Below are 57,670 nucleotides of genomic sequence, written 5' to 3'. Positions count from 1 at the left end.
AAACCACGGTCACTTTCCAAGCTGCACAAGAGGACCGTTCTGGCCTGGGTTAGCTGAGGGCCACGAGAAGGAGCAGGATGATAAAGCAGAGCGAGGGGTGGGGAGCAAACGAGAACCACCCCCCACACAGCAGGGACCCGGCCGTGTCCCCCCGGCTGACCTCCCGCCAGCCCGACACCCGCGGGAGCCCCCGCCAGAGCAGAAGAGACGCTCAGCTCACTGCTCGCCCGCAGACGGTAACAAACAGCCGTGGCTCCAAGTCACTGCTTTGCCACACGGCATATGCCAGGAGCAGTGGACCTTGATCCCAGCCGGACGAGGGCTCCTCACCGACAGCCTCCCAGCATGGCCCCAGTTCAGCCACCCTGGGTTATGATTCTAAGGGATCCGTTACCTTATCTCAGCCCACAGCCCAAGAACGATGCAGAAGGGCCAAGAGTCAGAAGTTTAATGGCAAGTTTACAAAGCACAGGAGGGCACACACGGACTTCAGTGTGGCGTTTCCCGCCCTAGCGGAGCGTCCCAGCTGCCGGCAGGGGCCGCGGAGGCACGGGGGGCGGGGAGGGTCTGTCGCCTGTGCAGCCCTCAGCGAAGGGGCCGCCCCGCTCACCTGCCTCAGGGACGCCGGTGCCGAGCTCCCCACGGGCCTCCGGGGTGCTGAAGACCTCTCGTAGTGTTCGATCAGCAGTTTGGTGAACAAGTTCAGAGGCACGAGGGCGCTCAGGGAGGACGCCCCCCTGGGATGGCCAGATTAAATTCAGCCCAAAGACGCACGCCAGGTTGGAGCTGTTCATTTTGTTAAAAATGCTCTCCCGGGACACCTGGAGGACACACAGGGGACCAGGCAAGTGACTGTGGGTTCTGTGCTATGGCCTTGTACAGCCAGCTCCCTGCTCTGGGCTTCAGTTTGCCCATCTGTAGAAGGAAGGACTCAGTCTTGATGCTCCAAGGGACCCTCTGGCTCTGACCGTCCGTCAGCTCCTTCTGGGATCTCCTCAGGGCCCCAGTCTTCTCTTCTATTCCAGAGGACTGGGGAGGTCCCCTCAGGGGGGGCCTCCACCACTGTGGGTGCAAGCATGGTGCCTGGTGTCACCCAGCCAGACCACGTCTCTGATACCCACACTTTGGCTGGTGAGTAGGGCATAGTCAAGACTAACTAGCACGCAGGGTCACTGGAGGATGGGACGGTGGGGAGGGGAAGAGCTTGCCTTACAGCCTTGCAACCCCAAAAAGCAGGATACATCACCCATCTTACAGATGAAGAAGCTAAGGCCCAGAAGGTGCAGGGGACTTGCCCGAAGTCATGTGGCCAGTAAGTGGCAGGGGGGCCATCAGAGGGCATGGCCTGACCTCTTCCTTGCCTCCAGGGTCTTGGGGACCTTGATGAATCAGAAGTAGGCAATGCAGAGCCTCGGGGTCATGGGAGAGCAGAGAACTATTGGGGGGGGGGTGTTGCACTGCCTGGTGACCCCCTATGGATCTGGTGAGGAAGCCCTGCCTCCATGAGACAGGCAGCCCCCAAGCCCCTGCAGGTGCACACCAGGGGCCAATGCTATGCAGCGCCAAGCCCCATGGGATGATTAATGTCAGTGTCATGGTGGAGGACAGAGAAATAAATCCATCTCTAGCTAATGAAAAAGAAGTAGAAAAAGAGATTAGGATAACTTAGTTTTTGGCTTCTAAGAAATAAGATCAAGTGACAGAGAGGGAGGACGAAATTGTTTATTTTTTTAAAGCAATCTCTACGCCCAACATGGGGCTCGAGCTCATGACCCCAAGATCGAGTCGCCTGATCTACCAACTGAACCAGCCAGGTGCCCCCGAAATAGTTTATTTTTAAAACCAAGAGGTGGTGTTTGACAGACTCCAACATGTAACATTGGCTCTGCCTGGAGGTCCCCTCCCCTCCATTGGAGATCACATTCCCAGGCCACCTGCCATGAAGCAGGGTTCCCACATAAGCCCCGAAGACCCTGGGCAGGACGCTGCCATGGTGTCGCCACACTGGGTGGAAATGTGCCCCACGGCTGGGAGCCCCATGGCCAAGTCCTGCCTCGGTCATGCCTGCACCCCACACTGCCTACAAAGGGCCTGGACGGATGAGTGTTCCAGGAAGGGTCAGACGACAGAGGGTCAGGGGTCTGGAAGCAAAGGGAGGGGCCTGTTTGGGCCCGTTGAGGTTTTCCCTGTTGACCTCGAAGACCACTGCTCCCTGTCCCAGGTGTGGGGAGCTCAGCCTGGACCCAGAGCAGGGACAGGTGTTTCTCTCACTGTGCATTTTCTCACTCTGTGTAGGGGGTGGAATGGCAGCCCCACAACATAGATATCCACCAGGAGCCTGTGGATGTGACTGATTTGGACAAAGGGTCCTTACAGATGTAATCAAGGATCTCAAAGTGAGATCATTCTGGATTATGCAGGTGGGCCCTAAATGCAACGACAAGCATTCTTATAAGAGGAAGCGGAAGGAGATTTGCATAGAGAGGGGACAAGGCCGTGTGGAGACAGGCAGGAGTGAGGTGGCCACAAGCCAAGGGATGCGGGAGCCACCAGGAGCTGGAAGGGGCGGGAAGGACCCCTCCCCTAGAGCCCCTCTGGGAGCACGGCCCTGCCCACACCTGGATTCTGGCCTTCCGGCCTCCAGGACCGTGACCAGACATTTCTAGGTCTGTAGCTGCCCAGTCAGTGGTACCATGCTACGGCGGCCCCAGGACACTCACGCACCTGGTGACACGTTCCTCTCTCAGGAACGGCCTGCTCAGTCTGCTCATACTGCGCGTCAGGCTCGGAGCCCTGGCTTGGGGACCCAGCCCCTCCCTGAACAGACAGCCCCTGCAGGAGATGATGCGGGAGCAGAGGACTCATCAGTGACTGAGGGGCATGGGGTCAGCAGAGGCAGGCACAGAAGTGGAGTCCTGTGGGCGAGGGAGACCCCAGACCCTGATCTGTGTGGGCACCACGTGCAGGAGGGGGCCCCCCGGGCCAGGCACAGAGTTTGGGCCTCCCCACTGGCGCCCTGCTTTGCCCACTCACCTCGTGCAGGAAGCCCATGAGGTAGCTGAGGACAGCATAGTTGTGTTCTGGAAGGCTCTGCAGGATCTGGCGGCAGCGGGTCACCCGCAGGCTGCTCTCCACACCTACAACGGCACAGGGTTCTTCCTCGGTCCTCTCCGAGGGGGCTGCGTGGGCACGGGGAGGACAGCTCTGAGGACAGACTGTCCCGACGTCGGGCCTGGGGGCCTCACTCACTTCCACGTCATGTGGCCGTTCCCTGCAAAGCCCTCCCTTCCGAGGGCTCCAGTCCCTTCTTTACGCTGGTACTGCAACTATGACCTCCCAGATAGCGCATAAAGCCCAATCGCTCACTTCATATGTGGGAATGGTCTACACCAGCAGTCAGCAAACTGCAGCCTGTGGGCCACATGGCCCACTTTTGTCAATAAAGCTTGACTGGCACAGAGCCACACCCCTTCATTTATACATCATCTGTGGCTCCTTGTGCAGAACCGCAGAGCTGAGGATAGCAACACGGACTGACCCACAAAGCCTGAAAGACGACCTGGCCCTTTACAGAAAGTTTGCCAAGCCTGCTCCAGAACTGACTTAACCTGTCTGTGATTCCCTGCAGCTCAGGGCCCCCCATGCACCAAGAACCTGGGTGAGGCTGCCCCAGGCTCAGACCCCCTCACTTTCCTGGTAACTAAATCCTCCACTGAGTTCCATAAGCTGCAAGTCAAAGTGCATCCACAGCGATTCCCCGGGTGCTCAGTACGCTCCTGCTGCAGACACACGTGTGCACACTCACTCCCGCTTCCTCCAGTGCGCTCACCTCCTCCAGCTAAGCCTTGGGCAGAGTTACTGTGAACACCGTGTGCGTTCCAAACACAGCCACTGCTGAAAGGCACAGATTTCCCTACCGTGAATGTTCTTGTTGGCCTTTTAATAAAAGCTCTTTCATGAACTCGAGCTGTCAGGGGTAATGTCAACGGACAGAGAGTCCCCGTGAAATTAATATTCCCAAGAAACCAAAGAGCTTGGAGGCCGCCATCTTGGTGCCTGGACCTCAGCTTCCTGGTCTCAATGTCATCTTTCTACATATTATGGTTCCAGAGCGGGTCCTTGTACAAGGTCTACCTCCAGCTCTCACCACAGTCCCTTCGAGAAAGAGCACTAAGGGGTGAGCAGGAGGGAGGCGCCTGCGGACTGTCACAAAGCACTTAGCAGGTGCCATGAGCGATGCCACGTGTTTTATGCACATTTAATCCTCAAAGCAGCCCCCATTCTATACAGATGAGGAAAGTGAGCTCAGAGAGGATAAGTGACGTGCCCAAAGTCACACAGCTAACGCATGGGGATGCCCAGACTTGGATCCAGATCTGTGCGGCTCTGAGCCGGTTCTCCTCATCTCCTTGCTGCAGATCAGACGGGATGCCCCCCCTATGATTTCCTTGTGCCCTGGACACTGCAGGCCACCCAGAAAGCCCATTCCTCCCCAGCGTATCCCAGAAAGGCTTGCTTTTGTTTCACTTCCAGGAGAAACCCATCCCACCTGAGTAGGGTTCCCAGGTGAAATAGAGGACACCCAGGAAACTCTGAATTTCAGTTAAACAGCAACTATTACTTACACTAAAAAAAGTATTCATTGTTTATTGGAAATTCAAATTGAGGTGAGCATCCTGTATTTTTTTATTGCTAAATCTGGTGACCCTATATGCCCATCAGCACGCAGCCGGGCCGAGTGAGGCCACAGCCTCACTGTGGGAGGGCGGGATCTTTATTAAAGCCTCTGGCAGCATCTCGGTTCTCGACAACTGGAACTCCGGGACTGTCTGATCTTAACATTTGCAGGGTGCAAAACAAAACTGGAAACAGCCCCAAACGTTTACCCAGAGAGTAACAAAGTGGACGGAAGGCTGCGCGACCATAAAAGAACGAGTAAATATGCACCCAAGGAGGGAAGGATGAGAAGACGGGTAACAGCAGAAAACATTGAGGAGGCCAGCTCGAAGCCAGCGTGCGTGAGCAGCATTCCTGGCCAAGCGGGGAGCGCGCACGGAGCCTCTGCTGGGCCCGCGCCGGCATGGGACCCCAAGGGTCGGCCGGGACTCCTGTTTCATTACAGAGCCTCTGCTCCGTTGATTTTGGGGTTTTTTGTTTTTTGCTTTTCTTTTTTACACTCTGTGCTTGTGTTATTTCCATCATAATTCTTAAAAATTCTCAGCGTCTGCCCCAGCCCAGCCCCACCCCCTGGTGCAAAAAGGCCACAGGTCAAGCTCTGCTCCTAAGACTTGTTCTTTTGCAGCCAGATCTCTACCCACAGGCTGTGCTTCACTCATGGCACAAAACCCTGGCTGGTAGCATCACCTGGGAACTGGTTAGAAATGCAGATCGCGGCCCACTCTGGGGTGGGGCCCAGCGACCCCTGTTTTAACTTCCCTCTTCTGGGGAAGTCTGAGGACGTCAGTCACACTGCCAAGCCTTCCCCTCTGCTCATCCTCCTGCCCGGCACGCCTTCTCCTGCTCTCCTTCCGGTAATCGCCGACGCCCACCGTGAGACACACCGCCGCCGTGGGGATTCTGCCACCCTTGGGTCAACGATGTGCCTGTCCCTGCAGCTAGCCCGGCCGTGGTGGCCTGGCCTGGCCGTGGACACCGTGGCCCACCGTGCCGGAGGGCAACAGGAAGATGCAGGGCAGCCCCTGCCCCCTGGACTGGTCCTCGGCTGGCACCCCCAGGGCAGGCACCTACTGGTGATCCCGAGAATCTGTTCATAGGCCCTGAAGGTCAGCAGTGGTTGGGGCAGCTCTCGCAGGAAGGTCTTCAGGATCACGGCAGGGATGTGGATGTCGCCATAGTCATCAAAGTTCACGGGCTTCCCTGGACACAGAACATCGTATGTGAGCTCTGATGGGGCTGGAGAGTCCACTTCACAACGGGCTCTGATGCAGATGGTTTAAAACTCCAGAGGGGAAGAGCTTTCTTGGAGCCACACATCCAGGGCGTGCCCATGTCACCTGTGGGACCCGGGGACGCTGCCGCTGCGCCCTCCTCTGCTCTCCAGAGCCCTGGGCTGTTCTGGGGGTGGGGTGGGGTGGGGTGGGGTGGGGCGGGGGAGCCACGCTACCCCGGCATTTGGGACTCTGCGGCCCTGGAGGGAGGTGCAGGCCGGCTGGGTGGGAGGCTCAGCACGAGGGGTCTCTGGGAGACAGACTCACCTGATTGTACAGACGCTGAATCTCGCAGATGGTGTGGACACTGGCCGATCTCTGGAACAGGCCCTCAGTGTGGAGTCCTACGGAGAGAGGACCTTCAGGCATCTCACAGGTCCTAGCACATCAGGTTTCTGGAACATTCCATGACTCCTCCTGCCCACATATCACCCTCCTGTGGCTGGCAGGGAAGGCTCTCCAGCCTGGTTCATTCCACAGCCACCCCCACTGTCCAACATCCCCACTTTTACTCCTCAAACTACTATACTCCCCAATCCCTCCTGACTCTACTTCTGCGGCCCCCAGGAAGGGAGCATCTAGACAGACAGACCTGGAGTCCAGCCCAAGTCTGCTCCTCCAGCTGTGTGACCTCAGTGAAAGCACACAGCCGCTCTGAGCTCGAACGCCCTGTCTACAGAGTAAGGCCACAAGCCCCTGCCTCTGAGGGCTGCAGAAAGGATCCACGGGACGAGGCATAGCATCCAGAAGGCTCCACACGTGCTGACTCATCCAGTATGGTAGCCACTGGCTGCACAGGGTGATTTAAATTTCCATTTAAGTAGTAAAAATTAAATAAAGTTAAAAATCCCCAGTTGCCCAATATATGAGACACCTACTAGGAAGTGCTTGTTTGGGCTATTGCCACCAGCAGCTAGAGGCTACGATTTTGGACACGGCGAATATAGAATGCTTCTAAGTGTTATGAGATAGCACTGGGCTCCGCTCCCAGTCTCTTCTCCATTCTGAAACCGAGTGAGCTATTCAACATTATACGTCTGATTCTGATCAGTCTGTAAATGGAGCCATTCCCCGTCTTCATAGGTAAGCTTCCCATGGGGCCTTACCACGGACGTGCACAGTCCGGCCTCTCCAGCCCCACTGCCGCCTCCTCCAGCCTCCAGTCTGCCCCACGCTCCTTACTACTCCCGGCCTTTGCATGCACTGTTCCCTCTGTGTGAGTGGCTGGTCCCTCTCTTTTCCTTCTGAGAGACTGCAGTAGGAAAAGTTCTGAGGTGGCTCCCAAATTCCTGGACCCTGTGGTGGGGACACTTTCTCCCAGGTATTCATCCAAACACTAGTCTACATGTTGCAGGGAAGGAACTCTGCAGACAGAAGTCAGGTCCAAAGCAGCTGACCTTAAGATGGAGATTATCTTGGGTGGGCCTGACCTAATCGGGCAAGCTTTTGAAAAGGGACCAGGTTCTTCCTGGCAACAGAGATCTGGAGCGTGGAGGCTGGGATTCGACATGTGGGAGGGTGTCTGTTGGTGGGGGCTGGGGGGCACATGGGAAGGGGAAAGTATGCCGCCTCTAGGAAGAGAAAGAGGCTGACAGCCGCCAAGGAAATGGGCATTTCTACATGAACTGAGTGTGGCCAACAACCCCACTAATGAGTGTGGAAATCCAGAAAGAAATGCAGCCTGGCTAACACCTGGCGTTTCGCTCTGTGAGACCCTGAGCAGACTGGCCGCAGGGCACCCAGACTTCTGACCTATGGAAACTGAAAGAATAAATTCATGCCGTTCGAAGCCACTAAGTGATCATTTGTTATGCAGCAGAGGAAGGTGATCCAGTGACCCTCGGCCCACGTGTCAGAGCTCAGGTCCCCTGATCTCCAGGATAGCTCACCCCCGTGTAAGTCTGTGGTTGTCACAGCGTTAACGGAGGAAAACATCACGGAGTCTCTCGGTTCCGACCGTGAGCCCCCCAGAACAAGGGCTGGGTGCTGCGGTCACCACGGCAACCCCAGCACGTCCATCCAGGCTGGATGCAGGGAAGCGCCCGATGAGTACACGCTTAATCATGTACTCATCCAACAAATATATACAGAGTTCCTACTCAGGCCTGGGTTTTTTGTTTGATTTTGTAATAAAGGAATTGATACGTTAAACCCAGGGAGACTCCCTTTCACGGTTTCTGACTCATGGTCGTTAAGCACTATCTTCTGTCAGTTCCTGAAACACGGAGCAGAATGGGAAGTGCTGCAAATGACTTCTCGCCAAAGTAGAGACCATTCCAAACGACAATCGGATCCCCCAGCTAGAGAGGCGCTGCCTCACAGAGCTTTCTATGATTAGAACAAGCAGTTCCAGGAGCACGCCAAGTAACAGAGGACCAGGGACCCCAGCTGTGGTGGCTCCCACATCTCGTCTGATGCACCCCCACTCCCGCTCTGCAGCATCTGCACCTGCAGGTGGTCCCCCACACCGCCTGACGGCCTGTCCCACCCAGAGACCCATCCTCCTGTCAGGGTGAAAGCAGCCTCCATACCTCCGCCCTCTCCCTGTGGATCCGAGCTCTGGCATCAGGAGTCTTGGAGGACCCATAAGACTCACCCCTTCTGGTCACTGAGTGCACCCACCCCACTGGGGAAGGCACCTGCAAACCAAGCTATCTATCATGACAAAGGGGTCCCTTTATGGGAGGGCTTTACGTGTATCGTGTCATTTAGGCCCAGGTACTGTTACTAACCCCACTGGGCAGATGAGGAATCAGAGGCCCAGAGAAGGAAAGTAACTGCCCAAGGTCACACAGCCAATACACAGTGGAGCCAGGATTCAAACCCAGACAATCCGTGTGCTTGAGACCAGTCCATCCTGGTCAGCCTCCCTGCACAGGTTCCAGCCCCTCCAATTCCTTGGTCTGCAGGGTGCTCAGGCAGTGAGTCAGCTCCCCCCCACAGGGAGGTGCACCCAGAGGCCCTCACACCCCTGGCTGAAGTCAGGTCTCACTCACCTTTCTCTCTCAGGTAGGTCACTGTGAACCTCAGCACAGGTGGGATGAGCTCACCGTGATTTTTGTCCTTGAGGCCGAGGGGAAAGAAAAGGAAGAAACAGTGTTTACCTGGGCATGACAGGAGACTCTGATGCCCTCCACGCCACCATGAAAGCAGAGATGCAGAAGTAGTAAAAAGGACAGTGCAGCAGCTGAGGGCTCCACCAAGAGGATGCACGTGATACAGGGCAGACCTGGGGGCTGGGGGTGGCTTCCCATGGGGCAACTTCTGAGCTAGGTTGTGAGGGATGAGGAGGAGCCTGTGGAGGACAAAAGAGGGAGGGGCCCAGGCAGCAGGGCATCAGGGGAGGCCCAGAGGCATGAGCACAGGTGGCCGTGAGGGCAGACCCAGGAGAGCCGGACTAGATGCTGACCCATCAAACAACATGCCTGGTAACACCCAGCCTCTTACTGCGCTCAGCTCATCGGATAGAGATTCGATACACAAGGCAACGTTAAAACACAGGTACAAATATAAAAGGATGGCCCTCCCAGACACACACACACACACACACACACACACACACACACACACACACCTCCACCCCAGGTAATAGAGTTTGCATCTGAAGCCAGAGCCACCTACAGTGAGCTGGCCCCACTGGGCTCCTGCGTAAAATGCTTGTTTTTCTCTTTCCTCCTCTGTTGAATGTTCTTGTCCCGAAAGGCAGCATACTTGGGATGGAGGAGAAAGGGCTCTGAAGTCAGACATACCTGGCTGGAGCCCTGCTCTGCTACATTTTGGCTGAGAAGAGTAGGTGTGTTCCTGTTCTTAGGCAGCATGTTCTCTAAATGTCAGTTAGGTTAATTTGGCTGATGGTGTTGTTCAAGTTTTCTAGACTGTTGGTTTTCTACTTATCCTACCAATCATTTAGGAAAGGGTACTAGAGTCTCCTCATGGAACTGTGTGTCTATTTCTTTCTCGGTTCTACTAGCTTCTCCTTTATGTATTTTAAAGCTCAGTTATTAGCCCATAAATTTTTAAAATGATGTCTTCTTTATTATTATGAGATATCCGTCTTTGTCCCTGGGCTTATTTCTTGTTCTGAGGTCTACTTTGCCTGATATTAATACAGCCACTCCAGCCTTCTTTTGGTTGGTGGCTGTAAGGCATATCTTTTTCCATCCCTTTACCTTTTCTTAAAAAAGGTTTATTTACTTATTTCAGTGAGAGAGAGCGAGCATGCATGAGGTGGGGAGGGACAGAGGAAGAGGGAGAGAGAAACCGAAGCAAACTCCACGGTGAGTGGGAAGTCCAACATGGGGCTCAGTCTCAGATCTGAGCTGAGATCAGACCTGAGCTGGAACCAGGAGTCGGATGCCCAACCAACTGCGCCATCCAGGCACCCCTCGATCCTTTTACTTGTAACAACTTGTAGTCTTCTAACCCTTTGTATTTTATTTTAAATATTTTATTTATTTATCTGACAGAGAGAGAGACAGCAAGAGGGAACACAAGCAGGGGGAGTGGGAGAGGGAGAAGCAGGCTTCCCGCGGAGCAGGGAGCCCGACGTGGGACTCGATCCCAGGACCCTGGGATCATGACCCGAGCCGAAGGCAGACGCCTGACGACTGAGCCACCCAGGCGCCCTGTAATAGCGGTTTTAATGCTCTTATCTCCTAATCCCTTCAGCTCTGTCACTTGTGTATGTGATGGTTAATTCTGCATATCAACTTGACTGGGCCAAGGGGTGCCCAGCTATTTGGTTAAACATTATTCTGGATGTGTCTATGAGGGTACTTTTGGATGGGATTAACATTTGGACTGGTGGGCTGAGTAAAGCAGATTGCCCTCCCTAAGCAGGTGGCCCTCATCCAATCAGTTGAAGGTCTGGATAGAACAAAAGGCTGAGTAAGGGAGAATTCAGTCTCTTCACCTATCTCTGAACTGGGACATCAATTTTCCCCTGCCTTTGGAGTCTGACTCAGACTGGCACTACCCGCATTGGCTCTCCTGGGTCTCCAGATTACCAATTGCAGATACTGGGACTTCTCAGCCTCCATACTCACATGAGCCAATCCCTTATAATAAATATCTTATTGGTTCTATTTCTCTAAAGAACCTATACTAACACACTGGGTCTGTTTCTACTGATTGGTTTTTCTCCTAGTTACAGAACATGCTTCCCTGTTCCCACCTTGTACTTTCTCTTTGGGAATTTTATGTTGTTGGTTGCTGGATCTTTTTTTTTTTTTGTATTCCTCTGAATGGAGATGAACTTTGTGTGTCTTGCTTTAAGTCATCTGGGAACAGGTAGATCCTTTCAAGGATTGCTTTTAAGTTTGCAAGGGAGGCTCTAGAGCAGGGGTCAGCCTAGGGCTAATGTAACTCCACTACTAAGATGGAAACTTCACCCAATGCTTTGGGTACTGAAGCCTTTAGCTGGGAGAACACTTGCCATTCTCAGCCCTGTGTGAGCTCTGACAGTTTGGGGGCCTAGTACTTTCCAGTGGTGCTTTTAATTTCCTTTCATATATAAACAGTTTAAACACTCAGCCAAAGACTAGAGGGTACCTTCTCTAGATGTCCAGAGCTCTCTGTGCAGCTCCCTCCTCCCTGGAACTCTGTCCCCCAACGTCACCCAACTAAAGTCCCACCAACTCTGAACTCTGTGACCTCACTTCTGCAAGAACACTGACTCTGTCTGGCCTCTCCCTGCTCTGCAGCCTGGAAATGCTCTCCCGGCAGTGGGCTGGGGCAATCCCGGGGCTTGTGGCTCTTCTCTCAGGGATCACAGTCCCGTGCTGCGTGTTGCCCAATGTCTGAAAATGCCTGTCTTCATCATGTGCTTCTCTAGTTTCAGGGAGGACAGTAAATTTGTTCCGTGACTCAATCATGGCAAGAAGCAGACATCACCCATTTATCGTTGAAGGGTTTCTGGAGGCGGAGAGGCGGCCTCATGCCTGGCTACAGTCCGTGGTACCCTCCAACCTTCCCTGGCTCTCATTCTGCTCCATCAACAAGTAAGACCTTTGAGAAAACGGGGGCAGGAATGGGGCAAGTATATCTACCCCTCCAATCCTAACACACAAATACGGACCTCCGCCTCTTCCCCGGCTCCCCAAGAACAGCCCAAAGTTCAGCAATCCCCAGCTCTTTCGGAAAAGTCAGTCACCTCACAATTACATTACTCCTTGCTATTCGCTTGCATATATACTGTTTCATTTGATTCCAACAGGGTGGAATGAGACAGCCTAGGCTGTTATTACCCCTGCTTCACAGATAACAAATGAGGTGCCCAGTAAGAGAAGTTTTCTGTCCCTACCCCACAGCCGGCCACAGGAGGGGCCGGATGCACAGTCAGCTTTCTCTCCGTGATTCCTCGAGACACGTGAGACACGTGTGCTTAATAACAGCATCGCTGTTACCAAAATGCAGGTTAAAATGTAGCCACTGGCATATGGTTGCATTATAATGGAACCCAAGGTTGGAAGTAAGCAAATAACCAAATAACCAAAAACTGTGTCGAGGACTGAAGGTATACGAGTTGATCTTCCTGGCCTCACCAGAACTAAACTCGATGTGAAAATTTTGACTGAAGCAACCTTAGGACGTTTCCTTCCTCTTTTGCCACAAGAGTTCTCCCAGGGGCACTGACTTCCCTGAAGCTTAGCGAGCCCTGAGATTCCCTGTGCCCGCCCCCCCCCCACCACCCAGCGGCCCTGAGGACGCTGTTCCAGGCCCCTCCTGCCAACACTAGCTCTCTTTCTTCCAGCTAAAAACACATCTGTGCCTACATGTCACACACTGACTAGACCCGGGTCCCAGAGCTGCAGTGGGTGTTCGGGTTGGGGACTCTTTTCTTCACCATCGGCCACCCCCACCTGGTGGGTGAGCCTGAGGATCGCCTCAGGGAAGGCAGTGAGCACAGGGGAGGGTGTCCTCTAGGAGGCGAGGGAGGGTCTGACAGGGAGGTGTCCACTCCCCTCGGGAGCCCCTATGTTCCAGGGCAAGACGGGCCAACCCTGGCATGTGGTGATGACCCACAGCGTCAGGCTCTAAGGAAGCACATGACCTTTCTGGAACGGGGGAGTCAACAGTACGTGCCCCGAACCTTAAAAACGGCCACATTCTCTGATGCTGGAAATCCACCCACTCCTAGGAATTCATCCCAAGGAAATGATTCCAGATGTGTGTGCAAGGCCTGAGTCAGCTTCAGTCTCTTCACACGCAGCGTCCACCACAGGACGTGAGACACGGTAAAACAGTAGATACTTCGGGGATAACGGGAAGAGCGGATCTCCGTGGTGTTCTCGACAGAGAACGCTGGCTGGGCACCACGGGGGGGCAAGCGAGTGTTTGCTGCTAAGTCTTCCTTCCCTCTCTGCCTCGCCAGGCCTTCCTGCAGGACGGCCACCTCCCTGTCTCACTGATGGTGGCTTGGCCATGTGACCTGCTCCGGGCTGGCAGCAGGCGTGATGTTTACCACCTCCAAGGAGAAGCTCTGAACGGGACTGTTGTAGCTTGGCTTGGGCATGCTCGCTCCCCTCCTCCAGCAGGACAGCAGCCTGTCCCCGAGAGCCCACTCTCTCAGCCTGGCGTCAGAAACAGAAGTCACGCAGAGCTGAGCCGAGCCGCCGCCTACATGCACACCTACACAACCTGAGCAAGAATAAACACTTGTCATCAGAACCCGCCTGAGACTGAGACTGTTATGTGGCACAACCTAGCGAGAGCTGACAAATACACATGGGAAGAAAGACCGCACGGCTCTCAGGGAGCTCAGAGTGCATATTGTAGAGGAAGTATATTTCAGGGACACCTTGAGGAAGATGTTGGATTTGGACGGGACACACGGGGAACGCAGGGAACATGCCTGAAGGTGAGAAAGCAGGGGCTCTTTTGAGAAACGGCTGGAACTCAGGTGGGGAAACTGAGGCCCTGAGCATTTAAGCTATTGGACCAAATAAGTGCAGGGCCAGGATTCGAACCCAGACCGGCAAGCTCCAGAATCCAGCCTCTCAGCACAACACCAGAACTGGAACATAAACAAAAGTCACAGATGAACGGGAATGAAGAGTGTGGTTGGCGATTACCCACTAATGGCACGCGCGCTTGGCCCCCAGGCGGAGGGTCACCACCGAGATGTACGGGCAGCCGAACAGAAGCCGAAAGCGTGGGCTCTGGCATCCGACTTCCTGAGACCGAATCCTGGCTCTGCCGCCACAGCCAGGAGACCCAGACACACCACGCAACCTGCCTGTGTCCCGTGCCTCTATTTCCTCTTCTGTTAAATGGGGTGACCGTCGTGCCCGCCTGCCAGGGTGGCTGAGTTAGCACCAGCAAAGCCCTTAGGACAGGCCCTGGTACCCCAAAACCATTCAGGAGATGTGACTTACAGAACAAATGACGTCACATGATCCAAAGACTCAACAACTGTAAAAGGAAGAATTAAACTAAAACTCACCTCACACTCTTGGCCGTGGATGCTTAGCGGGATGCTGCGGTAAATGCACATAAATTCTTGTCGCCTTCAGACTCCTCTCCTGCTAAGACCCTGGCACACTCACCCACGAGCAAGGCAGGCTTCCTCTTGTCCTCTCTCGGGGCCAGAAACTGCAGCTGGGACCCCCCCGAGAGGCAGTCCCCCACCGATCAGGCCCGCACAGTCTCGCGGCCTGGCACGCGCTCACGTGGGGCACGCGCCACTGCTGCGCATCTCAGCTTGGATGCTGCAGGCACACAGAGACACACCACAGATGCTCATCTCTCCCACATCTCTGGCCTCCTGCTGGCCCACAGCCTGCCCTCCGCCCAGCACACCCTCCTTCCCCGCTCCAGGCTCAGGCCAAAGTCCTCCTCCTCTGAGGCCTCCTCTCTGCAGGGCACGGCTCCCCATCCATCATTCCCTCGGTGCTGTGTGTGGACCCCACGACACCTACAGCCTTCTTCTCTGAGTCACCATTGTTGACAACCCTTGTCACAGAGCACCTCGCCCATGGTACCAAGAATGCTGGCAATGGCTGACCGCCAAAGGCCCTGTACTGTGCAGACATGGCCCAAGTGCCCAAAATGTATTAACTCACTGAATCTTCGGGACAGTTCTGGAAGTTTCCATAATAAACCCCATTTACAGACAAGGAAACCGAGGCTCAGAGGGTTCATGGAACCTGCCCGTGGCCACATGTGTGGAGAATCATCAGTGGCCGCTGTGGACGTCTGTGTCCTAACACCTGGGAGCTGTGAATGTGCTCCCTTCCGCGGCACAAGGGACTCTGCAGGTGACAGGTGGGGAGATCACCCCAGACTGTCCGGCAGGCTCAACAGAAGCTCACAGGAGGCAGGAGGGCCAGACTCAGAGAGGAGACAGATGACAGAAGCAGAGGTCAGAGCAAAGCACTTTGAAGGTGGGGGACAGAGCCTTGAGCCAAGAAACCAGGAAAGGAAGCTCTTTTGACCAAGAGAATATGGCAGAAGCAACTGTCTCGTTTCCAGGCCCCGGCCTGAAGACTCTGGCGGTTTCCACTTGTCTCAGGAATCCCCTGCCAGAAGCCGTGAGCTGCCCCGTAAGAAGGGCGGCCACCTCGAGGATGTCCTGTGGGGCGGCCGTGTCCCAGCTGAGCCCAGCCTTCCAGCCATCCCTGCCAAACGCCAGGACATGAGGCAGCACCTCGGACCGCGGACCCCCTGGAGCCGCTGGGCCACACTGGACACCAGCGAGTAAGCTCTGCCAGCGCCACATGGAGCAAACCTGCCCGGCTGAGCCCCGCCCGAATGCCCGGCCCACAGAAATCAGGCTACAGAACAAAACGGTTGCTGTCTGAAGCTGCTAAGTGCTGGGGGGCCTGGGATGCACAACGGGGAACCGTCGTCAGGAGTGTGCAGCCAGGACTCAGAGCCCCGAGTCTGAACCCACAGCCCCTGCTCCTGTATCTTACCCATTTAGTTTCCATCGTGATTTCATGAGCCCAAGTTAGAGACCGGATGTGGATGCTGGCAGAGGCCCCATGCGCGGCTCGAGGTCCTGCAGCCCTGCGGTGGCAGAGCCGGCAGTGAGGTCCGGCCCAGCTCAAACCTGCCACCAGCATTCTGCAGCGACTCATCAGGTGGATGTACCACCAATGCTGCTCTTCCTTGTGCTCCAAGATTTGCAGAGGAGGCCTAAACAAGTGGCCCTGTGAACAACATAAAAACAGCACCAACAGTGCCAACGGGCCCTGACGAAGGTCACTGCCTTTGTGAGTCCTGTCGCCATGGGAACATGGGCGGACCCTCCCCACCCATCCCCGACTTGGCTCCCTGTGTCCCTCTGGAGTAGAGTCCAGTCCTCTCTGCACCCCTGGGGAGGGAGGGACGTGGTGAACGGGATGAGTGGCTCTTTTCCTCCTCCTGCTTCCTTTGGGAGCCAGACAGAGTGGTATAAGCTTTGGCCCTGCCCTGAAGAGGTGGGTGGCCCTAGGCCAATATCTTAGCCTCCCCAGCCTCTGTTTCCCCAAATGGAAAGCAGAGATGCTGGCACCATCCCTCCAGGGAGCTGCAAATAGTCAATGCCGAGGGACGTGGAAGGTTTTGTTGAGCTCTGAGTCAAATGTACTAACAATTAAAAATCACTGGACCGCCAGGGGCCGGGCGACTTCCCAGGCCAGATACGGGTGGCCCATTTCGGGTGAAGACGCAGGCTAAGGACCCTGCAGTGACTGGCCCAAGGTCTCCCAGCTCGAAAGCCTGGGTCTGTTCATTCCAAAGCCCGCACTAGTTAACATTTTGGGGAAGGGGTCCCCCTGAGACCTGCAAAGTAGGCCAGACAGTGATGAGCTACGCAAAGACCCCCTTGCCTATAACTTAGCCCACGTTTCCTTTTTCAAAAGCAGGCTGCCGGGGCAGGAACAGGCCTGTGAGATCATGAGAAACTGAGGTCCCAGAAGTGGAGGGGTTTGCTCAAAATTGCGAGGCCCCCAGCCAAGCCGCCTCCTCACCCGTGCATGCAAGGCGCATTTACTCCAGCTGGGCCTCTCGTGGTGAGCAGCAGAACCGGGTCCTGGCACTCCACCATCACTCTCGATGGTGCAGAAACCCACGCTGTGGATATCTCCTCCCTCCCCAGCCCAACCGGTGGCTTGGAGAGAGGCCTGCTCAGCCCACTGAGTAAGGGCAGAGAATGATCTCTGCCCTAGGAGCTCTGGATCAAAAGTGCTTCCTGGCTGGGCGGGGGTGCCCAGGGCAGCAGCAAACCCTGTCCTACCATGGCTCCCCTGTGCATCCCCATGTGTGTGGGCCTGGGCCAGCCTCCACAAGGAGGCACAGACTATTAAACCCACACCCTGAACTGAAGCTCCAAGGCGCACACCGGGCGCAGGGGGCTCTCAGAGGCAGAGCGCTATTCCCGGGTCAGCAGCGTGTGCTCCTGGCCAGCAGGCAGCCCGCAGGGAGCGCTGGGGATTCTCGCACATAATTCTTGAGTGTAGCCCCTCCCCTTGGGAGACACGCCTCGAGTAATTCAGAGCATGTTTCTTTCCTGGTTTTGTATGCAAGAAATGTACAAATGAGGAGAGAGTGTAGCTTTTTAGAAATAGTAGGGACAGGGAGGGGGAGGTCCCGGGTGCCGGAAGAACTGGGGAGCGCATGTGGACACCCCAGGAACCACAGTGGGCGGAGGACCGACGTGCACCAGTGTGCCCGCACGCTGCCAGGCCTGCTGGCCTCATCACTGTGCCCTCATTGGGACAGAAGACAAAGCAGACTCAGAGACAAATTATTTTATCTGAAGTCAGATGGCCTAGGGTTCAAATCAAAATTTGACTCCCGAGCTCTTGTACCTGCAGCAGACCACAGCCTTGCACTCTGGGTTGGGGGTTTGGTGGGGTTAACCCACCTGTGCAGCACTGGCCTCTCAGGGAGGTGAATGAAGAACTGGAAAGTTTTGTACCATGAGCGAGACCAGTCCCCAAAACTCTAATGGGGTGGGGGTTTCTAGCAAGTCAGGCTGACCCACATGACTGAGAACCAGAGCCCAAGGACGCCCGTTCCCCACCCCATTCCCAAAGAGCAGCATCTTCTGCTCTCCGGACAGCCCCGCAGTGCAGGAGACCAAAGACGAGTGTACCCGGGCACGCAGGGAAAGAGAAGGGGAAGCCCAACACCCCTTTCCTCGTGAAAGCAGATCCTGGCTCAGCTGAAACCTTCTGCTTTGGGAGACACACAGCTGGAAAAGCCACGCAATCCTGCTCACTAACAAAGAGCCCGAGGGGACCTCTGAATCTGTTGCCCCCAGATCCCATTTCCTGCAGATACAAGAGGAGGAGAGGTGGGGGCAGGGGGACACCCCCACTTCTCCCACGAGTCTGAAACTCCCACAACCCCTGTGAAGGAAAGATTTGCTCTGATCACGCACAAACTCTTGCAAAAAACAGAAGGGCCATGAAGCTAAGTCAAAGACATCACAACATAAAGTGACTACAGACCAGTTTTTCTCAGGAATATAGACACCAAATCATCCACAATATACTGGCAAAGCAAATTGAGCTATGAGTTAAAAGATGATCTACCACAAACACGTGTGATTTATCCCAAGAATACAAGGTCGGTTCAACATAAAAATCAAGCAGTGTCATCACCATATTAATAAAGGACAAAAGCTATGTGATCATCTCAATAAAGGCAAAAAAAGCGTAGGACACAAGCTCACATCCTTTCATAGAAAAAAGAAAAACAAGACCCAACCGCTCGACAAACTAGGAATGTTAGGGCTTTTCCTCCACTGGATAAAGGGCATCTATGAAAAACCCACAGCTAATATCACATTTAATGGTGAAAAACTCAGCCACTTCCCAATAAGAAGAGAAAAGACAAGGATGTGCACTCTCCCCACCGCTACCCAACACCGGAGGATCTGATCAGTGTGATCAGGCAAGAAAAGGAAATAAAAAGCGTCCGGGATAGACAGGAAGAAGTAAAACTATATTTACAAATGATACGATCTCGGATATAGAGAATACCCCAAAAATTCACAAAACATCTATTGGAACTAATAACTGATGTCAGGCGGCAGGATATATGGTCAGCACATAAAAATCAACCATTTCTATACACTAGCAGCGAACGATCCAAAAAATGAAAACACGAAACAATTTCATTTACAATAGCATCACAAAGGACAAAATACTTAACTAAATTTAACAAAAAAGTGCAAAACACGGAGACTGAAAACTATAAAACCTCACTGAAAGAAACAGAAAGATCTACCAAGATCTTTCCAACCCAGGATGGAAAGACATCCTGGGTTCATCAACTGGAAAATGTGGTATTGGGAAGGTGGCCATGCTCCCCAAACGGATCTGCAGAGACAGCACGATCCCTGTTGAAATCCCAGCTGCCTTTTTACAGAAATTGACAAGCTGATTCTAAAACTAATATGGAAATGCAAGAGACCCCAAAGAGCCAAAACCATCTTGAAAAAGAAGAACAAAGTCGGAAGACTCACATTTCCCGATTTCAGAACTTAGTACCAAGCTACAGTAGTGTGGCACTGACATTGGCCGATGGAAGAGAATCAGGAGTCCAGAGATAAACCCTCACGTTTATGGGCAATCGTTTTTTGACGAGGGAGCCAAGGCAATTCGGTAGCGGAGAGAATGGTCTTGTCAACAAATGGTCCTAAGTCTGTGTGGAGTCATCAGGGAAGGCTTCCTGGAGGAGGGGACAATGAAGGAGAAATGAGAGCAGGCAAGCCAGGCAGTGGGGACTCATTCACATGGTCTCCACACCTTGTTGTGAAGCTCCCCTGGGGCTGGAGGTGAGGAGGGCATTTTTGTTTTGTTTTGTTTTGTTTTGTTTTGTTTTGTTTTTAAAGATTTTATTTATTTGACAGAGAGAGACACAGCGAGAGAGGGAACACAAGCAGGGGGAGTGGGAGAGGGAGAAGCAGACTCCCCGCCGAGCAGGGGGCCCAATGCGGGGCTCGATCCCAGGACCCCGGGATCATGACCTGAGCCGAAGGCAGACGCTCAATGACTGAGCCACCCAGGCGCCCCAGGAGGGCACGGTTTTAAGTCCACTTACAGGGAAAGAAACCGGGGTGAGTTACATCATTGGCTTGACTTCCCAAAGCTGGGACCTGCGTCCCCTCCCTTACCCGAAGGAGGCCCTTATTTACCTGCCCTCTTTCGACTACCCTACAGCTGCCCAGATGGAGCTGTACGAGATGCACAGGTGCATTTCTCCCTCTTCAGGGATGGCAAAGAGCAAAGATACCTTGACTCTCTGACTCCCCCTTAATATATTAATTAGCTTGTTCTAAGGTGATAGCTTTCTGTTGTGTACTTCTGAACTTAACTCAGCAAATTAACATTTGTGAATAGGATTTGGTTATGAATTTTAACGACTTCCATTCATTTACAGTCCAAACAAATTACATATTTGGTGCTCTATTTAATATGTTTATTGCCATTTTATTGTAGTCATTTGCAATGAAACGGCGTAAAATATTAATTTAAAGAGGCAAGCCCATGGATTATCTCTCAAAGTGGCACACACAGAATGTTCTTCAAAGGCTGTCCAATGATACTCAATATTCCCTAAAGATATAACGAACTGGGGGCGCCTGGCCGGCTCGGTCAGTAGAGCAGACAACTCTTGATCTCAGGGTCGTGAGTTCAAGCCCTGCACTGGGCATAAAAAAAGAAAAAAAAAAAATACAATGAACTGATTTTTACAGTTACAAATGGCCCCAGAACAGAAATGAACCAAGGCTTTTATAAACGACATTTTTAGGGGCGCCTGGGTGGCTCAGTGGGTTAAAGCGTCTACCTTCGGCTCAGGTCATGATCCCAGGGTCCTGGGATCGAGCCCCACGTCAGGCTCCCTGCTCAATGGGGAGCCTGCTTCTCCCTCTCCTGCTCCCCCTGCTTGTACACTCTTTCTCTCTCTGTGTCAAATAAATCAAATCTTTAAAAAAAAAAAAAAAAGGACATTTCTAATATCCGTCTTCGATCTGCTAACGGAGAGCTCTGGGGGTCAAATGCTCTGTGAACACATTCTGGAAGGCATCTGTTCAAGACAGAAGGCCAAGGGTGTTTCCCCCACTCTGTACTCGGGTAGTTGGCTCTAGAAATCCATGAGCTAGGTGTGTTTTTTTTGTTTTTCATTTTTAAAGTATTATTGGACAATACGGACGCAGAAGTGGTTCTGAACACAAGACAGGCAAGCTGAAAGGCACTGCTGGGGTCGTCAGGCTAAGGGATTGATAACAGAAGCACGGGAGGCCTTAGGCATGGCCACCGAGGACCTGTTATCAGCCGGCACACCCCAAGGGCGGCACCAGCACTGACCCACAGGCCAGGCCGAAAGCACAGAGCGGACAACAGAAGACTCAGAAACCCACCTGGGCCCCTTGTCTGAGAGCTGAGGTTCAGCACCCCCAAGACCCCCCACCCCCATAGTCACTGCAGGTGCATCTCTACCTGCCTTCCCTGGCGGGCCTCAAGGGTGCTGGGGTCACACCAGCACATTTTTACAGTGTGTAAAGAAGGAAAATTTGGTACATTTTTGTTCCAGATATATTCGGGAACACTGTATTTGAACTGCATTCACGAAGTGCTTCCAAAGTGGCTCTTCAAGGGGACACCACTTGTGTATGAGTCCAGGTGGGGAGGCAGGGGTCTACAGCCGCACTGTCCTGCAGGCTGGCCGGGGCCATTTAAATTCACATCCGTTAAAGTTAGAAATTCAGTGCCTGTGCTGTATCAGCCACATTTCAAGAGCTCGACAGCACAATGGGCAGTGCAGACCAGCAGACCACGTCTATCATCGCAGAAAGTTCTGGAAAACAGGGCCCACCTTTAGCTGCTGGGACACACCCAAGGTATGGACTCCCACCTCCTTACCCACCTCCTGACCGTGTGCCAGCCTCGCCCTCAGGCCCACCCCCAGCCCCCCAGCCCCTCCCAGCCAGCCCCCATCATGTGCTCTGGGAATCAGGTTTTGGCACACCTCCCTCCCCCCACACACTTCTCCCTGCAGGTCTCAGCTTCCTATGCCCGCTGTAACTAATTACTCCAGACTCCATAGTTCAAAATGGCAGGAGCTTACGATCCTACACTCCTGGAGGTGTCAGAGGCTAAAATGGGTCAATGGGGCTGTTTTTTACAGAGGCTCTAGGGGAGAATCCATTCCTTACCTTTTCCAGCTCCTTGGGGCCACAGGCATTCCCTGACGTCACTCCAACCTCTGCGTCCTGCTTCCGTCCTCAAGCCTCCTCTCTGACTCTGACCCTCGTGATGACACTGGGCCCACCCAGATAATCCAGGCTCTTTCCCTCCCCATCCCAAGATCCCTCACTGAATCACATCTGCAAAGTCTCCTTCACTATGTAAGGTGACACAATCACAGGGACACTGACGTCCCTGGGGGCCATTATTCTTCCTGTCACACACCGCCCTCCTTCACTCTAGGCCAGGAAGAAAGAGGGGGTCCCCAGCATCTGTCTCCCCTGTAGCCCCACGGCCCCTACAAAAGGACAATGAAGAGTCCCCATACCCAGATGGCTTAGGAGAGGCAAGTGACAAGTCCCAGGCGGCAGGTGGGCATCCCCCAATGCCCTCGCCAGGACACTGTCCAGAGTCTCAATGCTCAAGCTTTCAAATTGTATCAAGTCCCACCAAGGGTCTTAAAGGTCATCAGATCTGGGTGTAGGAAAACGAACTGCATGCAAGCTTCCAACAAGAAATGACTCTCTTACATGGGACTGAGCAAACCGCTATCCGGGACCCACCACCACCCTCCAGACCCTGGCTTTCTACACATTATATGGACCAGACCCAACTGCCCCACGTGGCTGTCAGATAAAACATCTCCTTTGTCTGGCCTACGGGCAGCAGCGGAGGACACCAGGATGGACAAGGTGCTCACGGCCAAGCAGTGGAAACACCTGGGGAGGCTCCCCACGGCAGCCTGCTCGGATGGGCTGGTGAGGCAGGAGGGCCCTGTATTCAGCCTAGAGCATCAGGGAAGCCTTCCTGGAGGAGGTGCCACTGGATGAGTCTCCAAAAAAATGAAGTTGGCCCAGAATCCTTTACAAGGAAATGTTAACATTCACATCATCCAACTCATTCGCTCCAGAAATAAGTTAACAAGCTGTGATGGGGAGTGAGTTCAAGGTCACGTGGCTAATAAGGGGTGAGATCAGTCAGGAAGGATAGGGCATGCTGTGATACGAACGGTCCACGATCCAGCAGCTGGACCTGACAGAAGTTCATTTCTCACTCGTGCTCCACGTCCGGCGTGGGCGCCCACGGGAGGCACACTGTGGTCAGCCAGCGAGGCAGGCGGGCATCTCCACCCGGCCACCATCACCACAAGGCAGACCGTGAACTGGCTCCCAAAACCCCCTCCCGATGGGACCTGCCCCACGGCCGCCCCTGCCTCACTGGCCAAAGCAAAGCACATGGCTGTGCCTCACTTTGAAGCTGGTGGCACGCGTCCTGCCGTGGCTTGAGTCCCCGGCACACAGCTAGAACCCCAGGGACCCGGTCCCCTGCCTGCCGCTCGGTCCCCTGCACACGGCTGAGAACCCCAGGGACCTGGTCCCCTGCCCGCTGCTGGGTCCCCTGCACATGGGCAAGAACCCCAAGGACCCTGTCCCCTGCCTGCCGCTGGGTCCCCTGCACATGGGCATGTAGACACAGATGGAATCAGTGCTCCCGCCTCCAGGAAAAGCACGTGTTTCAGGTTCTCTGCAGGGGTAAGGGGGACTGCTGGAGACAAAGGTCTGGGCACGAGTGTCCCACGGTCCCCCAGAGGAAACCAGCAGTCCACATCCTGGCTCACTTACTATTGCAGACTGACGCCAAACTGCTGGGTGGGCAGAGGGGGCCGTGGTGGTGGTGTCCTGGCGGGAGGGGGCGACCTGCCCTTGTGTAGCTTCTGGAGCTTCTCGTCATACCTGCAGACATAGCAGAAGCACAGCTCTCACCTTGCAGGGGAGGAGCCGCGCGCCGCGGGGACCAGACGCCCCACGAACATCTGTAGGACGCCCTCGTCTTGTCCTTCTGGGCCCACGTGCCACACCACCATCCCACACACATGCATACACACACACTCTCCCCCACGACCATGGTGTTCACACAAAAAGCAGAGAGGATAATCCCCAACCCCAGCAAATGTCCGATCTCTCCTGCCAACCCCTGGCCAACATTTCACCCACATGTCCGCACAAAGGCTTCCCTCTGCTGGAAGCACCCTTCCCCACCTCTTGACCCAGCCACCTGTCCCCTGGAAACTCATTTCTTCCCGATATCCCCTTGCCACTAGTCCCCTCCCCAACTGTTGTCACCGACTTGAGGCCCCCCACCACCTGGGAGCATCCCGGGGGCAGGGTCACTCCCCACATGGTTCTGTGTGCCCAGCTTCTGGCGTGCGACTCGGCGCCCAGGAGTGCTCAACATCTCCCCTGCCCCTGCAAGCCTGCCCACCTCCCTGCAGCACGGCAAGGGCCCTGCTCCCTCCAAGGAGCCCCCGGAGGGGAGATGCAAAGGGCCGGGGGTCCAAGACCTGCCCTTGCGTGGCTGTGGGGCCAGCCGGCCACACGCCTTCCTCTGCACCCCATGGGAGAGACTGTGGAGCGGTGATCCCCGCTGCCATATAAACTCAAGTAGCGAATAGGCTTTCAGCAAAAGCCACCGGGTGGGCTGGCTTCCAGAGCACCTGCGACGCGCCTGAGAACATTGCACTCCGTATATACGGCGTTATCCACACGCCCGAGAATCTCCCCTGATCCTCTGCTCCCAAACACGGTAAACTCCAAGGCGGCGAACAGCAGTTACCGCGATGGCTTAGTATTTTTAAATCAGTTTGCCACGGGGGGAGGGAAGAGCCCCGCGTCTGCGTGCACAGCCTGCTGCAGGCTCAGCTCCCTGAGTCAGCAGTTAGCACCCTTGCTGACGCTGCATGTCTTGGGGCCAGATCTGCGGGGCGCACGTTTGAAGGCGCAGCCTTCCACACTAACGGGATGGGCCGAGGCCTGTGGCATCCCCTGGGGTGTTTCTACACCTCTGGGGACAGGGTCCGACTCACCGCAGAACCTCCAGGGGGACGATCAGCTGGCCATACTTGAGGTGTTCGCGGAGCTCACTCAAGTAGTTGAAATAGATTACTTTTTTCCCAAACTTATGACTAAAAAAGCAGAAGCAGGAGAATAAAAATGATGAGACGGAGAGGCCGTGCCGGGGGCGGGGCAGAGGCCGGGGCTACGGGGGAGGCAACACAGGCGCTTCTCATATAAGAAACCGTAAGTGCTGACACCAGTCGAAACCCGAACATAATAGAAGCAGCGCACGTCTGCAGATCTTTTGCTTTCATAAGAACTCGGATGCACCAAACACTCGGGAGAGTCTCATCTGCATAAAAATAAAGATCTGCCTCCAGTCTGAATCTGCCATGAATCTGCACGTTCGGGAGACAGTGGGGAGGGGCCCGGAGGGCTTGCAGCTTCTGGCTCCAGGGTGCCTTCCTGCTTGGGCACCCCCTCTCTGCGAGGGTCACACAAGGTGCTGCCTGCTTTCTCTCCAGGACGGTGTCACTCAGAAGGCCAGCCTGGAGTGAGCACCGTGGACACAAGCCCCAGCCGAATCCGCTTCCCCCCACCTCTCAGGGCCTCAGTCTCCCCCTCGGAAATGGGTTCTCCCTCTGAGTGAGACTGTCTGGGAAAACGTCCACTGTCCCACACCCGGTACACACCACCTGGGACCACTGCTACCGAAGAGCCCGCTCCCTGAGCTACAGAGCAGGGACAAGAACAAGATCCAACGGGTGAGGAGTCACACGCCCGGCCCCGCACCTGCTCCTGGTAAGCGATCACCGCCTGCCTAGCTCCTCATCGCGGCTCTACTGGAGGGTCACTGGCACCCACAGAGCTGGACAGATTTCACGGGCACGATGTGGGGAGCTGGGACACATGTATACGCCGTGATGCCATCACCACCGTCATGGGAACAAGCCGATCCATCGTCTACAAAGTGTCCCTCGCATACCCTTGCTTTGTGTGTGTGGTTAGAACACTCAACACGAAATGTACCCTCTGAACAAATTTTCAAGGGCACGGCACCATGTCGTCAACCGCAGGCTCCACTCTGGCTGTCGGGCAGACCTCTCGAACCTCTTCCCTGGGTCTCACGGAAGCCGAGCTGTTTTATCACGAGCCCGCCTGGAGCTGAAACCTGCGGGAGGCGCAGCCGCGTGCACTGGCTCCCCCTAGTGGGTGAGCGGGAATCAGGCCAGGTGCCCGGACCCCTAGCCACCTGCCCTCAGGGGCAGAGGGGGCCTGGCCATTCCGCATGCATGGCCGGCCTGTGGGGGGACACAGGTGTCAGCTTTTGAGCTGCAGGGAGACCTCTGGTGCCAGCCCCCTGCCCATGTAGGAGCACCCTCCAATGTTCGCTGTGTTTCTTCTGCCTGACCTCCTCTGGCTGGCCAGACACTTGCTGGTCACTGGGCTCTGGAGGGCAGATGCAAGCCAGGCCCTGCCTTCTGCCCCTCATGCCCCGGAAAGGCCTCGGGGCAGTGCATCCCAGGGACGGCAATGCAGGTGTGTGGGCAATCCCCAGGCCCCACCCCCAGAGGGTCAGAGTCAGAGGTAAGGGGCCAGGCCTGCGGACATTCCTGTTCATTCTCGGGCATTGGGGAGCCTCTGCACGTGTTCTCTTCACTTCCAGATGAGGACTCCGGGGCTCAGAGAGGTCACACAGCTGCCTGAGGTCACACAGCCAACAGGCGGCAGAGCCCGGTCCAGACTCCAGGGTCTCCAACCATGATTCCCGGGGTTCTCTCCTGGCACCTGTTTATGGCCATGCCTGAGGCAGGATAAGTGGCAGAACCACACGGGCTTGAGCTAGAATCCCCGCTGAGCCGTGACTTAACCTCTCTGAGCACCAACCTCCTCTCCTTTGGAAGAGGGAGAATACAGCTGACCTCATGGGACTGTTTTGGGGTGCTGTGCATGTAAGGTGTATAAGAAATTGTGATAAATTAATCACAAAAGGGCAGTAAACAATTTTTCAAAACGATGTTAGCAGCAAACACTGAGTATCTGCTAGGGCCAGGCAGGCCTTGTTCTAAACACTCTGCGTGTACAAGGCAACAAACTGTGGCAACAACAGAATGCGTGCAGTGACGCCATCAGCTGCACGGGGAAACCAAGGCAGAGGGAGGTTGTATCTCCTGCCGGGAGGACTGGGTGATCAGGGGCGGGGCAAAGACAAGCCCAAGCTCCTGAACCACCACAGCATCTGGGCTGCTGCACGACGGGCGGGGGCGGGGGGGCGGTGATTATTTCCCCGAGAACTCAGAGAGGTTTCTAGAACTCTTGAGAGCTTTGCTAAGGTGTACGACAGCACCAACGAGCAGAAGAACATCTGAACTGTCTTCTTGGGCAGTTGCGTCACCAGCACTGGCTTCCCCACGATGTCAAGTACGGCGCCAGCAGGTTGGTCCTGGCTAAGTAACAGAGCAGACGGACAAAATCCCAGCTTCCTAACAGGCATGGGTCTGCGGCGGCAGGACGGGCAAGCCGTGGGAAAACTGGCGGGCAATTCTCCTACAACGAAAGGAACTCTGGCCACAGAAGTCTCTCCCTGTGTTAAACGAGAGCAGACTCAGGTCTGCTATTCCAGAAATTCTCCAAGTGGAGCCTGCAGATCTGGGAGCTGCATCCGCGCCCCCTGGCAGGGCCACGTGGGCCACACTCTCTAGAATGAGTGCTGGTCTGAGTTTTGTGAGTCCTTGCAGTGAACCACCAAACCTGAGGTGGCCTTTGAGACCCCCGACACAGGTGCATAAAGTGGCCAGGGTGGGATTTAAAAATACCAGGTGCAAAGCTCACCGGTATCGTGAGCTGGTGTTCCTATTCAGGAACTTCAGGACCGTCAGCCCCATGACCCGCCATAGCCACGGGGTGGGAGGTGTACCCCAGACACATGGGTGCCCCAGAGATGAGACCTCCACGAGGCCACATATGGAGAGCTGTCCCCTCCCCCCACCACCAAGTCCGCAGGATGAAGCCTCCCACCCCAGTGAGGTTGTCGCCGAGAACGCCCCATACCTGATGAGGGGTTTGAAGATGGTCCACAGGACCTTGATGAAGTTGGTGGGGTGCACAACGTACAGTGCCTTCAAGTTCTTTCTGTACCTAAGGAGGGAAGCGTGAGATGACTTCAGAGCAACAAGCCCTACACCCTAAGGTGAGTAACCACGAAGCCCTAACCGTTAGCCTCAGAACCTTTGCTCTGTCAACAGAGCCAATTTAAGAACATTGAACCAAAAGCTGAAGGGGAAAATCAGGACCTCTCGTCCGCCGCCACCGACTGGCATGCGCGCAGCACTTTACAGTTTGCAAGAACAGAGCCCCCACTTACGGGTGCCCGCCCACACCGGGAGGCGGGGAGCTCGCTGAGCCGTTCACAGCGGCAGGCTGCGGAGTGAGCCATAGCACACCCACACCACGGGGTATGGGGCACCCACTTAAAAAATGGGGTGCTACTTAGCTTGCTTGCTCCCCTCATTCCAGAATAATTCAGTCCAAGGCCATGAGGCTAAGCCAAGGAGGTTGGCACCACCCGGGGTGGAGACAGCAAGGGCGGGCAGGGTGGCCGTGGCCCCGCCTGGCGTTGTCTGAGGGGAGGAGGGCCGTCCGCACAAGCCAGCGGCGGTCAGCCAGGGGGACACTGGCCAGCTCTTATCCACTCACAAGAGCCGACTGATTGTCAGAATTTCAGGCATTTGGGGAACCAGTTGTGAAAAACAGATTAAATAATATAAACACGTAATTAAGTAAATTGTATTAAGCACCAAGGTAATAAATATTCAAAACTCATCACTTGCTCATTATTTTACTACATTTACTCCTTCCTGTGCCTTTAACACTATTTGTCTGCTGCATCTGAATAAGGGAAGTCCATACCGAGTGTCCCCCTGATCTGTGTCCAGTGGCGTCATGCTGGTAGCTTGAAGCTGGCCACCGGGGCAGGAGACCCGCCCATGTCACAAGCCACCCACCCCAAGCTCCTTCAGCCTAGCTCCCCGCCTCCCGCAGCACAGCCACGACCCCTCCTCTCACCCGGGCTCCCCACCACTCAGTGCGACCCTGGGTCCCTCCCCACCCCCCCACCCCCCCAGGGCTCGAGCACACACACCTCCTGTCAAACTCCTTGTAGGTGCTCTGCAGCCAGCCCAGGGACGGCTTGTTCCGGCTGTTCAGCCCGTAGTGGAAGTAGACAACGGTGTAATCACTCTCCACGTACTGGTCCAGCGTGTGCTTCAAATACCTGGGCACAAAGCAGACTCGGCTTCGAAAATCACCCTGTCACTGTCGCCGAAACCAAGGACGCTTTCCCCAGAACAGAAGCCGTGCTCGCCCAGTGGGTGCCAGCCCCACCAGGTCACGGGGGGACCCAACCAGGGCCTGTGGGGACCCACCTGCAAGAGGGCCCTGTCCTCGTTTGTTAGAGGAGGCTCAGAGAGGTTGAGCCCTGAAGGTCACAGTCACCCAGCTAGCAAGCGGATGTGACAGGCCAAAAAATGGTCCAAAAGAGACATCCACGTCAAACCTCGGGAGACCGTGAATGTGACCTTATTGGAAAAGGGTCTTTGCAGGTGTGACTAAGGCAAGGCTGTTGCAAGGGGGTGTTTCTCCTAGATTATCCGGGTGGGCGCTAAACATACCACCTGTGTCCCAACAGGACAGAAAAAAAGGGAAATCACAGAAGGGGGCTGTGTCTGAGAAGGGAGAGGCAGAGCAGAGAGTGACGGGGTGCCCGGCTCTGCCAACACCTCGGTTTTCGCCTCCTGGCTGTGAGAATAAATGCACTGTTTCATGCCACCCAACCCCGTGATGAGTTAGTAGCAGCCGGCGGGAAGTAACAGAGGCCACACTGAGAGGCAAACCCAGGACAGACCCCGTGCCGTTCTGCTGCATCTCTAGGAGCATGCAATTCCTCCCTTCCAGATTAGTTCTGAGAGTTTTTTCTCGTCAACATAAAGCAGAGTCCTGACTCTGCCCTGCTTCTGTCACATGACCACATGCCACAGTATGAGTCCCGCAAAGCTCCGCGATCGCTTCCAGCCCTAGGCCTCGTCCAGCCACCCGCAGGAGGACCGCTCCAACGTCCCTCGTCATTTTGGCAGGGGCCGCCGACATCAAGCAGGTCAGACCGGGCTGCCCGAGGCATCACCTAAAGCACATCTCATCCTTAATTCAGCCCGCCTCCCGGGAGCCCGTGGCAGGGAGCAGGCCTGCTTTCGCCGTGTGCCCTGCCAAGGCAGCCTGCAGGGAGCTCTGGGTCCAACGGGTGTGGGCCGGGTGCTCCTGGGGACAAGCATCCGCAGCACAGCTCCAGGAGAAACACCCAGCAGCCCCTGTCTGCAAGTGCTCAGCGGCTCAGGACACCATGGGGGGACCTTTGTCTTGCACAAAAGGACGTCAGCTTCTCCTCTGCTCGTCTGACTACAAGCATCATCAGAGCACCCTCGGCCCAAAGCAATGACTCTCTGAACAGCAGGCTTTGCACGAATTTTCTCACTTAATCCCCACCACAGCCCTGGAGGCAGGCACTATAGGCCCATTTTACAGAGCAGTCAACTGAGGACGGCCGAGGAGAACCAGGAAGGGGTAGGGCCAGGATGTGAATGGAGCAGTCCACTCTCTTGCCCACGCTGTCCTGCCCCCAGAGAGCCACGCGCTCCCACCTGTCGTCTCTGATGTATAAACCTGAGGCAAAGCTGACCTGACGTGTCCGAGGTTTGGGCTTATCTGTTGGGGAAGCAGCCCCAGTGCCCAGACACTCTCCGGCGCACTTGCTCAAACACCCTTTGGACAAATCCACCGGGGAACTCTTCACTAAGGCCATCCTTCTGACCCCCTCGAAGACAGAAGCCAGGCTCAGATCTGTAAGTCCACAGACCACCTGCACCGCCAGGAATGCCTCAATCCTGCATGGATGGTCGCCTCTGCATTTCTCAGCTCTTGGGAGGGGAGACCAGGGGAACGTCTCTGGTCAGCTCACTTATCCACACTGGACACTTGGACACTTCCGGTCCAAGCAGGCACCCTTCCTCTGGCCCAGCGCGTTCCCCGGTTCTTCCCGCGAGCAAGCCGAGCTCTCTCCCTGTCAGGGTACATCTGCCGCTCGGCGTGCTCAGCGCAGGAAGTCATTAACTAAATTACTGGTTGAGCTTCAAAGACACGGACTTATTTCTTCACCCACTGCAAAAATAGGAGCGCACATCTGGCCACAAGAAAGCTACTGCTTGGACAGGAAGAGGGAGGATGGTGTGTGCAGTGGCAATGTTTTCCATGGAAACATGGAAAAGACTCCATCTTGGCGCTCTTCCTAGCAAGGCCAAGAAGCCCACAGGGCACCTTTGAGTAAATTAGAAAAAGGTGCTCCTTTCTCTAGATAGACACCCTCCAGCATTGGGTGAGAGGAGAGGCAGCTGGATGGCAGCCCATCATTGTGTCGCCCTTGTGCAGTCAACAACCTACACAACTGTTCACAGAGGCTGTGCTGACCACTTCCTTCTGGTAGTGAAGGTTTCTGAGGCAGGCACATGAAAAAACACAATATACCCGTTATTGTCAGAGATAGTTTTGTTTTTTTTTTTCTTTTTTGGATTGAGATGAAATTCATAACATAACATTAACCATTTTAAAATGAACAGTTCAGTGGCATTGAGCATATCCACCATGTTGTGCAACCACCACCTCCATCCAGCTCCCAAACATTCTCATGGCCCAAAAGAAAGCCCATAGCCATGGACGATTACCCTGGCTCCTGCAACCTCCTGCTTTCTGTCTGTCGGGGATCCTTCTGTCTTTACAAGGGAACAAATCCTGAACACCTCCTGGCCCAGCAGTGTACCTTCAGGGACAGCTGACCCTCAGGTCATGGGTTTGTGGATGCCGCAGAAGGAATAATCTGGCAAGGGACCCGTGTTAACCTTGGAGGACCCCAGATAGGAGCTCTCCCTTACGCGGCACCCCTCTCTCTGTGTGCCCCACATGTGCAAGCATGCTGGAGGGAGGCCAGCACCGCCCAGGAGCACCGGCTCGCCGCCCGGGGTGACCTCATGGACTCCATGGCAGATCTTGCCATGCAGCAGCAGCGCGGGCTAAAGACTCCTGAGCCCCTGGGGCCAGCAGGGTTCCTGCTGCCACACTGTATTTCCCACTGCCGTCAGAAGATCCTTTAACAGACCAGACTGGAGGCTTGGGTCAAGGGGAGTCTCACAAACCAACCCCCTCAAAGGCTCTCAAGTGCTTCTGGGACCCGCTCATGTTTTCATTAGAGCTGGGGGCTCTGGGGCATGACCACTGTGCACTATGCCGTGGGTGGAGGTGGGGGGGGGGGGCCGGGACGGTCAGAACCGGGAACGGGAGCAGTGCTGGGGCTGCAGTCAGGACGCGCCGACCCTCCCAGCTCCTCCCACGAGGTGCAGGCTCCCGCCAGGAAGGAGGCCTCAGAAGCAGCACACCAACACCCAGAGTGTGCAGACACCAGCAGCAAGGGACAAGATGGAGGCGGGTGACAGCGGTCATGGCCGCACGCAGGCAAGTGGAAGGCTCTCCTTCCACGCGGAGGAGACGAAGCAGATGCCGAGGGCGGGGGTCCGTGTGGCTTAGAGAGGCAGGGAGGTCTGTGTCCCCAGTACCCTGGGTCTAGGCTCAGAGCTTCAGACTGTAGACCTAAAGCCACTCTGGGCTGCAAAGCCATGAGTCCAACAGGTGGCTCTGGTGACCTGGCAAAGGATAAAACACCCACCTGGGGCCTGCGAGTCGATCTACATTTATGAGCCTTTAACCCTGAGCATCCCCTCTGTGCTGATGGTGAGGGCAAGGCATGTGCGCGGGCAGAGGGAGACACACACGGTGGTGGGGAAGGCAGCCTGCAGGGCGTGCGTGCACTCGGAGCGTGCGTGCACGGGGGCGGGGGGGCGTGTGAGCACGGGGAGCGTACGCACACACAGAGGGGCGTGTGTGAACACAGGCACCGACGGGACTTACTCCCGTCTGTGGTTGAGCTCGTGGGAGGGGGGCATCTGGCAGCAGCTGAAGGTGATGACTCGTCTTCCAAAGCGGTCCTCCCCTGCAGGAGTAGACATGGACATGAGCCCCAGCAGCACCCAGGGCCGCCTTCTCGTGGAACAGCCCCAGGCGTTCACGGAAAACGGGAGCCTCCCGAGCAGCGCCCCCTGACCTAAGAGGCACAGATGGCTTGCAGGTAGCAAACAGAGCGCCTGCCGAGTGAGCATCTACTACACGACGCTGTGTACAGGAGCCAAGCTCACGTTCAGCACCAGCCTGCATGCAGAAGCTGGGGCCTAGTGGGATTAAGTCCCCAGTGCAGAGCCGCATGGCCGGCCAAGGGCACCCGGGCTGGAACCCAGATGCATCTGGCTTCACAGCTAGTGTTTGGCCACCCTTCCCCCCGCCTCCTCCCCACAGAATCAGAGCGTCGCCCTGAGCACCCCCAGGACTCTGGGCCTTGCAAAAGGCTGGGGTGGTCTGGGGGACAGTCACCCCGGACGTGACCTCACAGGGTACAGGAGTCCTGATGCTCAGTGCTGGCCCCCAGCGTGGCCCCAGGGACCCTGCAACTCTCCTGACACAGCGGTGCTCACCACACGTGGGACAGTGTGGGGCGGGGGGGAGGGAGGTGCTCCCCAAGGGCCGGTTCCTGTCTGATCATCTGTGTCCCCAGTACCCAGGCTTGTTGCCCATGCCTGTCCTCAAATAATGTCCAATAATCTGTCACTGATTGACTGAAAGATGGATTCTAGAACCTGAAGAAAGCAAATACCTTTCTAGAAATTACATTGCTTTAAACTCACTTTCATTGTGAAGGATTTACAGCTGTTTCCAGGGGTTTACTTAAAACGAGAGGATGAGAGCAGGGCTTTCCCACCCCCTCCAGCTCTGAACTGAACTAGTCGGGCCAGCACACACGCTCGCTCGCACGCACACACGCGTGCCACAGGCACACCCACGTGAATGCTCGTGCCCTGTCCTGACTGCACACCCAAGACAGCTGCTTGTTACTGAGGACACGTCTGGATCTTCCCAGGAGCCCGGAAGCTACTCTGATATTCAGAATTCTTGAGCTGTTCCAGTTTCCAGACACAGGACCTTCTCATTTCCGAGGCTCCTTAGGGATTCTGCTCATGCTTCCCATGTGTCTAGAAAGCCCCTGTTAGGAAGGACTGCACCGGAAGCCTCACCAAATGGGGGCTTTGGGCACAAATCCTTCAATGGCTGCGCCCGGGAGGGGAGCGTCTCCCACCCAGTTTCTAGCATCTGAGGCCAGGGTCCCGTGGCCACACTGTGTCTGTGCCCATGTTGAGGCACGAGAGAAAAGGACAGCGTTGCTTCTCAAGCTGGGATCTTCTGTGTGGCTACCGAAGCAACAGGAATTAATTTCCCCTAGAGCTGGAAGAGAAAGTTAGCATCCGTGATGAAAGGTCAAGAACCCCGAGTGGCATTATCATCGTCAATCAGGCCAAGTGGAAAGTCTCGGGATGTACTAAATAATTTGGCAAATGGAAGACTAGGTCAACAAGCGTTCAGTGGAGGCCCACTGTGCACTCAGCTGTGGGAAGAAAGACCAGACACGGACCTTGCCTGGCCCCACCATCCCGGGCAAAGGACAGTGATGTGGAGATGGGGTCTTCGCCCAGCTCCACAAGCCCCTGAGAAGCTGGGGGGCTCCAGCAGCCAGAGGCTACATCTCCAGTGCCTTCCACCTGGTTGGGCTTAAGCCACACCTCACAGGCAAAGGGCTCCATCCTCCACAGAGAGGTCCTCACTTCAGACAGCAGCTGCTGGTCGGGGGTCCCCAGGCCACCCCGCTTCTGACCAGCTGGCTACAAATCCAGAGGTTCCCACGACCCCCTCACGATCGGTAATTCACTAGCTCACTTGAATTTTATCATAAAGGACACCAAGCAAGACCAGCAAAAAAAGGGAGATGCCAGGGAGCAGGGTGGGAGGGTCCTGGACGTGGACCACCCCCCATGCCCTCTCCCCCTGCAGCCAGGCAGATCGACACGTCACCAACCACCCAGGGCACGTGGCTCCAGAGTCCTTACTGGTTTCATCACACGGGCGTGGCTGACAGAGTCATGATTCAATCAATACTCAGCTCAATCAATCAATCAATCCAGACCGATTCCCTGGCAATGGACTGAACACAGTCTCTAGTCCCTGGAGGTCACGAAGCACTGACCCTCTGATCCTGTTGGTCCTTCTGGCTCAGCAGCCCCGTCCTGAGCTGTCTTGGCAGCACACACGACCCGGGGTCCCCCGGGAGCCTCCTCTCTGGCATAAACCAGCAGGAATCACAAAGCCGCTATCACTTGGGAAATTTCAAGGATTTAGAGCTTACTTCCCAAGAATCAGGGACAAAGGCCAGACACATCATTTACCCCACCGTGTCGCACTACCCTGCACCCCCACCATGACCTACTGTGCCAGAGGGGTGCGCTGCGGGGCTGTGGAGGGGCTGCCACCCAGCAGGCCAGAGACGCAGAGGCCAAGCTCCAGAAAGGGAAGATGAAGCAGGAACTGGGGCTGCAGGCAAGGCCTTGCTGAGGGCAGAGCGGACATCTGTTCACAGGACACCCCAGTAGGCCGAGGAACAGCACGGGGTCTGACACACACATGCCCCCGCGGGCTGCAGGCTGTCATGGGAAATGATGGTGGAAGGAGAGGTCAAGGCCACAGGGACGAGAAGGCGGGGGACAGAGACCTCCAGGACTGGGGAGGGGCTTGGTGTCCAGGAATGCCAACCCTCCAGGCAAGGCCGGGAGGTGGCGGGTCTCCATCAGACACCAAGGCCCTGCCCTGCACTGACCACAGGCCCCGCTTCCCTCCCGACCCTGGTTTGCCGGTCTGCCGAGGGCCGGTGGGAGGGGTTCCTGGCCTGTCCGAGCCCCCCAGACCCGCGATTGCTGAGAGGTGCTGTGCTGGCCAGGCGAGAGGACGCACGACCGCGGCTCAGGTCAGCGGGCCCAGCGGGTGGAGGGCGTGCAGAGGCAAGGCAGGTCAGGGGCAGAGTCTGGACTCCGTTCAGCCAGCGATAGGGCTTGAGGGGCACTGAGGAGGCCGTGAGCCCCGTCCGTCCACCATCTGGAAACAAGGCTGAGGAGCATCCCTGGACCGAGCACAGCTCGGGCAAGCCAGAGGCAGACACACGGAAGGGGCCTGGGAGCCCAGTGCCCACATCTCGCCCAGTCCCTTCTCATGCTGCTTGTATAAAGCACTGACTTGTTCACTCCGTCACTGCACGAACACTTACTGTGCACCTACTGTTTGCACAGTTCATCAGCTTGCAGGATGCTGAGCTACTAGTGAAGGCTTTTTACTTCCCTCAAAATCAAAAGGGCAACTAACTTAGCATTTTCTTTTCATGTCAACGGATTTCTAAATGTCCCCGAAGCTAACATCCCGGCATTACTCAGACTGGACAGACTCACGAAGCTTACAGCGAAAGTGGCGGTGGGCACACTGGGTTTGTGAAAAAGGAGAGGACAGGCTGGGCCCTGGCTCCGGGGACAGAGTCCCTGTCCCCTCACAGCCAGGCAGCCCCGAGCCAGCCTCTCTGCCGCTCTGCAGATACAGGCGCAATAATAAAAGTGGCTGGGAAGGGGCATCTGGGTGGCTCAGTTGGTTGAGCATCCAACTCTTGGCATTGGCTCAGGTCATGATCTCGGGGTCGTGGGATCGAGCCCCGCATCAGGTTCCATGCTCAGCAGGGAGTTTGCTTGAGATTCTCTCTCCCTCTTGCCCTCCCCATGCTCTCTTTCTCTCTCTCTCTCGAATAAATAAATCTTAAAAAAAAAAAAAAAAAACAACACTGGCTGGGAAGGACTGAGTCAGTAACTTCAATAAAGTCTTGGCATAGCCCTGGCATACAATAAGTGCTCAATAAACATGACCCGTTTCCACAGGCCAGAGATGGGTGCCTCCAGGTGTGCTGTTTCATTTACAGAAGAGGGAGCTGAGGCCCGTTGGAGCGGGGTTCATGCTCACAGCTGGCCGGCTCCGAGGGCGGCACCCCCAGCCTGGCAGGCACAGTGCCCTCTGCCCCTGAGTGCCCCGCGACGCCCGCGGGCAGGCCTCCCAGGAGGCCCAGAGGAACCCCCGGGACAGCCAGGCCTCCCACTTACTAAGCAGTCAACACGGCACCTGCATTAATGACATCAGTCAATATGAGTAAATACCCCTCTGTCGTTCTCTGCTAACACAGGCCAGCGTATCAAAAACGGGCTTCAACATGATATAATGTGGAAGGAAATGAAAACTATCAATAAAATGCAAATTCTGCGAGGCATCAGTTTAATTCATGACCCTTATTCCTCCCCTCGCTGTGTGCCACACAACATCGCTCACTGTCTCCGAGACGGGGGAAGCCCAGTTTATGAATAAAGAAACGGCTCCCGGAGCCATCGCCCGGAACGCACTCCAGACAATCCGTCATCTGCTCCGAGTGAAGGACGATTAAAATGCATAATAAAGGCAGTAGCAATCTAACCAGGAGTGATTTGGGAGTTTGTCTCTTTGGGTTTTTGTTTTAAGGCTGCTCATCTTTTTTTTGCAGAAATAAAAGGAGACTTGAAGGCCCATTTTGTCTGCATCCTGCAGGAAAGGGATCTAAACTGAGGGGAAAGATCCGGATCTGGGGCGGCGAACTGTCATCCAGGAGGACCAGATCCGCCTGTCCCCCCCCCCCCCTTCTCTTCTCTCTCACTGCCTCCGCGTCTCTGGATTACACCTCTGGCCTCTCTGCTCCTCAGGCCCAAACCCAGCCCCGGCCTACCCTACTCTCCACCCTTGTCATCTCCTTCTGGGCTCACAGCCCCAGCCCCAGACTGAGCTCCAGACGGTGACCACTTCTTAAAATGATGAAATCAACTTTACTTACAAAACACTATCTTAAAGAATTACAATTCTACAAAGCTTCTATTTGGCCACGTGCACACCCCTTACATATAGACAGATCATTCAGTATTACTTTGTACAACACTCCAATTTCTAGCTACGGTTCTGGATGTCCAGCTCTGGGGGAAGTGACACCCAGAGAGGAAACTAGGGGGGAACCCCTGGTGGGGAGTGAGGTCTGCTCATGCCCAAAGTAGACCCCTTGGCAGGAGTCACAGGGTGGCCCACGTGGCTTCCCGGTGGAGCAGGGGGCAGGGTTCCAGGTCGTGAACTGTCCCCTGGGCGAGCCAGCCCCACAGGAGCATGAACCAGAGTTAGGGACGAGGGAACAGAGCCGGACGCCCGGGTGAGGCTGGGAGGAGGGGGCAGGGGGGGAACGCCAGGGGCTCTCGCCGGGGGCTCTCGCCGGGCGCTCTGATAGAAAAGTCAATGGTGGTTTCGGGGATGCTGATTTCTGCTCTAATGATTTCTCTCTCCTTAGCCACTAGGTCTTCCGGGTCGGAGCGTCTCGATCTCCATTGCTCTAGTTCTTTGACAGCGAAGTCTATCTCAGCCACGAGTAGAGCTGTCTCCATCCGGCTCTGCTCCAGCAGCCTCTGCCTGACTTCTGAGGACCTCTGGCTGGGCTGGCATCTTTTAAGGGGGGGGTCTGAGGGCCTCAGATGTTCTCTGAAGATAGTTAAATGTCTCAAGAAGCTGGCGTTTAAATGAGAACTCTCCTCTAAAACAAGAGAACTCTCCGGAATCCGAGGACTGCCACCCAAGCTGTCATCCCTCATAGCATAGAAATCCGTAGCTTGAGGACAGGCTCAAGCGTTCCACCATGATGACCTCAGAGCATCTCTGGAAGAATCTGCCCACAGCTCAAGGCGCCCACAGACCCTTAACGTTACATCCTGAAGGACCCACCACAAACCGCGGGGCCGCTCACAGCCTCGCTCCAGGAAGGAACCCCGTCCTGGCCCCAGGCCCCCAGCCCAGCAGGTGGAGATGAGGCATGCAGAACAGGACCGACCCCAGGGGCCCCATCTCTTGACTGAATTCTCACCCCACTCTGCTAGGGCCCCTTCCCAGTCAGGTTTCGGCTGGTCCTCCAGCCTGATGTTGAAAATCTCTCTCCACAGCATGAACCCAGACCACTGTTCTTGCTCCTACTGGGGCCTCACGCAGCTGCCATCAGCAGCCCCCACACCGCGGCAAGAAGGGTCACTCTAAACCACAAGCCCCACAGCACCGGCCCTCTGCCTCATGTTCCCCAGAGCCCGGTGACCAAGTGCAGACTCCTGAGCACACCCTCGAGGTGCTGAGAACGTGGTCCCGCTAAGCAGCCACCTCAACGGAAGTACAAAAAGATCTGATGGGAAGCTGTCTATACACGATGCACTTCATCCGTAAAGACTGGGACCGGTTGAAGGGAAAGGCATGGAGAAGGCATACCTACCAACACCAATAAGGTCAGAGCTGGTCCAGCTGGCCCGACTATATGAACGTCAGATGCGGTTGTCATCACGGGCGCAGGGCCGGATATAGAGGGGGGCACTTCGAAACGAAGCAAAGGTTGACACAACAAGAAGACATAACAACCCTAAGTGTATGCGCCCCCAAAAACAAAGTGTCAAGACACACGGAACAAAAACGGACAGAATCAAAGGCAGAAACTGACAAATTCCAACCAGGGGCGCTCTGAGCACCCCTCCGTCAACAACTGATAGACGTAGACACAGAAGCAGAAAGAGGCAGAAATCTAGACAACACCACTCATCAACTGAACCTGACAGAAATACACAGAACATTCTGCCCAACACTGCGGGATACATATTCCTCTCGAGAGTGCAAGGGACATCCGCCTAGACAGCTCACGTGCAAGGCCACCGCTTCTCAGACTTTTAGGTCTTGGAACCCATCGATACTCTTAAAAATTACTAACGTCCTCAAGGAGTTGTCGTTGTTGTTGTTGTTTTAAAGATTTCATATATTTATTTATATATATATATAAAATAAATAAATGAAATTTATTTTATAGAAAGAGCACGTGTGAACTGGGGGAGGGGCGGAGAAGGAGAGAGAATCCCAAGCAGGCTCCAAGCTCAGTGCAGAGCTTGACCCGGGGTTTGATCTCATGACCCTGAGATCATGACCTGAGCTGAAACCAAGAGTCAGTCGGAGGCCCAACCAACTGAGCCACCCAGGCGCCCCGGTCCTCAAAGAGTCTTAAAAGTTTTTAAAAAGTGGGTTATTTCTATAGAAATTGACCATACTAGAAATCTAGAAGAGAAAATTTTAAAATATTTATTCATTCATTTTAAAATAACCCATTGTAGGGGTGCCTGGGTGGCTCAGTTGGTTGAGCATCAGTCTCTTGATTTCGGCTCAGGTCGTGATCTCAGGGTCGTGGGATCAGGCCCCACGTCAGGCTCCACGCTCAGCGCAGAGCCTACTTGTCCCTCTCCCTCTCCTCCCCCGCTCACGCACAAGCTCTCTCTCTCTCCCTCTCTTAAATAAAATTTTAAAAATCTTTAAAAATAATCCATTGCATGTTAACATAAGTAATGTATTTTTTTATTCTTATGAAAAATAACTGTATTTCCTGTCTTCCTTTGGTGGGCACCTGATCTGTGCTCCCACATGGGGTCCAGCAACCATTCCTGCTCCCTAAACCTTAAAGGTTCTCCAAAATGAACATCTGGGGCTTGAAATGGCTGGCCACCTGTCTAATCCCCAACCTCTCCTTGGTCCTCTTCGTGGAGTGTGCACCAAAATCCTTGCCATTTGTGTCTTGGGGGCCTCCAACTATTGAGAACCATTCCTCTGTTTCATCATCACCTTGACAAGATTCCAGCTCTTTGGGGACAGGGACTAATGTTTATGGAGCTCAGTGCAGGGGACAAAGAGGTGAGATGTTAGGGTCACTGCCTATGACAGCTAATGCCATGTGTCACCTCGACTGGGCTCAGGGAGCCCCAGATGGCTATAAAACATTATTTCTTCATGTGTCTGTGAGGGGTGTTTCCAGAGGACAGCAGCATTTGAACCGAGTAAAGATCGCCCTCCCCAAGGCAGGAGGGTGAATCCAATCTGTTAAGGGCCTGGATAGAACAGAAGGGCAAAGGGGCGAATTTGCCCTCTGCTTGAGCTGGGCTATCCACTTTCTCTAGCCCTCAGACACTGGGGGACACCAGCGCTCCTGGTTCTCCAGAGCTTGGGCTAGGACTTAGACCAGCGGCCCTTCCTGGGTCCTCAGCTTGCAGATGGCAGATCCTCAGACTTCTCAGCCTCCACTGTCAAGCTAGAGCCAATCCCGACTATAAACCTCCTCTCGCATGGACCTCTCTACATCCTCCTGGTCCCGTCCCTCTGGAGGACCCTGATGTCATCGGCTTTTTCCAAACACAGGCAGGTGCTTTGGTTCCTACTGTGGCTTTCATTATGAGGCCACAGCTGGCTGGACGGAAGTGGCCCGGATGAACCCACCCTGTGCCACAGGGTCCACGTGGCACGGTCAGTGTTCCTGGGACCACCCAGCTGCGACCCACCTGCCACCTGCAGGATGCCGTGCCTGGCCACGTCGTAGAAGGGGTGATTGATGCTCAGCGCGGGATCCTGGCCGGCCAAGGGCACCACCAACAGCCTTCTCACTATGCTCAGGGCAGCTGCCTGCTCCTCATCTTTCCGCAGCTCTGTGGCAGACAATGAGGATTAGAGAAAGTCAGCTGTCTTCTCGAGGAAGAAGGGCAATGAGGGAGCCTCCTAGGGTCTTTTTATAGGACAGTCACCATGCCTTAGCTGTGCACCCACTATGCGCCCATCTCTGCTGTGCTCCCACTATGTGCCCACCTTTCCTGTGCACCCACTATACGTTTGCTCCATGTGACCCCAGTATGCATCTGCTTGGTCGTGTGCCCACCCCTCCTGTGCACCCACTATGCGCCCACCTCTGTATGCACCCACTATGCGCCCGCTCAGTGTGCAGAACCATGGAAGAATAAAGTGAGACCTCGGGGCTGAATACTGCCCTCCACACAGACAGGAGTGGAAATGGAGGCTCAGACACGGGGAATGAGTGCCGTAGGTCACACTGCTCATGGACAGTGGAGTGTGGAGTTGAACTTGATTCCCAGCTCCAAATTCCAACCAACTCAAGCCCTCCTTGACGATGTGGACACTGAGAGCCAGCAGGAAACCACAGCTGGGCTGAGGGCAGAAATGGGTTACTGTGCTATGAAGGAGCACAAAGGACGGTCTTCCAGTTTAATTTCAGTAGAGGGGGGTTCCTTTGTGCAAAACAAATCAACACTGAGATGTTTTCAGCTGGAAAAAGAATGAGACCTTCAAATTTCAGGCTAGACTCTGGTGCCCAGAGGCACTGGGTGGAGGAGTATTCCTCCAAGATTCATGTCCGCCTGGAACCTCATGATGGCACCGTATTTGGAAATGTCTCTAGCGATGAAATGAGTTCAGACACGGTCATCCTGGATTAGGGTGGACCCTAAATCCAATGACTGGGGTTCTGGTGAGAAGAGACAAAGACGCAGGGAAGAACACCACGTGAAGCGTCCTGACAGATGAGCGGTGGGCAGTGCCTTAAGCAGCAAGGGGAGCAAACCGGAAGGCACAACGACGGGTCCTCGGGAGCAAATCACGCGGCAGGTGTAAAACCAGCCAAGGCTTCCCACATCCGGGCGGGGTACAGAAGACTGTTTATCTCAGGGCTACAGGCCTTCAGCGGGTTCTTAGGACCTTCTCCGTTTATTGCAAACCTGAGGGAGGGAAATGAATGAAACAGCTGGCCCCAGTGCACATAATAGGAGTAGCCTTGCAGGTAAACTCGTACATGTAGGATCTTAACCAAAATGCCAGGGGGCGATTCCAGGGAGAGGCTCTCCTCCCCGCTCGGCCCCCACGACCGAGTGCCCTCGGGCATGTTTCCAAGTTACCCTGAGCCTCAGTTTGCTTGTCTGTAAGATGGGGATACAGAATCTGGCAGCTTAGTGGGTAGCCCTAAGCAGCGAATGAGGATATTATTCCACTTAAGCCTCCCATGTACATATATTATCTATTAAAAGCAAATGTACGCCAATGATCTCCTCGCAGGACGAGGCTGGAAGGAGAACACACCTTTACCTATTTCGGCCAGCATCTCCAAATCCAGCCGGGACATGCTCTGCTGCTGGGCAGGGTGGCCCAGGCACACCGTTCTGACGCCATCTCTCGGGGACCCCAGCATGGGGTCTTTCCAATACCCTGTGGGAGAAGCACACAGAACCCAGGGACATTTAACACATAGGTACCCGTGAGGGCTCAAAGAATGAAGGAAATGCCCTTTGAGTGCCTGGCTTGCTTTTCTCTCTTTAACATGAAAAAAGCACCCACTTCTGAACCCCGAGACCCCAAGTCAAGATGACGTTTCCACCTCTGTTCACCTGCCCAGCCCACCACCCTCCACGTTGGGGAGGTCCAGGGAGTTGGAGCCCCGAAGGTGTGGGCCCGTGTATGTGACTGCCTCTTGTTCAGGACCTGGTGCCCCTGGCTGGAGCTCCCTCTCACCAAGCAGCCCCATGTCCCAGGACAGCAGGGCAGGGGGCCGCAAGGGCGGCGCACACCGTGAGCGTGAACAGCACTATCAGGGCCGAAGCCCTCAAGGCTACCATCATGCCTGCTCAGAGCGATGCACACTCACTCCTACACCCATTTTATGGAGGGGGAAACTGAGGCCAGCAAAGATCAACTAGAACTGCTCGTGGCTGCACAGCTAGGAGTTACCAAACGTGGTTATTCTGTGCCCAGGATAATGCTTCAGTACCTGTGCAAATCTTTACAGAAATCCCTGGTAGTCCCCAAATAAAGGAATATTTGCCCACGCAAAGGAATGAAGTACTCATACCTGCTACCACCCGGGTGAAACTTGAAAACGTGACGCTGGGCAAAAGACGCCAGTCTCAAAAGATGACATGATTTCATTTATACGAAATGTCCGGAACTGGCAAGGCCACAGACAGAAAGCGGGTCGGTGACAGCCAGGGGCTGGGGGGGATGGGGACTAAGCAAGCGGCAGCCAAGCAGCACTCGTTCTTTCTAAGGTGAAGAAAACGTCCTCAAAGTGACGGGGGTGACAGGTGCACATTCTCTGTGAAGGCGCTAAAAACACTGGACTATGTAGGCTTTGTGCGGGCTAGTCATATATTATGTGAATCATATCTCAATAAAGGCGTTTTAAAACATTAACAATGCAGGGTGAAAACAGCATACACTTTGGCCCGATTTTTAATAGCAAAAGGAAATGCACAGCATTGCTAAAATGCCGTTTTCTAAGAGAGCTAGGGTGAGGGTTAATAAATCCATTTACTTTCCCACATTTAGCCTTTTTTCATTTTTGCAGAAGCCTGTATCACTCTTAATAGAAGATACAATGATCTGAACTAAAACGATGCACGGCTGACAACGTAAAGAAGAATGTTTTATGAACATAAAAAAATTTAAAATCTTGCTCAAGCCTTCTTCTTCTTCTGCAAAACTCTCTGTTGGCTAAGTGCTATTTTTCATCTCCATTTTACAGATGAGAAAACTGAGCCAAAGGTCAGGGAGTCACCTGCTCAGGTGTCTTGGATCGAGCCCCGCGTCAGGCTCCCTGCTCAGCGGCAAGTCTGCTTCTCCCTCTGCCTCTGTGATCTCTCTTGCTTTTGCTTTCTCTCAAATAAATAAAATCTAAAAAAAAAAAAAAAAAAGTCTGAAGCAGGCAAAGTGAACCTTTGGCGACAGAGGTCAGCGAGGTGCCCACCTTGACAGGGAGGAGCACGGGGACTGGCCACGTTCTGTTTCTGGGTGCTGTCGTGTGTTTGGGGGGTCAGATGTGTCAGGTACTCAGGGAGGGCTGCCCAGCAGGTGGAGAGGCTGCGTGCAGTTCCCTGGAGGAAGGCGGCGGGGGAGGGGTCGGGACCCACGTGGCTGGACGCCCAGGCCGCAGCAGGAGGGTGAGGAGAGAGGGGTCACTCAGGCCTCGAACGTTCACTTGACAACCGTGTCTTGGACAGGGCAACGGGGCCTCGGACACAGAGGGGAACAGATGTGAGGCCTCAAAAGTGCTCAGGCTGAGAGAGGGACCCGAACAGAAAAAGATCAGCAGGAGGAAGGGAGCTGACCTCACCGGAAACGTGCGGCAACCGACAGAGGGCAAGGAGCTTGCTGAGGTCCCACATTGGCCGGGGAGGCCGCCTCCCAACACCAGGGACGTCAGGGGCCCAGCGTCCCCAGCCCGTGCGGCCTGCGCAGTCTGTGCTACAGCCAGAGTGCAGGCCTGCAGTCACACGGGAAGGGACTTCTTAGCTAGACAGAGCGGACAGTAGTCCTCTGAGCCACCAGCTCTGCCTCCCCCCACCAGGAACTCCCTCCACTTTCTCTCTCTCTCTCTCTCTCACACACACACACACACACACTCCCTCTTCCTCACACACGTACACACACACACACGTATGCACAGAAGTACACGTCCATACCACAGGCACACAGAGCCCGTGCGACGTGGAAGGAAGCTCTACTTTGGGCACCAAGGACGGAACGAGGGATCCTTGCCTGGCCAATCCTGGCACCAAATTCCCTGAGCCACAGAGATGGGGTCAGGAGTGGTCACATGCCGCTGTTCTAAGCTGACTGAATTCTAAGACTTCCATAAAAGCTACTGAGAGGAAATACTTTTTTTTTTTTTTTTTTTTAAGCAGGCTCAGGCAGAGCCCAACGTGGGGCTCGATCTCACAACCCTGAGATCATGACCTGGCTGAAATCAAGAGTCGGACGCTTAACTGACTGAGCCACCCGGGCGTCCCGAGAGGTGAGATACTTCTTAAATGTATACCACTGGACCCAAAACTGAGAGGATATGGGCCTGGCACACACCACATGGAACGTGAGGAAAATGAAGCTAAAGGCAGAAGACGAACAAGAGAGAGGAACAGTCCTCTAAAACATTGTGCACCTGGACCCAGCCGCACCTGAATGCAAAGATCCAGTGAATCCTCTTTTCTGCTTAAGCCAGTTTGGGTTATGGACGACCTGTCGCTTCTAACAAAATGAGTGCTTACATTTTTTTCTTTGAAAAGTCAGTGCCTACTGAAACACTCGAGGAAAACTACTTCAACGATCTCTACTTTAAGAGAACGATCACTGCTTTTCTTTTTGATTATGGTACAAGTGAATGAACTTCATTTCCAAAAACTCTGAGGGGGAAATCTGGCTTTAAGCAAGAGCCACATCATGCACCAGCCGACCTCAACGCCACACCCACACCCAGTCCTGGCTCCCTCCCTCCACAGGACGCAGCTGGAAGTCCTGATGCCACAGGGCCCCCAAGGTCACTGCTCTCCCCTTGATGCAAACTTCCCTGTGCCAGGCTGGCAACACAATCTCTTCGCGAGCCGGGTCCGCTTCATGTCGCCGCAAGTCAACCCTTCGCCCTCTCTCTGCTCAGTGCATTTCCAAACGGCAAAATGGCTTAACAGCAACACTAAAGGACTCCATTTAGGGGGACGAAAGCCTCCCCTAACCCTGTGAACAACTTTTATTTCTGCACATTGCCTCCAGTTCTTCATCCACGCGCACCCATATCCTATAAAGTCACAATCAGATTACACATGCATGTCGTAATCCGCTTTGACCGCTCACTCCCCCCACCCCACCCCAGCCATCGTCCCCAAACATCCCAGACCCCAGAACATTCAGCCCAAAGCCCCGGCTGCCAGCAGCAGCATGGCCCAGCACGGTCTGGGGTGGGAGCCGGTGCCCCTTGCTGCAATGAGGCGGGAGATCGGGGGTGCGGGACGGGGGGCACCACACGACGGTGTCCAGACAAGTGTAGCCGGCACCCCAGTCATGCGAGCGAGCTTAGCACCAGACGTCAGCGGCTCCCGGGGTGCGGCCATGCCGGCCGGGGACACACCTACAAAGACTTTTGCCAGAAGGTCTCCCGTGGATCTAGTGAAGCCTCCAGCACAACTAGAAGAACTAGTCCTTGGGGGTCAAAGAACACACGAGAGGACACCGTGGCGGGGGCAAAGCTCAGAGAAATCTAGAACAAGACATTCTACAAGACAGCTGGCCTGGCCTCTTCATAAGCTGCTATTTAAAGAGAGAGAGAGAGCGAGAGAGCGAGCGAGCAGGGGCGGATTTGGGGGGAAGGGGGAGCGCTGGGGGACACTGGAAAGACCTAACGAGACAAAGTGACCGTGTGCAGCACAGAGGCCTACTGGAATTCTGGCTTATGGACGAGCAGCGGGGACGGTCCTGGGACAAAGGGGAGACGTCCACGGGGCCTGAAGAGCTGCAGGGGCTAGAAGAGCCGCTGGGCGTGTTTGCAGGGGCGCCTCGGGTCTCGGTACGTGGGACCGCGTCCTCGCATGCAGGACGCTTCCCCAGAGTTCAGCTAAGAGACGGACACACAGAGAATCCACAGGGAACGGCACCCACTCCTGAATCAAGCATGTGTGTGTTCTCTACGATTCCTTCCATGTTTCTGCACTCTGAACAATTCTGATTAAAAACAAAAAAACAGAAACAGCTGCGGACGGAGCGAGGGAGGTGGGAACGCAGCCCTTGCCCGGCCCCGTGGCCCTGAGAAAGGCCACCGTCCCCATTCGCCACAGGACAGAACTGAGGCCGATGAGATGCGAACACGGGCCCAGGGCAGCCCCAGGGTGCCTCCACGTCTCCGGTCTCTCTCCCCTCTCTCTGCCGGTTCACCCTGGCACAGGTAAACCTAGATCTTTTGCATTTCCACTTCTGGGAGCCATGGCAACAGTGACCTAGCTCAGACTCCAGTTTCAGCCAGCCTCCTCCCTCCACCTCCCGCTGCACCCCTGCCCCATCCTGCCCAGTCCGCGCTGGGGCCCAGGCCACCTGCTCCCTGGGCTGCTCCCTCCTCCGATGGCTGTGTGGCCTTGCCCAGGCTTTCGCCCTCTCTGGGCTGAGATGGAGCAAGAGCCCTGCCCTGCCCCTCTCCCTGGCTTGCTGGTGGGAGACCGTGGCAGGGCACAAGGAGGGAGCCCAGGGCAGAGGGAGGCAGGTGAGGCCTCGGAAGCCACATGCACCCCTTTCTACACAGCCCGCACACACGCACACACACAGGCACGCACACTCGAGTCCTGGCTCCGCTCTGCCTGTGGTTCTGGGCCCTTGCCCCCAGCAAGGCCCCTCGCCGAGACACTGCCTCCTACCCCAGTGCACATGACAATTCCAGACCAATCCCTCAAGCCCCACATTCCACACCAGTGCCTGGACCTGCCACCAACTCTGCCCACGGTCTCCCCGGACTTGCACCTCCTGCCTTTTTCTGAGGTCACCTGACCCGGGAGGGCACGGCTTCTGAGGGCAGGGCAGGTAATGGAAGGGGAGCCCTACAGCCAGCTGGCCGGGGCTGGGGTGCACGTGCAGGATCGGGTTCGCGCCCTGGCAGGATGCAGCGCCCAGAGCCCCCGGCAAGGGAGGCCCGGCGCTACCCGACGTGGACTCCATGGCCCACGGTGTCTGTGTCGGGAGCCCTGGGCCACCTTCCAAATCTGGCTTTCCCCAAGCTGGAGGCAGCTCACTGGGCACCAGGGAGGGTAGGAGGGCTGACACCAGGCCTGGCTGCGAGCCAGCGCCTACCTGCGTCGAAAGTGAGAAAAGAAACTCAAGCATCTACACCCACAGCCGTGACCACGGCCACGGCAGCTGGTCCGCGAGGAGCACTGGTCAGGAACCCAGGTCACAAGACTGGGTGCCCCCCTCCCTGGCAGCAACAGCCCTTGGCACCCTTGCTGCTGCTGCCAGGGAGGGGGGCACCCAGTCTTGTGACGGACTCCCTGCCACCCTGTCATTCTGCTATCCCTCACGCCAGGCAAGGGGGGCTCCCTGGAGTTTGATGATGGAAGGAGGCTGCCTTGTCCCCACCCCCAGAGCTTCCCGAGTCCCACGTGCGCCCCTTTTGTGGGCTAGCCTGGACCTATACACCTGCTACAAGCCAGACCAACAGCCTGAAAGCAACCTTCCGGGGGCACGTCTTGAGGGACCCACCTGACCCAGTGGAGAACGCGTCTGGAACATTCTCACTTCAAAGCCTCACGGGAGGCGCTGACCACCAGCGTCAACGACCAGAACGGACCCAGGCCTCTTCCTGTTCCCGTGCCCTTGGGGAAAGGCCTCCCCGCCAAGCAGCACAGCTGGAGGTCCTGGCAAGGAACCGGCTGGGAGTTGGGAGTACAAAGCCACTGAAGCCAAGAAGGCTTTGTTTTCCCTCCAGAGTCCGCCTGAACCAAACAGAGTGGTATTCACTCTTTCTTTCTTTATAGACTCAAAACCTTTACCCAGATCGCCTAGCTCAGAAAGCTCAGGCAGCTTTGTTTCGAAGTCTGCAGGCTCAGACGTGGGCATGTCATGCATAATCGGTGCCTTGTTGTGGCAACAGCTAGTCTGGGGGATGGGGGTGTGGATCTATCAGGGTGAACCCTGGGAGCCACCCCCCACCCCCGCAATCCTATACTTGTGAGTAACAGAAGGCTCTCCCCACCATCCTGGAGTGCTCCCGGGGTTTGCACCAGAGTCTGACAGTTCCTCACCCCCTGCTGCATGGGGTCAGTGGGACCCCACCCCACGCAGGATGGGAGCGTGGCCAGGGCAGGAGGAGGAAGCCCATTCCCGCTGCTGCCACTAAGGAGCCTGGGAGTTCCTCGAAGAGGCCAGTGTCCCGTTCCCACCAGGCATAGCTGCTTTGTCTTCTCCAGGTCCGGGAGCCCAGGTGGTGCTGACTGGCTGGGAGGCAGCCAGGTGAGCAGTGGGCTCTGGCTCCAGGTTAAGTCTGGTCCCACTGGCCTTTGGGATGGTTGATTTTATGTGTTAACTCCTCTGGCAAGGGTGCCCAGATGTTTGGTCAAACACTAGCCCAGATGTTGCCGTGAAGGTATTTGTAGATGTGACTAACATAATCGTAAAGCTGATAATGTACCATGATGTGGTGGGCCTCGTCTAATCAGTTGAAGACCTTAAGGGCAGCCGCTAAGGTTTTTTCAGAGACCGACTTCTGCCTCAAGACTACAACATAGAATTCCTGCTGCCCTACAGGGGTTTTAGATCTGCTAGTCTCCACAACTGCATGAGCCAATACCTTGAAACAAAAATCTTTATATATACGTATCTATTGGTTCTGTGTCCCTGGAGAACCTGATACAAGCCTCTTACATACTCAGATTTCTCCTTCCCGTGGGTTATCAGAATCACAAAACAGTGATGTCAGGAAGGACCACAGTGAACATACTGTGCCATCAATTGTCGTTGTACAGCGGGAAAGCAGAGACCCAGAGAGGGTAAGGGACTTGCCCAAAGCCACACAGCAAGTCAGTGGAGAGCTGGATCTTAAAACCAGGTCTCCCGATTCGAGCCTAGAACCTGAATGACTCCAAATACGGTGGGCAATGTCAAACACATTCTTTTAAATGCAAAGGGGAGAGTAACCATCGGCACATTCCACCACCTCACTCCACGCCCCGTGCCAACCAATTCATTCTGTCATATCAGAATTCCTTCCGGGAAGTTCTTCAAGGTGCTGCTCTGGGTTGCACCAGGATGCATCTGTGACTCCTAGGCTGGTCTCTGCAATGGGAGCCCCCTTCCTCATCAAGAGTCTTGAACTATTATTTAAATCTCATGCTACCGGCGGATTTCCTGCACTGACTACCAGTCCCCGCAGGTGCCTTCTCATAGGTGTGGGGGCAAACCTGTGCCTTGATGGAAAACTATACGTTTTCTAGAACAGAGACACCCTTCTGGGCTATCTGAATCCATCCTTTGGGAGCTGTTTTATAACTCTGCAAACTGTTGACATCTGAGAGCAACGCAAAATAATTCTTGTCTACAGACATGCAAGCTCCACCCTGTCTGGTGGAAGTTTGTCCTTTCCCATTCCCCTCTTCCTCCTCCCCGGAAACGCCCCCAATCCCCTCCCTTTTACTTTCATTTCCATATTCCCCATCTGTAAATGGCTCTGCACTTCAGATCCTCCTTTCAACCAGTGACGACATCTGCCTGCTTCCCTCGTGAGTTCAACAAAATCCTTAACACGTGCTCATGTTTATATGGGTAGGACAGTCACAGCTTTATCCCTTTTCTGGAAATTATCTTTTTTTTTTTTTTTAAAGATTTTATTTATTTGACAGAGAGAGACACAGCGAGAGAGGGAACACAAGCAGGGGGAGTGGGAGGGGGAGAAGCAGGCTTCCCGCGGAGCAGGGAGCCCGATGCGGGGCTCGATCCCAGGACCCTGGGATCACGACCCGAGCCGAAGGCAGATGCCCAACGACTGAGCCACCCAGGCGCCCCTGTAAATTATCTTTTAATGTAGCTTCGCACCAGGCACCCAGATCCTTGCAAGGAAGGGACACTGAATGAGGAAAGGCACTTCTAGCCCCACCTACCTTACTAATAAGACAGCAGGCTCAGGTTCAAGGAGAGGAGATGGCCCCACAGCCTGGGGCTTCAAGTCCAGCTTCGACTCCACCCACACTCCCTCACCCTGGGCATCCACCTTTCTCCTATGGCTGCAGCCACAGAAACCCTCCCTGTGTCAGAGGCTCTCCCAAACCCCAAGCTGCTCCTGCCTACCCCAGGGCCGTTACACAGACTCTTCCCTGAGCCTCAAAGTTCTTTCTGCCCCTGTGTGGCATTTTCTTCCAGCAACGATGTTTTTCCAACACCACTTCCCTGATTCTCTGACACCAACTGGGAGTCCCACAATTCGGTCCTGTTCTGACACGAACTACCCAGAGTCAGCACAGACCCCACTGGTTAAGGGCTCAGTCCCACGAGTGACTGCCCCCATTGCTGACACCAGTCCCAAGTCCCAGGTATCCAGGCTAAGGTGTACTTGGATCTGACGGGGCTACACATTCGGGGGTTCCCACAACTACCATAAGGTTCAATAACTCGGCAGAAGAGCTCAGGAACTCAGGAAGGCGCTTTACTTATGATCACCGGTCTGTGGGAGAGGAGACGACTCAGGAAACGGCAACAGAAGAGATGCGCACGGGGCAAGTATGGAGGGAGGGGTGTGCATGGAGCCTCCATCTCTCCCTGGGTGTACCACCCTCCCAGCCCCTCCGTGTGCTCACCGGCCTTGAAAGCTTCTCTTAGCGTCATGGTCTCAGAGCGCCGACCCGGTTCAGCAGGTGGGTGATGGAACTCAATCTCCGGCTCCAGGCCCCTCCCTGGAGGTTGAGGGGTACGGCTGAAAGTTCTAACCCTCTAATCAGGAGGGGGGGTCCCCTCTCTAGGGACCCAGCCTGGGTCACCTCATGAGTATAAACTCAGGGAAGGTTAAAAGGGACCCTTTATGAATAAGAAAAGGCACTCCCCTCCCTCAGGAGTGTCCCCGGGTTCTAAGCACTCTTCCTGGCTCAGAGACCACACACATCCCACACGTTCTGTTCATCCTTGCCACCTGTGCTTGCAGAATCCGCCCCCCCACCTTTGCAACTTCTCCCACAGTTAGTGCCCTGTACCTTCGTCCGTAAACCCCTACCGCGTGCGAGCGCACAACTCTTTCTGTGATCCTCAGATGAACGTTTACCATGGGCCTCCCTCACCAGTCAGTTTCCTGAGGGCTGAGCTGCTGCCTGGACCCGCTCACACGGGATCTCTAGAACTTAGTGCCACACAGACATTACAATCACACTTTGTCTCCTGGGCAGTGGCTTCAGGGCACAAGCTCCGTCCCCCTCCACCTGAGTCTACCCACCACATGGGACTCTCAGTGCCAAGCCCTTCCCCCACCCCGGGGCTGTGAGCCCGGGCCCCGAGGAGCCCCTGCCGGGAAGGCGGTGCCTGCGCGGGCTGGAAACGTGGACCAGAGCAGGCGTGCTGCAACGTGGATGTTATGCAAAAGAGATTTCAAATCACTGGACTCGTCTGTTTATAATTCATAGCAAAATGGTTTGTTGCTATAAAAATATATTTGCACATTTCACAAACAGACCCTCACAGCAATTATCTTAATGCAGTAGCTACAAATTAACACCTACTTACCTCGGGCAAATTAGCACTAAATTGAATTTGAGTGGTGTGGTCGTGTGCAGGGCGTACAGAGGAAGGGCTCGCCTTTTATCTCAGAAAGGGGTTCTGTTAATGGAATCCGGGAGGAGGGGAGGGCCCCTAACCCCGTATTTCACAGGCTCCAAGGCCCAGGGAGAGGGGCTGGCACACCCAAGGGGAAGGGGAGGCAGTGTCCACACGTGAGGGACCAGAGCCCTTGCCCATAGCTGGGGGGGGGCGGAGGGAGAGGGGTCACCACTGAGTTGGGATTCCAGAGCCTCTAGCAGTACCCCATAAAAAGTAATTTTTAGGGGTGCCTGGGTGGCTCAGTGGTTTACACATCTGCCTTTGGCTCGAGTCATGATCCCGGGATCCCAGGATCGAGCCCCACATCGGGCTTCCTGCTTGGCCAGGAGTCTGCCTCTCCCCCTCCCCTTCCCCTGCTTATGCACGTGCTGGAGTGTGCACGCACTCTCTCTTTCATAAATAAATAAAATGTTTAAAAAAAAGTAATTTTTAGGGGTGCCTGGGTGGCTCAGTTGTTTGAGTGTCAACTCTTGATTTCGGCTCAGGTAATGATCTTAGGGTCCTGAGATGAAGCTCCCTCTCTCCTGCCCCTCCCCCAGTGTGCGTGCGTGCTGGAGTGCCCTCCCCCCTCCCGGGACAAAAAGTAATTTTTATGCTTTTGTTTCAGCTTTGCCCCAAATTCATTAAATCCGACCCCCCACTATCCACTCTTGCTCACAGACAGCACTGAGTCCCAGACACTGGCAAGAAGGCACGTGTCGACCATTGGTCCAGGTAGGAGGGCCAGAAGCCACTAGAACCTGTACATGATACCCAGCTGAGACACCAGCAGCAAGATCCAAACGGGCTGCCACCTGCTGCACAACCTTGCCAGAGGCCTGGTACTCCGAAAGGGCAAAGGAATCTGTCCCACTGCTGGGGCCGCCCGCCCCTCCTGTGGCTCTTGTAGACACCAATGCCAAGACTTAGCTGCTCCCACAGCCGGCTGGGCAGACAGGGCTGCTCCCTCCCCAGCATTCCTGGTGCCCTGCCTGGGGTTCCCAGGTGCTCACCCAGGTGTACACCATCACCTGCACAGCCCTCCCAGGTGGGCTGATTACCTAAGAGTAATCGTATCTCCCTTCTCACAGGTTTGTTGGGGGAGCCAAGCCTGAGCCAATCAGCACATGGCAATTTCTCTGGTCACAGGCATGGGTTCATTCAGACCTGTGAGGCACCAGGAAAAGTTTTCCAGATGCTTCTGGGAAAGATCTCAAGAGAGGACCACTGGAGAAGTCTCTTTCCACATAGCCACGTATGAAGATGAGGGCTGAAATGGCTGCAACCAACTCACTCCTCACTGAAGATCCAGAGGTTCAAAAAAAAGGCAGGGAATTGCCAAACCCTGATCAAGCCACACCTGATCTCCATACTATTGCCAGACCATTTCAGCTACATGGGCCAATATATCACCCTTGACTTTTGGGCCAGTTTGGAATTGGCATCCTGATGCCTCGGTTGCCCACCCACCCAAACCACACCTTCCCAAGGTTGGGAGAGAGGCTTCCTCTGGGCTCTGGCAGCCCCCAGATCCATCACAGCCCTCATCAGTCTGCACCATGTGTCTGTGTGTCCTTGACCCATCACCAGATGTTCACTCACAGCCAAGGCCGTGCCTGACCCGCCCCTGAGTCCCAACATTTACCATCCCAGGGCTGGGAGTGTCTGTTAAACAAGAGAACAGACAAAGGGCACACAACAAAGTCCAGCATTCAAGGCCCCCCTGGCCCGGTCTTACCAACAATTCAAGGTCACTCCCACTGCCCGCCTCACTCACTCCATTCCCCGCCATCCAGGCTGCTCTGTCCCTGAAGAAGACACAACTGGGGCCTCTGCCATAATCTCCATCATACAACTCAGACCCATCAGGGTGGAGGAACCTTTGGGACCTCTCCTCTCCTAGGAGATGTTCAACCCCGTGCTCTCCACACTCAAACCCGTATCTCTGGCCCAGACCTCTCTCCCCTGGTGCTGCTATTCCAACTACCCAATCCATACGTCTCCTGACACCCTCTGAGCACCAACACCTGCCTGCAGTTCTTGGAATAAAATTCAAACCCCTGCAAACACCTGAAAGACTGACTCTTCATGCCTGGGCCCTCCACCACCTCATGCCACCTCCATGCAACCCCACTCTCCCTGCTCCAGCCACACAGACCTCAAATCTGTCTGAAGTTGCCCCTCAAACACTTCAAGTCGTTCCTACCTCAGGGCCTTTGCACATGCTGTCTTGGCTACCTGGAACCCACAGCTCCTGAAGGGAGTAAAGGGACCCATATATGGTTTCTATTATTACCATTGGTTCGAGTCCAATTCAATAATTCAATCTGGGGGCGCTTGGCTGGCTCAATCAGTAGAGCGTGCAAGTCTTGTTTTCAAGGTTTCAAGTTCAAGCCCCATGTTGGGTATGGAGATTACTTAAAAATAAAATCTTTAAAGGGGCCCCTGGGTGGCTCAGTCGGTTAAGTGTCTGACTCTTGATTTCAGCTCAGGTCATGATCTCAGGGTCAGAGATTGAGCCCTGTGTCAGGCTCTGTGCTCAGCAGGGAGTCGGCTTGAGATTCTCTTTCCCCCTCTCTCTCTGCCTCTCTATCCCACGCCGTGCTCTCTCACTCTCTTGCTCTTTAAATAAATCTTTACAAAAAATAAAATCTTTAAAAATAGTAATAATAGGGGCACCTAGGCTCAGTCGGCTAAGCGTGTGACTTCGGCTCAGGTCATGATCTCAGGGTCCTGGGACTGAGCCCCATGTGGGGCTCCATGCTCAAGGGGGAGTCTGCTTCTCCTTCTCCCTCTCCCTCTGCCCCTGCTCATGCTCTCTTGCTCTCTCTCTCATATAAATAAAATCTTTAGGGCGCCTGGGTGGCTCAGTCATTGGGCGTCTGCCCCAGCGTCCTGGGATCGAGCCCTGCATCAGGCTCCCTGCTCCGCGGGAAGCCTGCTTCTCCCTCTCCCACTCCCCCTTCTTGTGTTCCCTCTCTCGCTGTGTCTCTCTGTCAAATAAATAAATAAAATCTTTGAAAAAAATAAAATCTTTAAAAATAATAATAATAATTCATCTGAATTCAAATCTACCTGCTAAGGTGCCTCCTTGGAAACTGAAATGGGGTCCACGGGGCCCCAGTAAACCCACCTTCCACCTTCAGACACCTCTTTATAGAAAGATCCAATGACAGTATGACCAGGTCAAATACAGACTTACCCTCAACGTGGCCAGAGAAAAAGGTGCCCCAGGTCCCAGGGGAAGGTCAGGCCATTCTACCTCCCAGAGCCAGGGACCTGGTTCTGCTCCCCTCTGTAGCCAGTCCCCGCTCTGGCCGCCGTGAGCAGCAGGACCAGAGTCGGAGGGACTTGCTCCCGTCCAAGTCATCGGTCATTTCTCCTCATGGCGCCCCCTCAGCGGGGCTGTCAGCTCCCCTCAAACCCCACTTCCTGACCCGGGCAGTAGGCACAAGCCCCGTCAACACCTCCGTGAGGATCAAATCAAGTGAAAGGGGTGACATCACGCCCAAGGGGCAGTGTGTCTGGAGACAAATCATCGTGGATGTGACAGCCAGCATGAACCACTCCCAAAGAGGGAGGGCCACGCCGCACAAGTCAGATGAACTGACCAAAATGCACAGACCTTATCTGGATCCTGATTTTAAAAAAAATAAATAAATTGACGGGGGAGGCACCTGAGTGGCTCAGTCAGTTAAGCATCTGACCCTTGATCTCAGCTCGGGTCTTGATCTCAGGGGTCATGGGTTCCAACCCCACTCTGGACTCCACGCTGGGTATGAAGTCTACTTAAAAAAAACAAAACAAACAAACAAAAAAACTGGGACGCCCGGGTAGCTCAGTCACTTAAGCGTCTGCCTTCGGCTCAGGTCATGGTCCCAGGGTCCTGGGATCGAGTCCCGCATCGGGCTCCCTGCTCGGCGAGGAGCCTGCTTCTCCCTCTCCCTCTGCTGCTTCCCCTGCTTGTGCGCTCTCTCTCTGACAAATAAACAAATAAAATCTTTAAAAAAAAAGAATCACTCATGAAGCTTTAAATAAATAAATACAACTGGTATTTGTAGCAAAAGAGAATCCGAATACTAACTAACTGGCCATTGGATATTATGGAATTATGTTGTGTTTTAACATTTTAAGTAATCTCTACACCCAATGTTGGGCTTGAACTCACAACCTCAAGATCAAGAGTCCCATGTTCCCACTGACTGAGCCAGCCAGGCGCCCTTGTGTTCATTGTTTTAAGTGTAGTAATAGTACTGTGGTCATGTTAAAAAAGGGGGATTCACACCGTGATGTTTATGGAGTCTGAGGTCTGGGGACTGCTTTAAAATCATACAGGAGCAGGAAAGGAAGAAGGAGCGAGCAGGTGGCGAGGAGTGGGGTGGAGGTCTGGGGGTAAGCAGGTGAGGGTGAGCCTAGGCCACAGCAGCGCCCGACGCTGGGACGTCCTGCTTACTTCCAGATGTCTGAGATTCTCCACAAATAAGAAAACACAAATGGATAAAAAACTGCAAGGTGTTTTAAGAGCACAAAACCAAAGGTGGTCCCTCTCTCACTCCCAGCTCCCAAACCTGGGAGCTGCAGGGGCCTCAGAGGCACCAAGAACTTAACAGAGAAGAATCCCTAAAGAAGAGGCACTTTCCAGAAGCCCCACCCACACCCC

The 57,670-nt window shown here is 54.8% G+C and overlaps 1 protein-coding gene across 1 annotated transcript; it reads right to left on the bottom strand.

Moving 5' to 3' along the window:
* Positions 1-509: 509 nt before the first annotated feature.
* ARHGAP8 (Rho GTPase activating protein 8) lies at positions 510-43,060 on the bottom strand. Its single transcript, XM_088025746.1, is given in 16 exon segments — positions 510-670; positions 673-736; positions 738-821; positions 3,034-3,137; positions 5,749-5,902; positions 6,216-6,292; positions 8,945-9,011; positions 19,117-19,123; positions 23,752-23,862; positions 24,993-25,091; positions 28,015-28,101; positions 29,105-29,236; positions 32,170-32,175; positions 32,971-33,052; positions 41,436-41,579; positions 43,024-43,060. Coding segments are annotated over 16 exon segments (1,416 nt in total).
* Positions 43,061-57,670: the final 14,610 nt, after the last annotated feature.

This window comes from Eumetopias jubatus, unplaced genomic scaffold (assembly GCF_037043125.1).
Source record: "Eumetopias jubatus isolate StellerSeaLion01/CBP00866 unplaced genomic scaffold, mEumJub1_p1.0 scaffold_8, whole genome shotgun sequence".
Lineage (NCBI taxonomy): Eukaryota > Metazoa > Chordata > Mammalia > Carnivora > Otariidae > Eumetopias > Eumetopias jubatus.
This window is presented reverse-complemented; position numbering and strand designations above follow the sequence as displayed.